Raw genomic sequence first — 70840 nt, 5'->3', positions numbered from 1 at the left:
TTAATCTTTTCCATATCCGAGCCAACGGACCACCTAGAGTTCGAAATACCACCCAACCCGGTACCACTCCCTGGAATAGTGTCTGGCGGCCCCATCCTTGGTCCAGTGATCAATTCGGGCTCTCCTTGGAGAACCTCCCTAGTTTCCACCACTTGAGAACCATCTAACAATCCACAGTCCAACTGATGGCCCATATCACTCTCCTTGTTAATCACATGTAACTTCCAATTAAGCTCCACAACCGTCCCATCCAACAAATCAGGCCCATTTTCTTAAGTCTCGCACCCCTGTTGAATGATTGCACAGTCACGGCCCAGATTGCGGTCCACTTCACATAACAAGAGTGGGTCTCCAAGTGCATTGTTGTTAGCATTAACTAGATCCAAATAGTCATCAGATCCTCCCAATAAGATTGGGTCCATCATATCAGGCCCAACAGACCCCTCCCGAGAATCATCTTTTTCTCCACCCTTGTAAATAGTTAACCGATCATTACATGGATCATCAGGAGTCCCTCTCCTCAATAAGCTCACGTGCCTCTGAAACCTAGGAATCTCGGACATGCAAGCCTCGCCACCTATCACCTGTCTTTCTTTGACCTTCCATAATTCGACACGACGATGCCTAGTTCCCAGCACCGGCCTGACTCCCGGTCGAGTCAATTGACGTCGCTCGGAGAACCGACCGCATTCAAGTCCTTCAGTCCTCTCCCGATTTGGCATTGGACCAACGGTCTGAGCCCCCGCCATTCTCGGGCGGAGGTTCTCCACCGGTGCAACTCGATGGCAGCCAAGCTCCACCACCCCATCATTCGCCACCTTCCCCTCCCGACTTCGGGTTTTTATTTCAGGGTTAATATCAGTCGCACCATTGGAACCGAGCTCAACCACGGTCTCCGTTCCCGGAGAAGCCCGAACAACCTCGGCAGTCGATGAGACATTGCTAGTAAACCCGACCGGAATCCCAAGAAGGGTACCATGCTCAACTTGTCCATTCGCAGTCGTCGACCCAATTGGCAGCTTACCCTTCTAGCCAGCTGAAATCTCATGGGTGCTCCTTCTCACCGTCCGCTGGGCGACGGCATCGTCGCCATACTAGCTATGGAGCTGTAGCACATACCTGCCGAGGTTCCGACGAAACTTCGGGATTGTCCCTTTCTCTCCGGTTATCAACACCAGATATCGAAGCATATCCAAACTGAGGTCCAATTCAAAAGGCAACGTCACACCAGCTTGACGTTGGACCAGTACTGATAAGAAATACTTATGAGGAGAGGTCGCCTGCGACAAAGCAATCAGCTCGCCAACTGGTTTCACCACTTCGGCAATGGTTCCCCAGCTCCAACCATGGAGTGGAAGATTCCAAAGATGTATCCACTAACCAGTGCCTGAGGCCCGTCCATCTGCTCCGATCTCCGCCGACCACGTAGCCAGTTTTAAGGTGCAAGGGCCATCCTTCGTGGCCACTTTGAAGCTACCAAGCTTACAAACTTCTCTAACCTCTTCCCTGCTAGCCAACGGGATGAGAAAAGAGCAATCGTTAAGTGGAGTGATCGGTCCGGCGAGTTTCATATTGATGATTGTCGGAGCCATCTCCAAAACACTGGTTTCGTTGACGTGTCCCTCCACTAGTGAGAGAACCGCTACTTTGGCCATCTCGACTCATAATTTCTCAATCTCCGGGGTTAGAGAGATAGATAGGGATGCACGACTGGTGCGCCCCATCTCCTGAACCACCGGCGACTTCAAAGGAACTTGCGCCAGTCAAGACCCCTTACACTGATCTCCACCATCCTCCTTTGAGCTGAGCTTCTTCGACCGCACATGGAGACGCTTGCGATTAGGGCTCCGGATCACCGGGTACCTCGCCGCCATATGTCCGACGCAGGCACACCGCAGGCATACTATCTGATGACGGCACTCCGTTGTTCGATGAGAAGATCGGAAGCAGCGGCCGCAGTTCACCTCGTTCATGGAATGCGGGCATTTAGCACCTGACAGTCTAGGACCACCCAGTATCTCCTTGGATATCCTCTTCTTCGACTCACCCTTGACCACCCCCTTCGATGATCGTGAGTCGCCCGAAGACTCCGAACTCACCACCTGCGCAAACGTACGCTTGCCGTCGTCAAGCACCCCTTGTCCGCATCTGGAACAGCTTTATCTCTGTCACCGCTACTGTCGACCCCGCCGGTGCCTCCGCACAGGTCGTGAAGGAGGAGGTCCATTTCCAATGCTACGCTTCCACCTATTTTTTTAAAGCAAAGTTACATAGTTTATCTATTTTTATTTAAAAATAAAATTTATTAGTATTTGTTTTACTCATTTCCAAAAAAAAAAAAATTTGTTAAATTGGACATGTAAAAACAACGACAAGAGACAGGAAATCGTAATCATGTTATTTACAGTTTATGTAGAACATGGTCTATATTTCTGGCTGTCAATGCTCACGGGTTTTTAATGTGCATGCATATGTGAAGTAGGTATTGGCCAAGAAGTTTGGCGCTGCAGCTCTGGTTTCCTTTGAACATCGTTACTATATATGTGAAGACCTCTCCTTGTGATTATTTTATTAGCTACACACAACCTAACGTAACTTTCCTCAAAGCAGTCATTAGTTGACCCTAAATATTTTCCAACCAAATGGATGATCTTCAATCTTCTTCTCCTTCTCCTTCTCCTCTCCTCCACTTCATCTCATCTCCCTCACAACAACAAGAACCTGAACCTGAAGAACCTTTATTATTATCTCTTGATGATGCCATTGAACACTATATTGGCAAAGCGAGCTTTCCACTAGCTCAAGTCCTCATAGTCTCTTGCGCTTGGATCTTTGATGCTCAACAAAGTTTCATCAGTGTCTTCTCTGACAAACAACCTCCATGGCACTGTACTCACCCTGATGACACATCATGCTCCACCACCTCCCTCCCATGCTCCTTACCGAAGACTTCTTGGTCATGGGACAACCCTAAGCATGCCTCCATGATATCAGACTGGAATCTGGAATGCTCAAGCACTTTTATTCAAGGCCTCCCTTCTTCTGCCTACTTCGCCGGCTGCCTTGCCGGAGGTTTCATTCTCTCCACCCTCTCCGACACTCGCCTCGGTCGTAAGAACATGCTTCTTCTCTCTTCCCTTGCCATGTCCATCTCCAGCATCATTTCAGCTGCCTCACCGAATATTTGGGTATATGCTGTGTTGAGATTTATTACTGGCTTCGGTAGGTCCACAATAGGCAGTAGCTCTCTTGTTTTAGCTACCGAGATGAGCGGCAGGAGATGGCGTGGAGAGGTCGGTGCTGTCTGCTATATCTTCTTCGCCTTTGGCTTCTTATCTTTGCCATTAATGGCTTATTTTACAAGAGAGAGTTCATGGCGGAACTTATATCTCTTCATATCAGTTCCTTGTTTGTGCTACACCATTTTGTTGTATTTTTGTGTTCCAGAGTCTCCTAGATGGCTTTTTGTGCGTGGGCATACAAAAAAAGCCATCCAAATACTTAAAAAGATTGGATTGACACAAGATGGTTCCTTAGATTCAAATTTGATTAACCTTAATTTTGTTGCAAAGGAGACATGCAACATGGGGACATATTCAAGTTTGAAAATGATGTGGGAGAGGAAATGGGCTTTCTGGAGGATGTTGACCTTAGTGATCTTGGGGTTTGGATGTGGAGTAGCTTACTATGGGATGCCATTAGGAGTGGGGACATTAGGGGTCAATCTATACCTAAGTATCAGCTTCAATGCGTTTGTTGAGATCCTTGCAGCATTGATCATCTTCTTTCTTATTGGAAAAATGAAGAGGAAAACATCAGTGGTTGTGTTTTGTATGGTGAGTGCTGTATGTAGTGTTTCATGTGTTTTTCTTAAGATGAGGAGTGTTAGGACTGCAATGGAGGTGGTGGCCTTCTTTGCAACAGTGAATGCCTTCAACGTGGTGTTAATTTACTGCATGGAGTTGTTTCCGACATGTCTGAGGAACACTGCAATGTCATTTACAAGGCAGGCAGTGGCATTTGGGTGTTGTGTTGTGCCAATAATGGTAGCTGCCGGTAGAGAGCATGAGTTTTGGTCTTATGGAGTGTTTGGATTTATTATTGGAGGGTGTGGTTTATTTGCTCTTTACCTACCTGAGACTAAAGATAAATTAATGTCTGATACGTTGGAGGAACAAGAGATTATGGAGAGAGGATTTTTATCAAGTTAAGCTTTTGGTTGAATTGAATATTTATTTTTCATATTTGGAGTTGTGTTAATTTGCCGTTGCAATTTCTAACATTTGTATTGGTTATCTCCTGAGCTCCTCTGCTGCTTACAGAGCGTGATACCAGCACTTAGGCTAGCTTCTTCTTATCCTGTTGTTTTTCTTTTTGTTTTAGAATGATTTTATGGTATTTTCTCTCATTGTTATTTTTGTACTTATTCGTATTAATAAATTATGGTTTATTTATCAACATTATAAATACTGCTCCTCATGTGACTTTGCGGGCATATAGATAAATAAATAAAAATAAAAATAATTATAGTTTGTTTATGATCGACTCTATCACACCAATCAATGAACTTTAATAATTTTTTTAGATAAATAGGGCAATAAATACTCTACTGAGTCTACTCTAACAAAGTTGTATAGATTGATTCCATTGATAATCACAATCGTTTTTATTTATTTATTTATTTATTATTTTTTTTAGAAAGTGGATAAACACATAAATAATTACAATCTTGTCTTTTATATCGAGGAAGTAAATTAACTAACTAATTATATTTTATATGAAAATAATAAAAAAACTTGGGGATAGCTCACACTATTCTCATGTGCTTTACGGGTTATTTTTTGGGTGGGTACTTTATTATGCCTTTATTACATTTTGAGCACTTCATTTCAATTTGTATCAAAATGAGCACTTGACTTCGATTTGCTTTCACTGAGGGCACTCGGAACTATTCCGTGATGGGTCTGCGACGTGGTTGCCGGAATTCTCACGTGGAAGGCTATGCTCCACGTCATATGCTCACGTGGAAGCGCCAAGTGGAAGACTAACGCACGTGGCCGATCTCCTATGCCACATGGGATGCCACGTCAGACTAGTTGCTCTTCTTCTCCTTCTCCCCTCCCGAGACCATCTTTGCCCTCATCTTCGTCTCCCCCTCCCCGTGAAGCCATCTTTGCCCTAATCTTCTTCTACCCTCCCCTAAAACCATCTTTTGCCCTAATCTTCATCTCCCTCCCCATGAAGCCATGTTTGCCCTAATTTTTCTTCTCCCCGTCCCTAAAAGCCATCTCTCGCCCTAATCTTCATATCCCCGAGTGCCTTAATCTTCTTCTCCCCGATTGCCCTAATTTCTTCATCTCGCTACTGCACGCATCCACTAGTATACTACTGAAGAAACTTTCTCCACATTGTGTGTTCGGGAATTGCCGGTGTGCCTCATGGAAGTTGATTGGATGATAAGGCCAACAGACGCAGGATCACCAATTTATTGTAAGACATTGCATGTATAATAGTTTTATGTTTATATGCACATTATTTTGCCACCTATGTTGGAAGTAAATCAATAGGAGATAATTAACAGGACAATCTAATGATTTATTTGTTTAGATAAAAATCTACATAATGCACTGATTGTACTAAAGGTGCTTTACTGACTTTTCTAGATCTAGTGGTAAATGTCTCTTTTTCTTTCCTTTGATCTATGCATTTTTAGTCTATCTTTCTGTTGTATCAAATAAATCCTGCTGTAATTTGGTGCTTGTATTTCTATAACTTAATTTTTGTCAATTTACTTTTGACTGCATGTCATTGTGAACTTTGGGAGTTTGCATTGTAAAATGCATGATTTAATGCCAATTGGTTTTTGTTGTGTTAACATGTGTTCCTCATTTTAATGCCAAAAGCAAGGCTAATGTTCATTGCATTATTTGAGGGTAATATGTTTATATGTTGTTAAATACTTCAAGATGTCTTTGTTTAGATTAAAGTGTACATAATGCATTGATTACCAAATTGTTTTTTTTTCCTTTCCTTTTTGTTAGCACCCAATAGTGAGTATTTCACAATTAGATTGTATTACACTTATGGTGAGGTACACAAGTTCGAGGGCCGTAAACTTGCTGGTTTTGCTGATTATTGCTGCCCTGATAAAATATCTAAATTAGAGATAATAAACATGGCAAAGGAGATGAGTGTAGCTGTGGATGGAACTACATTTTGGTGGCTGAACGTAGTAGGCAGCAATATGGGGCTGAGGGAGATAAAGAATGATGGAGATGTCTTGGAATTAGCTTCAAGTTTTGGCCAAAACAGGATATTAAATATATATGCAAAGGTTTCCAACTTAGTTGCAAGAGATAGTCATGTCACAGGACCTGGTGATCAAGCAGTAGATTCTGAGAAGAGTGACAGTCAAATGGAAAGTCCTAGACAGCAGAAAGAAGGGGATGATGGGAGTGAACTTCATGATTCAGAATATAGCTTCAATAGTGAGGAAGTGGACAATGATGAGAGCAGTGATGGTGTGGAGGGGTATAAGTAAGGTGCACAACAAGGCCATAGAAGAGTTGAAGGTGTTCGTGGATCGGACTCACCGCCGGAGATGAAATTGAATCGAATATGGTGAATCTGAAGAATTGTATTCATGTTCTGAGACAGATGAAGAAGGGATAGGTCCAAGTAAGCCCAAATATCCAGAGTTTCATGCTGAGCTTGATATGAAAGACCCCCATTTTGAGATTGGGATGAAGTTCAATAGTTTTGGCCAATTTAGAGAGGCTGTCAGGAACTATGGAATTAAGAACAGGTTTGTAATGAATTTTAGGCCAAGTAATAAGAAGAGATGCAAGGCAATTTGTAAGAAGGGATGCCCTTTCTATTTATGGGCAGCTCCCATGATTAAAGACCCATACACAATTCAAATCAAATCTGGAATTCTTAAAAATGAGTGCACCAGGGAGCACAATGTGAGGCATGTGAGTTCAAAATGGATTGCTGAGAATTATCTGGATCAATTCAGGGCAGATCCTTCATGGTCTGTGGCAGGTATCAAGCAAGCTGTGAAAAGATATCAACAAGTGGACATCAGTAGGGTGAAGGCTTGGAGGGCAAAATGCATTGCAAAAAGGTGATGTTTATATTTATTACTTATGAAGTTTCAATTATTTCAATTGTTTTGGTTTTAATTTCTTATGTGTCATGTACACGTGATATTAGATGGTGATGAGGGGTGAGCAGATCAAGAGTTTATATGATTATAGACTTGAACCGCTAAGAACTCATCCAGGTCAAAGTATAATGTTCAAGTGTAGTGAAGGCATATTTGAAGGAATGTATCTATGCTTGGGTCCATTGAAGGCGGTGTTTCATGGCGGGATGCGGATCAATTATTTCACTTGATGGTTCGTCGGCTTAAAGGATGCTTTGGGGGTCGACTCCTCACGGTGGGAATAGATGCAAATGATTGCATCTCATCCCATAGCATGAGGTCGTGGTGGAGAAAGAGAACTATGCTAACTGGAGTTGGTTCTTGGAGCTACTAGCTGCAGATTTGGAAATCTTGAATGACCACCATTTTGCCTTCATGAGTGATAGACAAAAGGTAAGATATCTTAACACCTTACTACAGAACATATTAATTTGTGGTTTAGTAAATGCTCTCATGTCTAATTAAATGTTGCTTTCTTCTGTTTGTTTGTTTTTTCCCACTTTGCTATATGTTCTGTATTGTCTGTCTGCCAAAATAAATCCACTAATAGGGCTTAATACCAGCATTGCAAGAATTATTCCCAAATTCAGAGCATAGATACTGTGTACGACATATACATACCAATTTCAGGAGTAATTACAAAGGAAAAGCTTTAAAAGACCAACTATGGAGGTGTGCTAGGGCTACCTTCATCCCTGCCTTTAACAAGGAAATGGAAACCTTAAAAGCAATGTCACAGGATGCCTATGAGTTCTTAAAGAAAATAGATCCCCGACATTGGACTAGGGCACACTTCAAGCCTAATTTCAAGTGTGACATGCTTTTGAATAACCTTTGTGAATGTTTTAATAGTGTTATACTTGATGCTAGAACTAAAGGGATAGTGACATTAAACGAAACCATAAGAACAAAGCTGATGTGCAGAATTCAAAACAAGAGAGATGCAATGGCAAAATGTGAAAGTGTGATTTGTCCTAAGATACTTAAAAAATTGGAAAAAGCAAAAACAATGATTTTCTCCCATAGTGTTGCATGGTCAGGGGGTGACCAATACCAAATTGTAGGCAATAATGGCCAATTTGTTGTCAACACAAGAGAAAAAGACATGTACTTGTAGAAAATGGCAATTAAGCTGAGTGCCCTCGTTCTCATGCCATTTCGCAATATATTACAACCAAGACAGGGCCGAGAATTATATAGATGATCGTATAAGGTGTCCACATTCCTAGAAATATATAGGCATATCCTATACCCTACACAAGACAAAAGTTGTTGGCCAAAGAGTCCTCAGTGCCCTATGATACCACCTGAACCTGTTAAGAAAAAAAGGGGGAAGAAGACTATGCTAAGAAGGAAAGATGCAACTGAAGAACCTGGATTTTACAGAGGAAAAGTGAGCAGAACATGCAAAAAAATCACCTGCAGCATATGTGGGGCTGCAGGTCATAACAAAAGATTTCATGGTCAACAAGTATATTAATTATATTATATTGCATACAAGTTCATTCTTGTTTTGTTCTTAATAATTCAGCTTGCATTTTATTATGTGGCATGTCCAGGGAACTAATCATCGCCATCGATGGGCATGGAAGGCAACCTCGGGCCTTCTACAACAACTAATCCTACTGATGAGGTGAGTTAATTACACTATATGAATATAAGTAAAATTAGTTTCTAATCATTCTATTGTCCTGTGTAGGTATCTGGTAATGACCCTATAGATGGAATAGATCCACATGTTCTGGAAGAACATATGCAAATGGTATGAATATGGTTGTATCAACTTAACTTTATAATTTGGAAACCAATTTGCTTTTTCATATTGTGTCAGGTTGATCACTTCATTGAATCTCAATCCAATGAAAGGCCTAACGCAACTGAAAAATATTCCAATAGAAACCTCGATCACGTGCATCGCTATTGTTATCAAGCAACACAATTTAACTATCTTCAACTGATGCTTAAGTGTTTATGATCTTCAATAATATAGGTTATTAATACACAAGAGCAGGTGTTTAATATTGCTGGTGAAATGGGGCCAACAAAAACTAAACTTCAAGTCAAAGGAGGGAAAAAAAGGGCCACAATTGAAGCTACCCCAAAATTAGCTGGAAAAGCCAAAATTGAAGCTGTAACAAAAAAAAGGAGACAATGGATTCCACCAGGAGTTAGTAGTGCTTCTAATGCTGGAGGGAATGCTTGAAGGAGGACCAACTGCAGAAATTTTTTGTAATTTTGTTTCTAAGGATATAGATAAATTAAAGCCTGATGGCATTTTTGATGTTACACAGTGTAATTACCTTCTAAAACAGGCTAAATGAATGAAGTATAAATTTTTGCTCTCAAATTTTTGTCTCAAACTTACATACTTGTCTCTTAAACAGATATTACGATAAACATACATTATGTAAAATAGATAAAGGGTAAATAATTGATAATTGTCTATAAGAAGTAATATATGGTGTTAATACATGAGTTCATTGCATTTAAGCAGTACTCAGTAGTTTTAATAAATGAATTACTGTATTTAATTAGTAACTAATCACTACATTTAATCAATAGTTAATACACGTTTTAACCGCATATAAGCAGTAATGACAAGTTCTTATATAGTTTTTAACTGAATAAAAGCACTAATCATTAGTTGTAATACAGAGAAGGGGGGAGATCTCACGATCCCCCTGATGGAACATCTTTCTCTACAAATGTGGCCCTGTTTGGTCTCTCCGAATGTAGATGCAAGGGTGGAGATGAAGATTAGGGCAAAGATGGTTTTAGGGGAGGGGTAGAAGAAGATTAGGGCAAAGATGGCTTCACGGGGAGGGGGAGACGAAGATGAGGGCAAAGATGGTCTCGGGAGAGGAGGAGGAGAAGAAGGAGAAGAAGAGCAACTAGTCTGACGTGGCATCCCATGTGGCATAGGAGATCGGCCACGTGCGTTAGTCGTCCACTTGGCGCTTCCACGTGAGCATATGACGTGGAGCATAGCCTTCCACGTGAGAATTCCGGCAACCACGTCAGCAGCTCATCACCAGAATAGTTCCAGTGCCCTCTCGCTGAAAGCAAATCGAAGTCAAGTGCTCATTTTGATACAAATTGAAATGAAGTGCTCAAAATGTAACAAAGGCATAATAAAGTACCCACCCAAAAAAATAACCCTGTGCTTTACATTAGAGGAGATCGATACACATTTAAGACCATGTGTACTATTCTCATGTGCTTTATATGTAGAGAAAATCCAAGTTCTCAATATACATATTTGGATTTTTGTAGTATAAATATTTTTTTTTTGCAAAAGAATGATAAGTGCTTTTCTTAGTTGCGTGTGAGTTAGTTACGATATCAATTATGAGTTAATTTTTCTGACAAAAATTTGAATCTTTAATACTTTACACGTTACACGAGAGATTTATTTTGATACCGATAACGATTTAAATTAATTGATTTTGGTAAAAAAAAAATTTTAATTACATGGTAAAAAAATTTATTTTTTTAATTTGATTTTTATAAGTTTTTTAAGTGGCCATGTGGCTAGTCTGCATTAATTGCTCTATTTAATGCGTAGCTAGGTTAATAAACTAGTGTAAGTGAGATACACTAGTCATTTTAAAAATAAAAAATAAAAAAATAATCATATCATTTCTCATGAAATACTTGCCATCGATTAACCTTTTTAACTCAAACTCACTATATGGTTCATTCGAATTTGCCGTTGTAGATTATAAGTGAGAGGCCATAGGGAAATTTTGAAACCATGAGTGAACAAGAGTTTACAAGATCGTTTTGAAATTTTGGTTTAGGGTTGAACCAAATCTATAAAATTTTTTTTGTGTGTGAAATAATGTTACTGCTATAAATTATAAAAATTAATTCGGTTCGAACCCGAGCCTTCACCCAAGGTGAGGATACGCGGGTGAGGCTTATCCACGTTTTCTACAAACAAACAAACAAACTTTATTTGCAACAAGCATTATTGTAACTTTAAAAAAAAAAAATGAATAGTAAATCAATGTTTATAAATATATATATATATATATGGGGTTGTATCATCTACAAACGTTTGTAGATTGTTCGTATCAACCGTTCGATTTTAATCGAACGGTTCAGCACTATTAAGTTAATAGTATATTTGTGCACTATTTATAAACACAGTAAAAAGTGGGATGTACAGTATTTTAATTTAAACCACACAATCAATTTCAGCACAGTAACTGAAACAATCTCAACCGTTCCCTGTGCATTATTTATAAGCACAGTAAAAAGTGAGATGCACAGTATATTAATCTAAACCAAAACTAAACCCAAATTAAACTAATCAACCCATCCCTATATCAAAATTTTATATCACTGTAGCGCAATTAAAATTACTGTGCTCACTATGCTCACATGCGGACGTTCTACGAACGTCCCAGATAATGTTTACCCTATACATATATGTTTTTAAAAGATAAGGTAGTTTTATTCATTTGAATAAAAAATAATATTGCTAGTGATAATTTAAAAATTTTAATAAAATTTTGTCTTCATTATTATAATAAATTAATTTTCATATGTTTTATAAGATAGTTTGATAGTATATATAATGTAGAGGGGTATATATATATATAGACAAAATAAGAAGTATGTATGAATCTGTTTAAAGAAACAATTCTATTTGCGTTAAACACGCTCATATAACGTATAAACAAATAAATTTTTAGAGCTATGTTTTTTATATTTTATATATTACAATTAATTTATTATTTATTTATTTATTTTTGATAAAAATAATAAATATCATTAAAAAATAAATAAATAAATACACAAATTAGAATGATTTAACGACTCTCCATTGATAAATCTTGTCATATAATTTTAAAAAAATATATTATTCTTAGGAGCCATAATGCATAGTATATAAACAATAATAATTAATAATAATGTGTGAGTAAAGATTTAAATCTACAGTTATTTTACATATTTTGTGGTGAGTTATGAATAGACTACCAGTAATTTCTTTAATATTTGCTTTATTTTACCAAGTTTATGAATTATCTACCTTAATGCTATGTTTGGATTGAGGGCCGGCGAGGGAAAGTAAAGTAAAGCGAGGGTTTTGGAGGGTCAGAGTCGGCCCTTCCCTCATTTGGATTGGTATTTTTAATTTAACGAAGGAAAAGGAAGGGTTAACTCTGACCCTCCAAAACCCCCCTTTTCCTGGCCCCCCGATTTGGGGTGCCGGGGGAGAGAGAATCTCATAAAGATTTTAAAAATTTTTAAAAGACCTTATTACCCTTATTTTTTTTTAAATTAATTACATAACACCACTTCATAAGTTTTTTCTTTCACTTTTTCAATCTAATAAATGGTTGTATTTGAGAAAAGATAAAATTAAAGTATAAAAATAAAAATAATAATAATAATTTTAATATTTATTAAAAAAATATCCTTAAAGTGTGAATTTATTCGAGATATTCATAATGCATGTGTTTAAGTAGAAATTAGTAATTTTTATTTAATAAGAAGGGTATAATTGGTAAATCATATTATTATATATCCTTTCTTTTCCTTTCCCTTCCGTAACCAAACAAGGTTTATTAAAGAACTCTCCTTTCCTTTTCCTCCATAAAATTTGCCTATCCAAACGAGGGTTGAACCCGTCCTTTCTTTTCCCTCACTTTCCCTCCCCTTCCCTCCCCTTACTTTCCCTTCGACTTTTGAATCCAAACACTATGTAATAGTACTCCCTCCGTTTTTTTTATTTGTCATGTTGACTTAATTTAAATCGAGAAAAATTTGTTAAACTTAGTTAATTACCTATATTTTATAAAAAATTTCATTATTTTCCAAAACTACCCTTATTTAAAAGTCCAATAAGTGGAGTATATGATTTAATGCTTAGTTAATTATGATTTATTAAAAATTATACAAATATATTAAATTAAAGAGTAAATTTTAAAAAAATAATTTAATGTTGCACAAAATTTTTAATGTGACAAGTAAAAAGAAAAAAAGGGCTAAAAAAAACGAAATGAGTACTCCCTCTATTCCTTTTTACTTATCATATTTTGAAGCTCTTCTTTGCTCCTTTTTACTCTCTCCGTTCTTTTTTAGTTGTCAACTTTACCTAATTCACACAAATTAAGAAAAGTTGGTTAAAAGTAATTGGTTACCTATATTTTATAAAAAATTCCATTACTTTCTAAAACTACCCCTATTTAAAACTCCACTAGTGGAGTATATAATTTAATACTTAGTTGATTGTGATTTATTAAAAATTGTATAAGCACATTAAATTAAAGGATAAATTTGGAAAAAAAAAAGTATTTAATGTTGCACAAAATTTCTAATGTGACAAGTAAAAAGGAATAGAGAATAGCTCCAAAACGTGACAACTAAAAAAGAATGGATGGAGTACTTGTCATATTAGAAATTTTGTACGTTAATTTTTTTTTCTTTCTAAATTTACCATTTAATTTAATGTACTTGTATAATTTTCAATAAGTCACAATCAACTAAATATTGAATCATATACTCCACTTAGGTGGTGTTTGGTTAGATGTAGTTGAAAATACATTGGATTTTTAATTACAGTGTATTTGTAAATCCTTGGATTTAAAAATGCAGGAGAATCAAATTTGGTGTTTGGTTAACTGTATATGAAAATACTGGATTTCAAAATTTTGTGTTTGTTTGGAAAAATTTGTAAATCTGGATTTTGAAAATATGTGTTTGGTTGGATGTATTTTTAAGTTATAAATACCTTTGGTGAGGTTACCCCAACTTTAAATTATCATTAAATTTAATTACTTATAAATACATAATTAAATGTTATTAATAATAACAAAATTAATTATGGACATAATTACTTAATTAACAAATAATTATGTTTTTATTACAATTTACTTTAATTTTTAATAATTATATTAAAAATGCCAACGTTAGTTATCATTAATTTATTGATTATAAATATTATTATTAATTTTAATTGATATAATTAAATATTTAAAATAATAACTAAAATTAATAATTTATTTGTTTAATTAATATATTTAAAGTAAGTAATTAAAATGCCTCACCATTAACGAACAATCCTAGCAATTGAATTCAAGTAAATAACTAAACTCCGAGTAACTAATTCAACTCATCCTTTCATCCTCCATCCATGATCACATCCCTTTCATCCAATCTCACATTGATTCTTTGATTTACAATGCCAGTGAATTTAAGGATCTTGGTGTCTGGTGATGTCAGTGGGAGATTGAAGTCTGCGATGTTGGACCCTAGGCCATCGCCGTCTTGGCCGTAGGGAAGAGTCCACATTGGTTCTAGGAAGTCTTCGAGGCCTGCCATGAGTTCTCATGGGCTGATGGCTTCTAGTTCGTTGGGAGGTGTGGGTGGGGATGATGATGGTGATCTGGAGATCTTAAGATCAATCATGTCGGACAAGGAGTCAAGGGAGATGGAGAGCTTGAAGAGGTCGTCGTCAGGGATGGTGGTGGTGGTGATGGGTCGAGGCGGAGGGATCCGAGAGTGGAGGAGGTGAGGGCGACGATGTAGCTGTCGGAGAGTGAGAGGCTGTGGGGCACGATGTGTCGGTGTCACCTTCACATGTGATTCATGAATCCCTCACGTGTTATCACGTGAGGGATTTTATTAACTCAAGGGTGCATTGGATTTGGTTTCCAGGTCAAAATGAACGTAAGCCAAAATCTCTCAACCATGGTATTTTAAACTCCTATAGATAAGTAAATCCCTTGAAACAAACACTTGCTTTCAAAAAGATAAGGGATTTGTAACTCCAAATCCTATAAAACAAACATCACCTTAGTGGAGGTTTAAATAGGGGTAATTTTAAAAAGTAATGAATTTTTTTTAATAAAATATAGGTAATCAATTAATTTTAACTAATTTTTTTAAATCGGTATGAATTAGATAAATGTCACAAGTAAAAGAAAAAAAAGGGAGTATTTACTCCCTCTTTTCTTTTTTTATCTGTCGTGGTTAACTGAATTCATGTACCAAAAAACTTAGTTATTTCACAAAATTTTATAAAAAATTAATTATTTTTTTTAAACTACCTATAATTTATATTTTTATATTTTCTTTCCTATTTAATTTTAAAAAAATTGAATAGAATATTAAAGATAATTTTTAAAAAAATAATAAATATTTTTTTATATTAAAAATTAATAAATAAAAAAAATGAATTTAGGACAGATAAAAAATAATGAAAAGAGTAAATAAATTTCAACGGGATTTAGCAATAAATGCCAATAATTGCCCTTGGGATTGACAGCAATGCACAGGGTACATTTTTAATTTGCAACAGTGATAGCATTAAATGTGGAGTTGACTTTCGTCAGGAGTTGTTTTTGAGAGGTTGAGGATGACAACAAAATCCTTTATAAGGCAGGCACTACATTTGGGTTTTGTGTTGTGCTGTGTAGGGCTGTAAACAAGCTGAGCCAAGTCGAGTATTACCGGCTCGAGCTCAGCTCGAATACATTATTCGAAGGCTCGAGCTCGATTTCGAGTCTCGTCTCGAGCTATTTTTTGTCATCTCGAGTCTCTACCGCTAAAAATCTCAAGAGACTCTGGTCTCAGCTCCGTTTAGTCTCGAGTTAGGATAATATATGTATAATGTAAAGCAATTTAATATAGTTATATAATTATATATTTTTTTATAATTAATATATAAATAATTTAATATTATATATATATAAAGCTCGTTCCGGGGTAGCCCGTACGCAAAGCGATGTTAGGCTCGAGCTCGGCTCGATAACGTAAACGAGTGAGCTCGAGCTCGGTCTACGGCCGTGAAAAATCGAATCGACTCGAGTATTGATCGAACCCGATCTCGAGTAAATTCACTTAAAGCATGACTCATTTACACCCCTAGTGATGTGCCAAATAATAACGGCACAGGCAGTTAGAGAGAGGAATAGTCTTGGTCTTTATGGACTGTTCATATATATTATATATTGGAGGATGTGGGTTATTTGCTCTTTGCTTGCCATGAGATTAAAGAGCTAGATCATCCTCTCTTATTATTAAAAGACAAGAGTCCAAAGAGAATTTTCATCAAGTTAATTTTTAAAATTGAATCAAATATGTTTTTATAAGAGATTATATATAATTTTTTTATAAAATAGACAAACTATGGTCAAAAACATACATATACATTAAAAAAACCCTCCTAAATAGCTTGACTCTACTAATAAAAAGTGCAATCAATCGTCATGCACATTCATCTTTCACGCTATAAGAGAGTCAAACACACATTTTTTTCCCAAGTAAAAAAAAAACATACATTTAAAATATGAAATAATATTTATTATTATAATTTTTAAAAATATACATTGTTCATCAAAGTAAATAAATAAAAACTGAATTTTGTTTATAATCAATTTTCTTTTCTAATATATTATTATGATTTATTTATTCAATTATTTTTAAAAATAAAATTAAAAATTGTAGCACAACGGAAAGTGAGGAGAAAATCTAGTCTCACAGTATTTGGTTTGTCATCCTAAAATAAATTATTATTTCATTATATTCTAGTGATAAAAAAAGAGTTTATCCTTTCATATCATTGTGAAATATGTTGAAATAATTAGAGCAGCTAAAATTCACATCTTTTATACCAAACTCATATTTCTCATATAAGACAACAACAAAATAATAGGACCCTACTACATAGAAAGACTAGCAAAGATGTTGTACAACAGAACAAAAAAAAAAAAAGCTTCCCGGGGAAGAGAACAAACTTATCCAATGCTTTTTTCCTACTATTTTGTTATAATTCTCAATAAATTTGGAATAAATTGTTCTATCTTAAAAATAATTATTAATTTAGTATTAATGACAAGAATAAACTAAGATTAGCCGAAAATAAATTAAGTAATTCAAAACGAGATGGAATATGTGATCAAAGCAGTTCTACGTTTGTGTGCCAAATGGTTTTTTGAGGGGGAAAAATGATATAAAGCATGCATGTTTCAATAAGCAATCTATTGGGACAATTAAGCTACCATTGTCAGTGATAGAATGATATGATCAAATTCCCATTACTCCCTCAGCATCAAACTTTGGAATATCACAAATCAAATGAACAAGTTCCATAAACATATATATGGTGGAAGTAGGGAGGCTACTAGGAATTGAAGAACATGAATAGAAACCATTGGATGCAGCTAGTCAAGAAATCACGCCAAACATTTCGAGTGCACTACAATTTAGACAACCATCATGCTAGATTGAGGTAAATGCATGCTCTTGATAATGGTAAATTGTAGACCCAAAAATATTGATCTCAAGTGGACCTAGTTTAGTAATAGTTGACTTGAATAACCAAGCATCAAAAGATTCAAAACTAATATTGTGAATCGGAAGCAATCTTCCATAACTATTTACCAAGCATTAAGCCAACATTCCAATTTATCAGGATTTGGACCATGCCATAGAAAAATCTTTTCAATTTTATTGATCACCTACATAACCAAGTTAGGTAATTTACAAACCGATTTCGAGTACGTTGTGATTGAAAATGACACCTAAAAGGATCGATCTTCTTTCAAGGGATAAGTATTTGACAGTCCACCAGGATAATCTAAATTAAAGGTGTAACTAAAATAATTAATTAAGCTCCATTCAATCTTGATGCGATGAGATGCCTACCAAATCTAGGTGCTACTAGATATCTATAGAGAAGGAGTTTGTGGAACAATTCAAGGCTGAGGTCAATGGGGCATAGAAATTTGATAATCTTTTAAGTCTCTAATCAATTTCTCTATAAAAGAGGATAATGAGGTCATCTGCATACTAAAGTCTGCATACTAAAGATGACACATATTTCTACTCACTGAAGAGGTGTTCCGTGAACAACGCTAAAGTTGAGGGCATTGATAAACAGAATAGTACTAAGAGAGTCAATAGTGAGAAGCAAACAAGAGAGAAAAATAAGGCCTTTCTGCCTTAACTCAAATTAAAAGTGAATGTACCACAAGAGATCCATTTGCAAGAACACTTGCCTTCAAGATATAAAGGATGGACCTAATTCACCTAATTTAGTTAGGGCTAAAGCCACGAGTGCCAATAAGGGCGTTAATTAGAAAATCCTGATCGTCCAAGGCTTTGACAAAATCAAAAGAATATTGACAAGTATGTACTTAAGAATAAATACAAGCTCTACAATAAAGATAATATTCATGATGCACCTGCTTTAAGTAAAGGTTGATTGGGTATAGTCTACTAGAAAATTAAACACCTTGCTCAATCTAAGTGTTAGAATCTTGAAAATGATTTGAGAGATGAGATAATAAAGTTAATATGGCATAATTAATTAGGGATATTGTCCCTTCTTAGTTTTGTAGTGTTTCATTTGTGTTAGTTTTTTTTTTTTTTTAAATTTTATTTGTGCTGGGCTGCAAGCTAAGTTAACAAGTATCTAGCTTGACCAAAATGAAACACAAGGTCAATTTCCCTGGGTGAGCAGCAAGGGCTCCATCAATATGTACCAAACCTCATTTTTTCATATCAAACCATATTTCTCATGTTATCATATTTATTTATTTATTTATTTATTTATTGACAAAGGCAACAAGCGCTATCTTATAAAAAATTGTCAAAAGACAGACAAATACGGAGGTGCACCAAACAACCCCTATAGATTTATTAATTTGGTAAGGCATCACATGAAACAATTAGATTTCTATCATTTACACGTACAGAAGATATTTCAGGAACCAAACTGAATTAATAAATCCACTGTCATGCAACCTTAGAGAGGAAGAAAATGACATCTTACTACATGGGTCTGCTCATTCACTGTTCAAGTAACATACCACTATACTAAATAGTGATGGTTATTTTCATATTTCTCTATCAAAATCATATTTATTACAACGGGATCATCCGATTAGAATTTTTTTTGCTCCCCTATTTCTTTATGAGTCTATATTACGTACAATGAATTTAATAATTTTACTTTTCAATCAAATCTGGCAATAAATGACAAATTTGCAATAATAGCCCCACTCTTTGTCATTTTGATTTTCCACCGACAAAGCCATTTAAGTAGCTAATTTTATTTAGAGAAAATTACTTATTACTCCCTAGAACTTTTTGTTTATCCTTTACAGTCATTCTGATAAAGTATTATTCTCTACCGTCTCTCATTTTTACAACCTCCCTCCCGTCACTTTTAGAAATTCAAATTCTGTTCAATAACACACAAATTTAAATAAATTCATCAAATATTAAGCGGATACACCAAAGACCAAAGAGCAAAACTAAAAATTAAATATGATAAGAGAATAGTAAATCCGAAATACCAAAATTAAAGAGCAATATTAAAAATTGAACATGATGTAAGAATAGTAAAACCAAAGTTATCTAGCCATTGAATTTAAAAGTAATTCTGAAAAAAAAAAAAAAGGCTTCTAAGGATTTCAAAAAATCAAAGATCTTTTTGTGGCCCAAATATAAAGTTGTTTAGACCTTTTTGATCCCTTTTTATTTATTTATTTATAGATAACAAATGCCTCTCATCTAAGAAAAATCAGGCACATAAACAACGGTAAAGACAACAAGTACCTAATATTTTTTTAAAAAAATTAGAAACGTCCACAATGGGAAAACAATAAATGCCTCTCGTTTAAAAAGAAGTCACAGACGTGTACAACTCTAAAATAAGCTAAATTCAGGTCCACCATAAAAATAAATACCTTGAGGGTTCTCAGTAAGCTCAGCTCAGATCCACCATAAAACTGTTAATATAGGGACCCACCACCCTAACTTCTCCATAACTGCAGTTAGAGGGAAGGATTGGCTTAGGATATATAAAGGCTAGGGAGATTGGCTCTCACAGGCGATGTGGGACTATGGACCAGGTTAACCATTGCGTCCCAACACCCCCCTGGGCCCACAATGGATGTGGGACCCAAGATCCTAGTCACGGCCGATCGGAACAGTAGATTTGATACCATGTTAATACAGGGACCCACCACCCTAACTTATCCATAACTGCAGTTAGAGGGAAGGATTGACTTTGGATATATAAGACTAGAGAGATTGGCTCTCATAGGCGATGTGGGACTATGGACCAGGTTAACCACTGCGTCCTAATACAAAAACAAACACCCTAATTAAAGAAGAACCCGACGCCAATCATAGTAATTGTCATGGCCAGTTATTATAAATGAAACTTTTAATTCAAGTCACAATATGTTATCTAACATTATATGAAATTTGTATACTAATCAATTTACTAATAAGTTCAAGCAAATGGACGATCCTCATCCTTCACCTTCTCCTCTTCTTCACTCCATCTCACCTCCATCACAGCAGCAAGAACAAGATCCTGAACCTCTATTATTATCTCTTGATGATGCCATTGAACACTATATTAGCAAAGCAAGATTTCCACTGGTTCAAGTCCTCATAGTCTCATGTGCATGGTTCTTTGATGCTCAACAATGCTTCATCAATGTCTTCACCGACCAACTATCTCCATGGCACTGTATTCACCCCAATGACACATTGTGCGCCGCTGCGTCCCTCCCGTGCTCCTTGCCGGAGACTTCTTGGTCATGGGACAACCCTAAGCATGCTTCCATGATATCAGAGTGGAATCTCCAATGTTCAAGCAGTTTTATTCAAGGCCTCCCTTCTTCTGCCTACTTCGCCGGCTGTGTTTTCGGAGGCTTCATCCTCTCCACACTGGCTGATTCCCTTCTCGGTCGTAAGAACATGCTTCTTCTCTCCTTCCTTACCATGTCTATCTCCGGCATCATTTCAGCTGCCTCGCCGAATGTTTGGATATATGCTGCATTAAGATTTATTGCCGGCTTCGGTCGGTCTTCCATACCTGGTAGCGCTCTTATTTTAGCTACCGAGATGGTCAGTAAGAGGTGGCGTGGAAAGGTCAGTGCTATAGGCTTCATCTTATTCTCCATGGGCTTTTTATCTTTGCCAGTGGTGGCTTATTTTACAAGAGGGAGTTCTTGGAGGAACTTATATATCTTGATATCATTTCCTTCTTTGTGCTACATCATTTTATTGTATTTTCTTGTTCAAGAGTCTCCTAGATGGCTTTTTGTACGTGGGCACACTAAAGAAGCCATCCAAGTACTTAAAAAGAATATTGGATCAGCTCAAGATGAAACCTTAGAAAATTCAAACTTAACTAATCTTGACTTTGTAGCAAAGGAGACATGCAACATGGGGACTTTCTCAAGTTTGAAGATGATATGGGAGAGGAAATGGGCATTTTGGAGGATGTTATCTTTAGCGATCATAGGGTTTGGATGTGGAGTGGCTTACTATGGGATGCCATTAGGAGTTGGGACATTAGGGGTCAATCTATACCTAAGCATCAGCTTCAATGCATTAATTGAGATCCCTGCAGGGTTGGTCATCTTCTTTCTTATTGGAAAAATGAAGAGGAAAACATTAGTGGTTGTGTTTTGTATGGTGAGTGCTGTATGTAGTGTTTCATGTGTTTTTCTTAAGATGAGGAGTGTTAGGACTGCAATGGAGGTGGTGGCCTTCTTTGCAACAGTGAATGCCTTCAACGTGGTGTTAATTTACTGCATGGAGTTGTTTCCAACTTCTGTGAGGAACACAGCCATGTCCTTCACAAGGCAGGCCATAGCACTTGGGTGTTGTGCTGCTCCGGTGATGGCGGTGGCAGGTAGAGAGAAAGAGTTTTGGTCTTATGGACTGTTTGGATTTATCATTGGAGGGTGTGGGTTATTTTCTCTTTGCTTGCCGGAGACCAGAGGAAAAAAGATTTGTGATACCATAGAGGAACAAGAGTTTGTTGAGCGAGAACTTTTATCTAGTTAAGTTTCAGGATTAATTGAATGGATATCTTTCATTTGAAACTATGTTTATTTGGGCTGTAACTAATAAAATGTATGTTGTCTAGAGGACATACTAACTGTTTGTAACCGTTAGAGGGACTTTATTTATCATGCTTCTGGATTTGAATGCTCAATTTTTATATAAAAAAAATATGTCTTATCACTAAATTATGCTATCGTTGATATAATCATTTTTTTAGGATCATGCTTTATTTATCTTTATATAAATTATGTCATGACTCTACATTTAAAAAAAATTTAGTTTTATAAAATATTTGGTTTTATTGTTATTTATTTATAAAATAGATAAATCATTATTTATAGTGGAAATTGTCAAAAAAACCCTTTAAGTTTGTAAAATTGCCAAAACCACCCCGTTAGTTTTGCAATCCCCAAAATCCCCCTCCTTTTAAACTCTATGTTTTTCAAACCCCCAAACCCCGTAGAATCGGATGTGAGCGGAGTGAGTTTCAAATTTTTTTGGGACTGAAAAATGCCCTTTGCATGGGGAGTCGTGGGTCGCAGCCCATCTCGGCGATTTGAGAGGAAGTGGGTGGGGTTTTCCGTAGGGTAACCCCAGAGACGCAATTTATTGGAGCCGCTTTAATTGTTTTTTCTCAACTCACGCCTTGCACTTTTCCATTTCGCAGTCGTCTCGAGTTGTCTCTCACGTGCAAGCCTCCGAATCGAGTATTTCATCGCCTTTTCCCTTTCCACCGTGATCTCAAGGAGAAGTCCCCTGCAGCAACTAGTTGGCATTTCATCGGGTTTGAAATCTAAGGTATTGAGTATGGTTTTATGTTAACCTGCTCATTACAAAGAAAGATTTTTTTCGGTTTTTGTTTTTGTGCTCCTGCTTTTTTGTTGGAAGATATCGAAGTCTCGAGGGGATTTCTACTCGGGGTTTTTGTTAGTCTCGTAGGAGATTTCTACTCGGGGTTTTGTTTTTTGTTTTTGCATTTTCGTATGTATACACTATCGAATTAGTTTTTTCGATTGTTATGATTTGTGTAATATTTATAATGTACATTTCCCGCTTTCGCTTGATATGGTCTGCGCTTTTTACAAAACGAGGGTCGACGCTTTAAGAAAATGAGATGTTACAGCTTTAACATTTGTTGTCCCCTGCTAAGTATTCTCGCCTCTGCTTAACAAAATGGGTCTCTGCTTTAACATTTTATATCTCCGCTTAATAACCGAGAGTTTACCGTTTAAAACCTTATATTTCCGCTTAAACTTTTCGTCAATCACTGCATGTCGAACGTGTTGTTATTGTCACGCAGCTTGTGATTACGGACGGTCAACCTAGTTAACGGGCCGATGCTATTTGACACCTGTAGTGGAGACTTTAGTCGAATTGAAAAATAACACGACCCTCGACACTCGGGAGATTATTCGACGGACACCGCTTTGCAGCTGCTCATCGAGATGGAAGCTATATACCAAGAGAGAGCCCTTCTTGATTCTCTTTTTGTAAAAGGCATCGATGGTCGCACTCAATAAATTCGGGATCGGGAAAGCTCGCTGAGTTTCGCACTCACAAGATGTGGCCCTCGTGCTTGGTCTCGTCTGCGATGGCGACGCAGCTGGTCTTCGTAAGAAGAAAACCAGTCGCGCTCAAGGGCGGTATCTATCAAAGACCTCACGAGAGACACGGAGACTCCATCAAGAGCACTCGTCGCAACTTGTTCGACGGAGGGGAAGAAGATAATTTCGTCAAACTCACGATGGTGTACCTCGTGGGGACGCCCTCTTCCCAAATACATCATGCTCGGTTCGAATCGGATCGCTGATTACGTCGATGATCTACCGACCCACGGGGCGATACGCATGGGCGCAGGGCGACTGACAAGTGGCTTATGGAGGATATTCCACAAGCAACCGCCCCGACTGCAAGATAGATGCGCCGGAAGAAGACCAACACGAGGTACATTAAGGGTTGCTCGGTCGCGCTTAACGTCCCCGGTTTTACGAGATGACCGAACGGGGAAGAAAGTCCGCTTCGCAAGATCCCAAGGATGTGGCTACTGGTGAAAGTACTTACCGAAGCAAGCGACGGTAGAAACGAGCTTGTCATCGCTCGATGGAAAAGAGGTAATAAATCATGGACAATGTTTAACATAAGTCTTTAACGTTTAAACATTTTTATTTAGCGCTTTAACTTTAGTATTTACCGCTTAACTCTTTATTCATACTCGGTTTAAATATTTTGTTCTCCGCTTAATTATATTCTATAACGCTTAAATATATAAACACCTGCTTTAAATATAGTTTTTATAGTTTAAAATGAATGATTTCACCGAAATTGTTCTGCTTTTACATATGTTAGTTTCCGAGATGGTTCCTGCGAACGTCAAGAAGAAATATTTGTCAGCCAACCGACTGGATGGATGTCATCGCTCCTGAATCACTGGCTCAGGGCGGGATGAGAGGGTAGCCTCTATCGCGCTGCCGGACGCATTTCTCCCTACTTCCACCCCACCACGCCACGACGCATTCCTCGACGCCGAGAAGCCCTCCCCTACCCCGCAGATTGCAACAACCCCCACCACGACAACGACGGCCCCCGAGCGTGGCGACTCCCGACCATGGCACTCCGGACCGTGCAGGTCATTTCCCACCGTGACATTAGGGCTAAGATGTCACCGTAACTCTTATGCAGTGCATGCCAGATATTGACGATCGAAGTTTCTCGCTTGTCGCCGCTGTCGAGGCTACCGGAAGTATCGCTCACAACCGGTCGCGCCATCCCTCGAAAGAACTCAAGCACTCGACGAACGAGGAGGCGTCGGAATTTGACGACGAGGACATCATCGGGAAGGTCATTCCAAGGCGGCCACATTCGAAGAGACTTGTGAAAAAGAGAAGAACAATACTGCCTCTGTCTCCACCGCCGGCGACGATGAACAATAGCAACACCATCGGGGCCGATGCTCGTTGTTGAGAAAAGACATCGTAGATGATGTGCGTCACTGTCATCTGCTGAGAAGGCCGCTGACTTCTTCTCGATGAAATCCTCGACCCGTGGAACCGGCCAGCCGAGATTGCGGCATCAAAGATGGACACAATCCCTGAAGATCAAGAACAAGTTAAGGGTGTGTCTCCCAATGATGCTGCTGCTCATGGCCACGTGCTGAGAAGATCGTCGAATCCGCTGCGTGAGTCGTGGACGTGGCCGACAAGATCGCAGCCCAAGCGAGACACAATCCCACCACAACAAGAACCATGTAAGGATGTGTCTGCGCGTTGATGCCGCCGCCGTCCCCTCAAGATCGCAGCTGACACAATCCCACAACAAGAACAATCATGTAAGGATGTGTTCAGTAGTTGATGTTGTCGCCATCGCCCCGCATCGAAGAAAGATGCCGCTCGAAGACCCCGACCGAGCAACGAGAGATGATCAAGGCCAATCAAAAATTGGACTGGACTGCTCGGAAAGCTTTTCCCAAGAAGAAGAAATTGGTCTGGCTCGAGTCGTCTTTAATCAACACGAGAGGGTGAGTCGATGAGGATCTTCCTCAACTCGCCCTATGGACGGGTAAGTGTAAAGTTTTTATGATATTGTTTTAAAGGTTTTATTATAGTGTTTTAACTAATTACCTAATAGTGTTTAATACCTTTTATGTTATCATTTAATTTGTCTACTTAACATTTAATTATATATAATATCATGTAACAATTGATAATATCATTTAAATATTTATAATATGGTCTTATTATATCTCATATCGCTTTAACCTCGAAAGCATCCGTGCGTGGAAGAACGACGTCACAAGACCACACGCCGACAAATTATACACGCTGCTGAGGGGAAGGAGATGGTCATCGATGATGTGATGGGACGCTCAGATGCATAATACAAAAAGTCGCCGAGCAAAAGAGCAATATCCTTACAAGAAGCGCCGCCCATCACCGGATCGCTTTGCACTGTTTATGTCCCAAGCGTGACGACGCACATGACACAATTATGGCTATGATCGGGATGTTGTCGCAAAACCGCATGAAGTTCAAATTGTCATCCTCCCGATAATCATGAATGGCCACTTGCACGTCAGTCAGTCTCCGACAATGATAAACAAGAATACTGGATTATTCTTCATGTCCGGAGTACGATAAGGACGCGATTGACATGGTAAGTTCTTTAATTATGTTCTATTAATATCTGCTTGGTATTTAAATCGCTATTCTAATCTCGACTTGCATATCTCGACAATGGAATCTATTCGACAATCAGTGTCGACATGGAGTTCGGCGAGCCTGCCGACTCAAAGTACCCACTGCAAGCACGATATAGAAACCCCACGCCAAAAACAAGGAAGCGCCGATTGCACTGCCTATGTCATGCGCTTTTATCGAGCAATTACTTTGGGTGAGAAGTTACGGCCACCGCAGCATGCACATCTCCTTACCCTCGATTATGGTATGTTACCCGCGATACTTAAGGGAGGGAGGAGACGGCGCCCACGATAAAGGGGGTCGTCACAAGCTGGGTTAAATTTTTGTTTTTTTCAAGAACATGTCCTCAGATATCCGAATGTCAATTTTATTTTTCGAATGTAAACTCGACAAATTCAATTCATTGTTTTTCGTTCAAGAGCACGACTTGTATATGTTAATGTAAATTTTGTTTGTTTTGCAATCAGTAAAGGAGTTAAATTCCATCCGGCTTTTCATTTCATTGTTTAATTTTACGCTCTAATTGTGTACATTTCACTTTCATTGTTTAAAAATACTATATATCGCTTTAAAACATCGATTTAAATATTTCAAAAATACGGTGTACTCGCTTAAAAACTAACACTGCCTCTGCTTAACTAAACGCATTCATTGTTTAAATAAATATGGGAAGTCGCCCATCAATAACTTGTATATCTCAATGTAAAGTTTGTTTGTTTTCAATTGTAAGGCGAAAAGTTAAATTTCATCTCGCTTTCATTTCATTGTTTAATTTACGCTGTAGTTGTGTACATTTCCGCTTTCATTGTTTAAATATACCATATATCGCTTTTAAAACATCAAATGAAATATTTCAAATTACATCAGATCCGCTTTAAAAATAACAATGTCTCCGCTTAAATACATTCAATCTGTCAGAAAGAGTAAGAGTTTAAATATGGAAACAACTCCATCAATACACAATGTTTCCCCAGAATAGCCCTCTTGAATCCCACAATACACGCTACTGAAGAAAAAAGAACGCACGTTTAAAACGATCACCGCCTCTTTCCATGATCGCAACGCCGCCGGGATTTATCTCGACCCACCTTATCCACATACCAAAGCAAACAAATCAGTAGCTGGAGATGTCACCGCTGGCCGAGGACCACCCGGCATGCTCTTTTTCCCAACCAAGCCTCGCTTGTATGGTAGCGTGGACACCATGTTCCCGCAACATGTCCTTCCGAATGTCGATGGCCTCAGCATAAGGGATCGGTCCCTCGAGCTTCCTCGAATCACCGTGCGCTAACCCATGTTTTGGACGCTTTCGGATGTGACGCCGAACCTATGCCACCACCGCAAGTGTGTGACGGGTTGATTGTCTTGATTCCAGTATTTTTGTTATACTTTTTCGATGATGACTCGCCAACGACAACCACTCGGCAAAGACATTCCATCAATCACCCGATGTTTTTCGCTCTTTACGAAATTGAAGTCAAAAATTCTTTTGATCGCATGATTTCAAGTACATCCTCGAAAATGTTCGACATCGCCAAAACGCTGTCCAATATCCAACGACAAAGACTTCGTAATGATCCGACGAGGAAGGAAGACATCCCACACCGCTCGTGGTCACCATGGGCGATGAATGGGAGCACTCGCAGAATCCGAAATTCCCGCCAACACTCACCAAATAAAAAGATCAATATGTTAAGCGGAGAATATAATGTTTAAGTGATAATGACAATATTTAAACGTTAAATTAAATACTTAAGCATTTAACTAATAACGTAAACGACTAGTACAATATGTTAAACAGATGATTTTGATATATTTACACAATAACGACCCCTGCATAACCGGAATAATTAAAAAGAAAAAGGAACTTACAACGAGTAAACCTCGCTTTTCATTAGGATTCTGCAATGGCACATTTTCTGCCCTCGACGACAAGATCAACTACAAAGACATTTGAAGATGGAGTGGACGCGACACATCCTACCGGAAGTCAACATCGCTTTTCTATTGGGCAAACCGCTTTATATCCATCCGGTGTGATGAACTTAACCCCGACAAGAGAAACTTCGAGACCCCATCGTCACATATCTCGCCTAACACCAACTCCCAAGAAGTCTCGAGCAAAGTGAACATTAGCACCCTTCCCTCCCCGATCAATCTAGCAATACCACAAAAAACTTCCATAATATACTCGATCGAAAACCAAATCGTATAAAACCAAATGAAGTGAAGAACAAAAAGAAGACGTAAGAAGAAGAAGTAGAAGATGTAAAGAACAAACAAAGCAATGAAAAGGCAAACAAAAAGTGCACTAGACAGATGCATAGAGGTTAGACTAGACGTGATGTGATTGGGCGCGTATTTTTCCCTCCATCCCAAGGGCAAAAAGGGAAATATATGTCATCGTCATGCGAGGAAGACATATTCTCATCGCTCGAATGAATGTTCTCAACTCAACATGAGTATCTCGTAAACGCTAGCTTTTTATGTTTAAATGTATACATATAGTGTTTAAAAATAATGGTTAACCTGCTTTAACTAAAGTCTATATCATGTAAATAATATGTTATTGTTTAAATTGAATGCTTTCAATCGACATCGCGTGAAGATGGGTACCTCCCGGGTCATCTGCTTTAAACATCTTTACGTATTTTCTTAAACACCGCTGTCATTGTTTAAAAGAGTAACTAGAGTATTGTTTAACTTTTTCTATTGTTTTACACCGTTGTCATCTGTTTAAAGAGTAACTTTTTCTTAAACACCGTCATCACTGCTTTAAACATATTTACGTATTTTTCTATTGCTTTACAAATCGACGCTCTTTTCGTTTCCCACATTGTTTGTTTTTACTAGGTCTATGTTTAAATTTCGTAAGTTCACAAATCAAATAAGCTTGTTTCGCTTTTTATTTATAAAAGATTTACAACATTTACAACATTTACAACGTCCGCCTCTGACTTTGGACACTCACGACTCGACCGTGATAACTAAACAAGTGTCTGCAGACATTCGAACGCTCACAATGGCCGTGATAACATGCGCATCAACTTGAACCTCGCACAACGTATAACATTAAAAAAAGGTAAACAACACACATTCATGAAAAACGACTATTAATCAATGTGTCATGGTCGGACTTAAACGAAGATCCCGATAGTTAAACACGTAACGTAATAGTTAGTACACTCGACGTAATGTTCTTAAATGGTAACGAAAAGTCTCAAGTGATAAATATCAACCCCAGCCTTTAAAGGATGTTTCCCGATCTCCTCCTCTAGAGAATCCTCCGCAATCACGAAATACGTGAAAAATTTCTTTTTCTTACCCAAGTCGAAATGCTCGCTAATCTGCTTGCCTCGTCATCCACCGTCAAGAATCCTCTCGCATTCAGTGCAATTATGAGAGCATTTCGACTCGGCAGAAAAGATAGTTTAACTTGTTGCGTGATTGCAGGCTAAATGATTCTCAAGATAAGAAAGAAGGTTCACGAAACATCCTTTTCGAGATAGAGTGGTCATCCATGGGAAGAGGAGGACGAGGAGGAGGAGGAGGAGGAGGAGGAGGAGGATAATGAGGACGACGAGGAGTGGTTGTCTATGGGAGGGTTCTTTTCCGGTTATTTATGATGTGAATTCCACAAGCGTGTCGACTCTTCATATCCGAAAAAAAGTTAAACGCATGAAATGGCCGACATCGATCGACGAGAACGAACGGGGTGTTCGAAAAATTATGTTACCGCAGCATAAATTTTAATGCCGCCATTAATTCTATGCACGGGATACCATAACCTCGCCACCGCCACGTGCCACCCGCCAAACGAATTCGGATCAAACGAAAAAGATCACCGCTTTTACTGCAGAGACTTTGAGAATTTACACGCTAATATGAATAGTTATACATGTAAAGATAACGTTAAACGGAGATAGGAAGTATTACACTGGATATGACAATTATTAAAACATATTAGTAAAAATATTTAAACGTTAAACCAAGCAGTAAAGCCCTTCAAAAGGTCGAACATGATGTGATTTGGCGCTTTCCTTTCCCACCATTTTCGTGGGCACAAAAATGGGATTTCACAACACTGGGACCCATTCGAGTGAACTGAGGGGGTAAAAGGGAAGTTAAACACTAACGGGGTAATGGCCCGTGTGCAAAAGTAGGAGGGGGTTTTTGGGAAGTTTTGAAAATTACGAGGGGTGAACAGTAATTTTCCCTTATTTATATAATCTAACATTCATGAGAAGGAGTTCCAACCTCGATCCCATGAAATTTTTTACTTATATGATTTTGATCTTCTATATTTTTAAAATTAAAAAAAAATTATGTTTCAAGTGGAAGACCTATATATGGTCTAACATTATATAAGGTATTTTTTTTAAAAAAAAAATACTAATTATTTTTTTTCTTCATTTTTGGAGGAAGAAAAAAAAAATCATAAGCTGATATCACATTAAAATAAAAATATTTAATATATATATATCATCTTAAGTTTTGAAATTGCATCAAATAAAGCCATATTTCTCATATATGAAATCATATGACAAGATTTTATTATTTGACCAAATTCCCCAAACAGAACATTGTCCTAATTCTCTAATTCAAAACATCAGTTGGAGGGATGAAACAATCACAAGAAAGGCCAGGAACATCAAAAACCACATCATCTATCCTCCATGTCTCCTCCATCTTGGTCCTGCTATGAATATCTCTAGCTTCACCAAAGCGAAACACCGTCGCCGTCGACGTCCCCCGGTGAGCAATAAACACTCCATCAACCTCTCTATAATCCTCAATGCTACTCCCAAACGTCGTCTCCCAATATACGGTCTCCATTGCCGGAGATTGAACTCTTGTTAGATGTGAATCCTCAATGTAGATAAGCAAACCACTCTTCTGGCTGAAATATCCATAAAGAACATGCCTAATAACCTCTGCAGATGCCTCATTCCTCTCTTCAATAGCTTCTCTATCAGTACAAACTTTAAGCACAAAACAATCATCATTTCCGACAATCTTCTCTCCCACGCATTGCGCTTTAGCAAACATACTCGCCGTCGTATTCGGGTCCAAACCCTGTTTTCATCAAAAAGAGTTTAATCGAATTAATCTAACATGGTATCAGAGCAAGAACTTTGCGAATACACTCACCTGAACAATACGTCTAAGAGGGCGAAGGGGACCTCGAGCGAGGTGAGTTCCCGACCACGGGAGGTGTCGCCATATGACTTTACCATCGCTTCCGGCAACCACTTTGCACCCTTCCACCACCATCTCCACCAACCACATCGCCGTCGACATTTTCCACAACACAAAACACCCACTCTCACTACCTCCATTTCTCTCATCTTCCACCACCATCTTCCCATTCCTTCCCATTGTGCACACACTCTCACACCCCACCATCTTCACTTTCCCACTCACATACAAACTCTTCATCTTCTTCTCTCTTTTTCTCATCCATCCTGTGGCAGCTAAGTATTGGTGCACTATATATCTAGCACATGTACTCTCCTGTAAACAAAGATAAATTTTTAAGACAGGAAAAATTACCAGCATTAAACATAAACCATGAACATTAACTTTGACATACAGTTGGACTGTCTTTGATAGAGAAATGGTAGTAACTTGGTTGAAGAGGTAATGGGATTGGAGCTAGTGGACAAGCAAGTACACCAAGCATGAGCTTTAGATTCAATCTCATTGGCAACAAGTCTTTATCCTTTCTTATACCAACCAATGATCTGAATGTAACCCATGACATCTCCTTCTTCTTGTTCTTCTTTTTCTTCTTCTTCTTCCATTGATCATCTTCAGACTCTGAGTTTAGATATGGACCTTCCATTAATGGAGTGAGAGGTTGCACTCTAGGCATATGCATTTTCCTTCTCCCTCTTGAGCTCATGGAAGAATCAATGAAGGTGATGGTGAGTGTGAAATATGAATGGGAAAATACAAAATATGGTTTGGTTTTTGATAGGAAAAGGACAGAGTATGAGTCTAAGGGAGAGAGGAAGCCAGAGGTTGAATATTGCTTTTGCTTTATAGACCTTCTTTTGAGGAATTTTTCTTGTTTTTGGTGCAGTGCTTTGTTGGTGATTTTAAGGAGATCTTACTCTGAAAACAATGGGGATAACTTTGTGGGATTGAGAGCATCTTGGGATGGTATCCAAGGTGCAGTAATGACAGCCATCTGGGTTAATGAGTGTCAGTGGATGGTTATGAGGCCACATCAGGTCTAGATTTGAGTGCTAATGGATTAGATTGCCTAAATATAACTTTGAAGCTAAGTTTTATTTTTTAAAAAACTTATTATTTTATATATATGTGTGTATATATATTTATGGAAGTTGGACCGAGTCTTTCAAGGAGACCAATTGGGACATGTTCCCTTACTTTGCCCAACAGCTTTAAATCAATGTTTGCAATTCACTCCTAATTTTCCTTTTTCTATTAGTATTATTATTGTTATCATTAATTTTATCTTGGATTCTTGTCTTGTTTATGTATAGTTGTTACTTTGTGTGTGTTTTATATTAAAATATAAAATTTTCCACAAAAAAAAATTCTCATTAATGCAACAAGAATGTGTGCCTGTTGCTTTCACCAAAAACTATGATAAGTATAAATCCTAACTTCTAAGTGAGATTATTTTGAAATCTACCCTAAAACCTTGATTGTGTAAACAAAAAACTATAGTTTATTAAACTTTTTTGAGTTCCCAAACTCTATCTATTGAGTTTTCGCTTCTCTACTGCATATCATTAATTTGGTTTAAGTGTAACCAAAGATACTGCTCACTAACATTATATTTATAAAACAGATATTTTTTTTATATTAACTTGTAGTGACCTAATTTATAACATTCCAATATAATTAGCAATTTAAAATTGTCACAATTTTTTCAAAAAAAAATTGCCATAATTAAGTTTATTGTTAAGTGTAATTTTTTTTTTATTCTTTTAGTCACTCTTGAATAACTAAATTACATTTTTCTTATGGGGCAAGAGTAACACTTGTTTACTTTTTAATTTTTTTAATAAAAATAAAAAAATCATATGCATTAATTAAAAAACACAAACAAGCCTGTTGAAATACAATACAATATCAGTTTCATAGAACATTATTTTCATATATAGAAGTGATCCTCCCCATGTGGCATGATCCTTTCTTTTGTTTTTGACAAAAATCAACAATCAACAAAGTAAAAATAAATAGATAGATTAAGTACACCAATTATAATAACTTGATTAATTTCTAAGAAATAAATCCCCCTACTATATAAGCCTGGAGGGGAGAACGAAAGCTATTCCTTACACAGAAATTAAGTGAATTATATTCTGAGACTCAAACTCGAGACCTCTCAATCACAAGTGCGGAGAGGGATAAACCCACACGGTAAGCAGCCCGGGCTCACCGGTCAGAAAACTTTGGAAGAACTCCCCCCGACGAGGTTTAAGCTTGGGTTAAGGAAAGGGAAGCTATGGGGGAGCCATTGTTGGAGTGAGGAGAGGCCGTGGTTGGGCTGAGAAGCCTGGGTTGGACCAAATTCCTAGGTCTGCAACTGAACATGGTAAGAGACTAATGGGCTAGCCCATCGATTCCTATCTGATCCTCTCTTATCGGATGAGTTATTTTTTACTTTAGATATTTTTTTTGTGTACTTTAAAAATATAAATATATATTAGACTACATAATATAAAAAAGGAACTAATTAAATTGGTTTAAAATGATAGAGCCTTCTAATATTTGAGTAAGTGATTTTTTTTAAAAAAAATAGTGGATAAACCATTTCCATTAAAATGGAAATTAACAGAACAACAAGCTTCCACGCAGACAGCAGTGGAGGTTATGAGAAAAAGAAAGTATCATAACACTAGATGTAGTACAGATCAAAGAGCAAAAAAAGAAAAAAAGAATAACAACAAAAAATAAAAGTGAGGATCAATAGGCTTCCTCAAAATCAGCAAAAAAAATATCTAACTCATAGGCGAGTGCTTCTTTTTTTTAAAATAAGTGATTTTTAGTTTATATTTTTTAATAAAATATAAATAAGTCACATATCAAAAATATTCTCAAAGAAAGAGTTAATTTAGAGTTAATTTTTTTTAAAAAAAAATCACTCATTCACAAATAATTTATTTATTTATTTATTTTACTGAGCCAAATTCTCCTCTTTCCTACCAACCTGTGTGGATGAAATGAAAAAATAAATAAATAATAAATTGTAGAGAAACACGTGGACCATATCTTATCCTGGGGATGATGAGGATGAGAAACACATACAAAATCCACTGCAAGATTAAAAGATAGCATTGCAAGAGAAACATAGAAGATATAAAATTAGAGAAGATATATATAATTAAGAAAGAATGGATGGAGCTAGTCAGATTGCTCTACCAGTGCTGGGAATTCTTGCAGCAGCTGCCCTTACTTTCTATGCAGTCAGCTTTGCAGAACTCAGAGAGGTACAACACAAACTACTACTCTTTAATTTCAATTCCATCTCATTTCTTAATTTGTTCTTTCATTTTTTTTTTCTGTTTTTCCTTTCTTTTTTTATTGTTTTTTTATAAAATAATTTTCTTATTTATTCCTTTTTTCAGAAATCTTTTAGAGATTTGGATGATGAATCAAAGGAAGAAGAAGATGGAGGGGGGTTCCAGTCTTCTGCAAGTTCAAGGGAAAGAAGGGCCTGGAGGAAAGCTAAAAAGAATGCAAGGAAGTGATCATTTTTCTTTCTTATTGATGGAAGAAAAAAACACTGTGTGTTTATCATGAATGAATGAATTATTATTGAATTAAAAATGTGTTTGCAGAAATCATGGGATGAGTCTCATTATCATGTGTTGCCTTTATTAATCATTTTTCAAAACTAAACTCAAAGATTTAGCCAAATACACATGATGTAATACCATGCCATATCATTCCAAAGCCTCTTCCTCTGAAGTAAGTATACACCCTTTTTAATTTGAAGATGTAAGTGATCAGTTTAACATTATATATTGTTAAAGCTTGTGATCGAATTCTGATTGATCTGATCCAAAAGAACCTCTGTTGTGGGACTTATCTGATTTTTTGATGGATGAGAAAATTTTGAGGATCTGTGGTTGTATTGGCTGATAGGGATCTATTCAAAGAATTTATAAGATCAGACTAAAAAAATTCAAGTCAATCCAATTAATAATCAATATAGAGTTAATTTGTTTAAACATAGTTTATGATAAAATAATTTTATATATTAAGATATCATCATTGTACTAGTTTATTATTTTATATATTTATAGAGTCACCTCTTCTATAAAATCTATAAATTTGAAATCTATAGACGGTTGCTCACTTTAAATCCTAATTCTATTTAATTTTTTTTTTTTACAAATAGATTGCAAGCTCCCATTTAAGAATAAGTCAGAGGCATGCATGTGTGGAGAGCAGAGCTTCAACCCACGTATGGAGAGCAGAGCTTCGACCCACGTGCTCTCACCTTGTGAGAACATGGGATTCGATCTTGTGCCCTCCCTAAAACAAACGTCCTATATAAAAGTTCCGGTACCAATTGACCCAAAGGCTATTGGTGATTCTATTCATTTTTATCACATTTTTTTTTTTATCAATTATAGACTTTTATAACGGTCTACAGGTGGTGTTTAAGTAATATCATACTTATATATACAGATAAATTGAATTGATTTTGTTTTATTAAAAAATAATAAAAAAAGCATAATCAACAAAATATCAAATAACAAAAACAATTATTAGCGTTCATATCCGGTCAATAAATTAATTACAAAACTCAGAAAAAAAGAAAATATACATCATCATTGAGATTCGTGCAATCAAATCAACGGTGAGTGATCTTCATTCTCAACGGTCACCAGACAAAGAATTCGTATCCAAACGTCGCGCCCTTTAAACCACATAAAAAGAGATCGTTGGGCCCCACCGCGGACCAATCACCAACCAGAACCTTCAACAAACCAGAGATGGCTCTCCATCTCACTCTCAGCTCTCTCGAGCTCTCCAATGGCGATAAACCTAGCACCCAGAGGAGATCGCTTCTTCTTCTTCGATTCCCAAGCCATGGAGGTGTTCATCGAGTGAGCGCCCTCGCCGTTTGCCGCTCTTTATGGCTTCGATTGCAAATCTCTCTTTCTCTCATCCTCCTCTCAATTCCCAGATCGCATCCTCAGCCTCGGTATGTGTTTCATTCCAAGCCCTAGCTTGTCATCGGTTTCTCCTCCCTGTTATCCTCACTGCACGGTTGAGATCGTCGAGGAAAAGCTTGAAGAGATCGTTGGCGGAGGAGAGAGCCGGCGGTGGCGATGGTGGCGTTCTTGATCTCGATGCGGCTGCGGTGCAGAGGGAGGAGTCTGAATCTGATGGTGTGGAAAATGGCGCTGTTGATGGTACGGTTAGGAGTTCGCAGAGGACTTCCATTCCTTCAGAGTCGATTTCGTTGGGCATCAAAGAGCCTGTCTATGAGGTCTGGTTTCTGATTTTTGAGGAGGATTTCTTGATTTCTTTGGAAAATTTTGTGTACTTTAAGCTGGATTCCATTTTGGGAGTTACTTTAGCTGCAAAGATTAAGATTGTTTGTTCAGGTGGTTGAAGTGAAGCCAGACGGGCTAGTTTCCACAAATAAAATTTCCCGCCGACAGTTGTTGAAGTCAAGTGGTATGTACCGAGTGAACTCCCAAGTGTGTTATTGATGCAATCAAACTCTTATCTTTGTAGGCATTAGTGATGGTTCCATTGGTGCAGTATATAATCTTGAGCTAGATGCTTGTTTGACATTTGTTCATTTCAGTACTAAGCATATGTACATATGAGGCATTTTTGAAGTATCACATATGTCATAATGGCCGCTTCTTAGGCTTTCTCCAAGAGAGCTTGATTTTTGAAGGCTAAATTAATGCATAATATGAAACATAGGAGTGTTGGTTTTGGTATTAATGACTCAGTAAATATATATTTTGAAACATGGTAATTCTTGAATTATAAAAAATTCACAACCATGTATAATGGCTAGGAGGTCAGTGAATGATATTGTAGCTTGTTTTTATGATATCATGTCTTGTTTATAGCTTTTGTTTTCATCATCTTGGAGCTCAAAAGTTTTGTTTTATCTGAATGCACTTTCTTTTCTTGCTTTAATTTTAATGTCTTCAATACTGCACCAGGTCTTCGACCTCGTGATATCAGAAGTGTTGATCCATCATTGTGGTTGACAAACTCAATGCCGTCTTTGTTGGTGAGTAACTGATTTGTTAATTCTCTAGACTTACTTGATAATATCAGGTACCAGTCATTAGAAGAACATCGTCTTTCCTTTCTGATACACAGTGGCCACACATACTTGATAAATCATGATTTAGTGATGTCTTTGTGTTGCTATTTTTTATTTTATAGTTTCTGTACGTTAAAGAATATTTATGAAACTCACATATTTGCTCTCACCACATTGTATTGTAGGTAAGGGACCAGGCTATATTACTAAATTTTGGTTCCTTAAGGGCAATTGCCATGCATGAACGTGTTCTTGTGTTTGACTACAACCGGTACTTCTTAATGCAATGCAGAATGACTCTTGATCTTATGATCTATTTAACGGTGTATAATTATTTAATGCATTTATGTTTTTAAAATTATGCAGGAAAGGGAGCAAAGCATTTTTGAAAGCGTTGTTACCTCGTTTAAATCCTAAGAATACTAGTGGGGGGCCAGCAATGCCGTTTGAGCTTGAGGTGCTTAGCTTTTCTCTGAATCTCCTTTGCATTTCTTTGAAGTTTCAAATGTGAAATTGTGATCACCTCAAATTATGAATGCTTGAGCGTTAGAGATGCATATTTTATCCATCCACTTATCTAGATTTGTTTCTTTTGTAGGTTGTTGAAGCTGCTTTGCTTTCTCGAATTCAACGCTTGGAGCAAAGACTAATGATTTTAGAACCTCGTGTGAGTATGGAAACACAGTGAGTATTTTTACTTATCTGTGAGCATAGACATTCATGAATGATTTAGCAGGTGCTTTTAATGGCATGGAAGAGTGAGTAGTAAAGTGTACATGCTGGTTGGGTTAGATTCTCTGCGTTGGAAAAGATGGATCCTCCCTTAATGTTTTTTTAAAACATATATATGGTCATTAATTGGGTGATTATGACATAAGTTGTACCAATGAGCTGCATATATGTGTCATGTTATTTCACATAAATGCACTTGATAATAAGAAATCATGAAAACTATCATTAAAAAATCAATTATTAAACCGAAGTAAATTTTCTTACAACAAAGAGGCGTACTCAATGAAAATAGTATAACTTCAAGGCAGGAATCAGTTCTCTCAATGTTCCTCTTGCTTTAGTGGCTGTAGGTGGCTGCACTGCTTGAAGTTCTGCCAAATAAGTTGACAGCTGATGTGCTGGAGCAGCTTCGTCTTAGTAAACAGACTTTGGTAAAGTGAAGTTTTCGTTTGGACTTTTAAGTAGATCTCTCTTATTATTCCATCTGATGAAGTATTCACCGTTTGATGTTCTATTGATAGGTGGAGCTGGATTCGCGAGCTGGGGCTCTGAAGCAGATGCTACTTGATCTTCTGGAGGATCCCTATGAAATACGCCGCATATGTATAATGGGAAGGAACTGTACAGTTCAGAGGAACAGCAATGATGTGGAATGCTCTGTTCCTTTAGAAAAAGAGATAGCAGAGGGTACTTTTTCCAGCTTTTTTTTTTAATATTGGAATTTTATGTCACTTCCGTTTTCCTCATACTTAAATCACTAATTAGGAGCTATTTTCTAGGGCAGCTTTTTGCCTTCTTTGATGACTTCGTGTTTCTCAGTTGATAGTCCTTTGTGTAAAATACTGAAAAAAAAAAAAAGATCTTGTTTGCCAACCCTAATTATTGAGCCTCACCCAAGTCAAGGTGAACAACTGTTATCCACAGAAACTCAGTAACCAATTTCACTCTCAAAGTGCTGATTGGCCAGAGAAAAAACTTTGATGAATATATGCAGAGTTAGGATTACTCATATTTTGAAGTGTGAGATTACATTTTTTAGCAAAATATTAGATGACAAGCGTGTTTCTAGGTAGTATATGCAGACCTACTCATCCATGGAATCCACCTAATTCTTTGTTTTTGATATGCCCTTTTTCTCAATTGATGGATTTTATAAACCTTTTATTCCATTTTGTTTGAATATCAACAAAATTTGGTTATCAAAAAGATGATTTGTTGGCCACTATATTTGTCTTTGTTTTTTATGTCTCAATCCATATAAACTTATTTGAATATTCTTAACTGAAAATTCTGAAATTTTCGTTTGGATTCACAAATGCTTTTATAGAAGAAGAGGAAGAGATAGAAATGCTCTTGGAGAATTATCTAGAAAGGTATAATACTTTTAGTCTTTGAATGCATTTTGAATATATAACTATTAGTAAATTTTGCATGCCTTTCTGTCTGGATTTTCCTAGTTTGTGTAATTTCACCTCATATTAGTTTTTTACTTTACATAACTAATTGTTACTGACAAGCCTGCACTTTCCGGACCTTTTTAAGTGAAAATTATGCCTCAAGCTAAGGTGTTAAGCCAAACTAATTTGCCTGAAAATGGAAAACTACATCATTAGGAGCATCTACCGCGTTGATGAAAGAAATAGCATCGAGGAAGGTTATAATTTTTATTAAATTGGTCTCATTTTAAACTCTAAACCTTTAGAAATAATGTTGATATGGAAGCTCTAAGCAACATTAGATTACGAACAGTTTAAAATTGATAAAGTATTACCCAAGTGCTATCAATGTTGGTTGAGAACGCAAAGACAATTAATATTACTGTTCTTAATCACTTAAACAAAGAATTTGCTCGCATCAAGTGACTTTTATTACATGGAATGTTTTGTGATCAAATGTCTGAGATTGTACTAAGGGCATTGGCCCGTGTACCTCACATGATTATGCCGGCTTGCCTGACTGCTGCTTCGCTGCTTCTCTTGGCCTTGAAGTATGACATTTTTACTTGGATATAATACATGTCTGACTAATCTCAATGTTCACTAGACAACCACATACGTAATCAACCAATTTATTCTTTTTATCACATGAAGATATAAAGTGATATGGGAGTAGATAGACGAACAACAGACGATATTTTAGATTTTTACTACTCTGATAACGAATGAATTATCTTTAGATAATACTCGAGAATATTTAGATCTGGTTTATTCTTCTCAGATGTGAATCATGCCATGGTCAAGCAGAAAGGCTACTAGATTCTGCAAAGGAAATGGAAGACTCCATTGCTGTGAATCTAAGGTCCTCATAATTTTTTATTTTGTTGTTTGTTTTGGCTTGTTAGTGTTAAATTTGGCTAGTTTTTTTGGTAGCTGATGTATTACATTCTTCTTTTTTAACATAGTCCTGTAACAACTCTTCAATGCTTATTGGTAATGCTTATTACTTTACAGCTCCCGGCGGCTTGAAGTGAGCAGAGTGGAACTGCTTCTCCAGGTTGGAACATTTTGTGTAGCTGTCGGTGCTTTAATAGCAGGTACAACAATTTAGAACTTGCTGACAGCTTTTGGCCCCAAATCATGGGGCTTGCTTTTCCAATAAACTGTTGGTTGTGTATTTTTCCATATTACTCTTATTGTGGATGAGTGCTCTCTTGGGTAGTCGGGCTGGTCCTGATCCTGTGCTTACATTTTTATTAGATCATTCGCATTTTCATTAGAAAAAAAAAACCTTCGAAAAGCAATTTCATATGCTTGAATAGTCATTTTATTGTGGAGTTGTAAGAACATACTGAATTTATAGTAATACCAGGGTTTACCACAATAAATGCACTAGATACTCTTTGGGAGATAAAAGTAGAAAACTCAAGTAGCTATCTGATTGCAGCTATGGTGTGTTTGTTTGGGATGTATTTGGTTTTACATGTAAAACCAAATCTTTTACTTTTATGAAATTCATTGTTTGTTTGGGTGTATCTGCAAAACCTGATGTAATTGGGATTACATTACAATAGTTTTTTTGGTGTATTTGGTTTTACTCTCAAATTGGGCGTAAAACCAAATCCCGGGAGTTGAAAACCAATGTATATATATACATACATGCATACATATATAGAAATATATATACACATATACACATAAACATACATATACATTTACTTATTTATATAAACATATACAGGTATTTTTACACATACATATATATACTCATATATGTATATATATATGTATATATGGTATATATGTATAGATATATATATTTATATAGATATATATACTCATATACGTATATGTATATATTTACATATACACACATATACATATATGCATATACACACACATGTACATCACATATACACGTGTTTTCCAATTTCAGATTTACAAATCTTTCCAAACAAACATAAAATTATAATACAGTAATTTTAGTTACATCCAACCAAACACAAGATTTGACTGCACTGTATTTTAAAAACCAAGTATTTTCACTTACATTGTAACTGAAAATCCACTACATTTAAAATTACATCCAGTCAAACGCTATCTTTTGTAACTTTTATACATTCTCTTTGCAGGAATATTTGGGATGAATCTCAAGTCCTACCTCGAGGAACATGTGGTATAATTCTGAGCTCTTTTGTTTTGTTATTATTACTTAGTTGTGAACAAACCTATCACTTGGGTTGCACAATAATTTCTTTTTTTTGTAATACTAAATACATGCAGTTCGCATTCTGGCTGACAACGGCTGGAATTATTTTCGGTGCAGTAGCAGCGTTTTTCATCATGTACTCTTATTTGAAGGCAAGGAGAATTTTATAGTCTTTTGGCCCCCTCATCTTTGAACAGGTGATTCAGTTAACGACAAATGTGCCATTTTCACAGTTAGTTTAAGAGTTGAGTTAGAACGAGCACAGGTCTCTAACATCAAACACATTGCTCAAACATCGCTTAGTCTTCAACTCTGGTTGAGTTTATCAACCAACATCAAACACATTGCTCAAAGGGTTGAGTCATGGGAACCCTGATTGATTGTTCATGACATCAAGTTATTCATGGTTGATCTTCTGGGTATCAAGATAGATGAAGACAGATACATTTACATTTACATTTACATTCATATTTGATGTAGATGAATAAGAAGAAGCACAGTGTTTGTGGTGCTGTAAAACAATAGAATTTTCTCAGTAGATGTTGATTGACTGAAATATCAAGAGTTTTTCATATTACCGGTGAGGGAAACTACACATGCTTAATTCACTCAGTTTATCTACTCAGCTGAGGACAAAACGGCCTAAAGAGAATAATCAAACCCATGAGATTCCAACATCCAGTGTCCAAAACCATTTTAGTGCATAACTAGTAATGATGTTAATTATAAGGAAGTAATGATTGTAATGATAATAATAATAATAAGGATAATAATGATGATGCCAATAATAATGATGATGATAATAGTGAATAACACTTCAATGACTATTTACAAGGTTTGTGAAGGAAATTTTAAAGAAAAAAAAAAGAATAAACAAAAGGTAAATTGGAGAACAATGGAAGTTAATGGCAGAGCCACAATGTTCTGATACAAATAAAAAGATAATGCTCAAATTCAAGTACTCTCAACCATTTTTGGATGCTAATTCACAACATGAGAAGTAAATGATACAGGTGGAGAGGACAGAAAAAAGATGCATTTGTGAGCAATAGGATTTGCTGCTGAACACAAAAATTGGGCTGGGACAGAACAATGAACCACACATACACAGTTCAAAAAAGAAATCAGACCAACTTGAACTTTGTTTGATTTAGTGCTATCTCTTATTTTTGTTAAATGAATGCTTGATGGAATTGGCGGTGCAGATCCTTGCCCTTCAAAAAACAGAAAAACAATAAGAACAAACATAAGTAATTAACTACGCAACTATTCTAAATGCATGTACACCTGCTCGAGCTTGTGTTTTGGACATCCCTCAGAGGAGCACGGAGTCCGCTGGCACGAGAACCAGAAGAATTATATTTGAAAGAAGACATAAGTGAAGCAAATCTTTCCATTGATTTCTCGGCAATGCTGGAATAGTTCTTTAAATGGGATATGTCACACCCGAAATTTGCTTGCACCTCATTTGTATTTTCTTCGTTGGTTAAATTACATGGCATGCCTGCAAGTCCGAAAAATGTAAATATTATTACTCTGGTAAATTTACAAATGATATAAGATATGATAATCACAATAGTTATTACATCATCTTCTGACTTCTTAGAACTTATCAATTTCTAGGAATGAGACCAAGAATTGCAGTTATTATATCAGTTTGACCAAGAATAAGGTCTGATGTTGATTGACAATGAATCATGGAAGTATTTGAAATAAACATCAACACCAAGACAACATCAAGAACTAAAGATAGAAGCTAACAAATAGCAGTATGCCAAGAAAAATGCCATCTAAACCTAAGATTGTACATCTTCCTAAGTAAAACTGTAAAGTCGGCAACATAAGCTTGATAAGTTTCTGCCTTAGATGGGCATAGATGTTCCAAAAATGATATATCTCAAAACATGCACTGAAAATTTTAATCTTGCATGGCATAATGGCATTTAAGAGTAGAACTTTTAAGACACCTTCATCTGGTTAATGAAAAATTCAAAATTGTGGAATCAATACATTAGCTATGAATATGTCAAGCAAATAGAATAGCATACAAGACCAAAATAGTTCCTTCATTACCTTCTTCAGAAAGTGATGCGCTTAAACTCATATTTTTTGACTGATGCGCCCCCTGTATATTATGTGTGATCAGTGTCTGCAAAACCAACTAGGATTAAATCCTAAAAAATAAAAATATCCCTGATTGCCAAACCTGAATTTCATCACCAACATGCTGTAGCTTCCTTTTCTTGATTATGCCATTTTCATTGTTATTCCTGCTGAAGGCGCCTTTAGACAGTGGACAACTATTCAGAACTCCACATGCATATTCTGTGTCAGCTTGGTGACCCTTTTTTTGATTATTCTGATCATCTTTACCAATTAACCTCGTTTTGAAGTTTGAAGTCCTTACAATTATTTTAGGTCTTGCAGTTACTGTCCCAGTTTTTACTGTAGGATTGCAAGCATCATCTATTTCTGAAGGATCAATATTGGTTTCCATCAAGGAGCAGGGAAGTTCTGGACTATTACACCTAGCTGGTAAACAAGAAAGCAAATCCAAATTTGAAAATAGTACAATTTAGATAATGGATCCAGAGCTCAGATGAAGAATATTTTTCAAGCTCACCTTGTGGAGATACATCTATAAGCTTATTACTTTTAAATGAAGACCAATCATCCACCTGGCAACCAAAAAAAAAAAGGTATTAATAAATAAATCTCTAATGGAGATAAAATTGATGGTTGACAATTTGATAGGATAACCAACCAAGTCATCTGAAGAATGATAGCTAAGTTTCCCAGAACTGGGCATGGAACTTTTGGAGTAAGTTGCCGTACATGGAGCAGCCTCTTCAGCTGAATCAGGTAGGCCGTTTGTGTGATCATTATTGCTAGGAGAGGAGGATTGGGGTCTGGTCTTTGGGACTATGAATTTTGTCACAGCCTCTTTAGCTGAATCAGGTACACTGTTTGTGTGATCATCATTGCTAGCAGAGGAAGATTGCATTCTAGTCTTCGGGGCTATGAATTTCCTCCTCGCTTCAATTGACGCTAAGCCTTTTTATATGTTAAGGAAGCAAACTTAAGTACACATACAAGTCTAGCTGAAAAATCAGATTAGTGATCAAGCAGCTTTCATATTGAAAAGTATTGCAGAGTGACAAAAGCTAAGCAGTTAAAGAGATTTATCAACTGATGGGTAATGGCCTATTAATTATTCCTGCTAACTGCAAATTTAGAGAGTTGAAATTCTGAAACAGGTAAGATAAGTTAGGACACCTCTATATCTATCTAAGAGACACTCAATAAAAGTATTATTTAAATCAGTGGAGCAGTTTATGGCAGAATTAATTTGAAAATTTTCAGAAGACTTCTATTTCAACAGTACAACTGAAAGACTGTATAACAAACAATCAATTGGTTGTAACCTGTTTTCCAAAACTTAGAAGTTTGGAGGCATGATACATAACCCAAAGCAGACACTAGTTGAAAACTTAAAATTTAAGGTTCATCAGAAACTATCAATGTAAAAACTGTCCTCTTGATCAGCAAAGCATTATTTAAAGTTTTTTGTTAAACAGAAAAAGTAAGTATTCAAAGGTAAAGAGCTTATCAGATAGATACAGAAGTAATTTGTCAAGATATTCTTTTGTACAGGCAAATCAAGTCTTTTTCTTCCAATTGGAGGCACAAATTCTTTCTCTGTGTAGTTTTTGCTAACCACGTTAGCACTTGCTTCATTCTCCTGTTAAACAAAGTGAATATGAAAATTCAGTCATTTGGCAGATACTTAATGGTTAACAATCAGCAAAAAGCCAATTTAACAGCAAAATTACCACCAAAAGGAAATTTAATCTGCCACATTTCACGCCAGCATATTCATAGAAGATTTGAGTCAACATTTTTTAATTCTCCAATGGAAATAAGTTAGCTATAAGTGGAAGATGAAGGCAATGGGGCGAATCCTAAATTAAGAACTGCAATTGTATAATTGTAAATGAAAGTTACTTTCTGTATAGACAAGTGTACCAAAAGTTTGTTACATTAATATTAATAAGGGAAGAACAATTTAGAACAAACAAACATTGCTTAAGCAGAGAGAAATAGCTGAACTTAACAGACATATAAGTTGAGTAATTGCCATTCCAACACATTAGTCAAGTAGATAAGAATCATAAGATGTTCAGAATTTTAACTGTGTATAGTAGAAATCAGAATAGCCTGTTTACTCTAACGGGGAAAAATCAAATGAATCTGTGATAAAAGATTCAAGAGCAGCTCAAGAAGAAGAAAGTAGATTTTGATCATTTAAAAAGATGAAAGGAAATGAACAAAAATGGATGAATTACAGTAAAACTGCATGAAATTTTGAAAAGAATACAAGATGGAATAGCTGTCACTCTTTCAAGAGCATAAAGAAAGTGTTGAATTATGGGAGAAATGATTTTTCTAAAATGAAAATTAGTGTTGCAGTTTAATATGACTAATAGTTTCTGTTGAGGAGAAAATATGCAAGTAAATTGAACTTCATAACAGAAAGCAAAATACTGATACTAAGAAGTATATTCACTACTAAGTGGTGCATTATCCAAAATCCAACTATATAATACCTGAAATGGTGCCTTTGTCAAAGGATCAATATCACCTTTAGCTATTCCTTGAACCAAGCTTTGCGAAAGCCACGTATGACTAGTTAAGAACTCACATATATTTTCACATAAAAAAGGAAATGTTTATCATTGGATAGAACAAATCTACCAAATAAGTAAAGGATATGGGCCTAAAAACTCCAAGTCAAGGGTCAAATCATGAGGAATGTCTGACAAATGCACAATATCCTTCTTTGCGGGATCATAAACTCTTTGGTGTTTAAATGCCCACATGGCTTTTTTAAAAGTTTCCTCATAGTGTGGTGGAACGGCTACAGAATTGTATCTCAAGTGTTTGATAACCTGAAAATATGAACCATGAACTGCATTATTAATTAACCAAAGACTTGGGTATTCAAGCTTGCAAGAGGAACATATGGATTAGCACGACTTGGTTTGTTTCCTGCCATTGGCACATTGCCAACAACAGGTAATATTCTTTATAGTTGTAAGTGGATGTGTTTAACAAACATCACAATCTTCCAATCATAATGTTCTGATTAGCAAACTAGTTTCCCACCTTATCAGTCAAATATCAAACAAATAAAAGCTTGCTCTCAACCAACTACGACACACTCAAAACCTTAAAAAAAAAAAAAAATTAAAAACACAATAATGGAAACAATAATATATCTATTATATATATCTTATATGAAGTTCAATGAACTCAATTTTTAGAAATATAAGCCAGAATGGGAACAATACACATAATTAATATATCACATGAATCTTTGATTGCCTTTCTCTTAATATAACCATGTGATTTATCAAAAGAAAAAGTATCTTTCTTGCAGCTGCATATGAACATGAAAATTCACCATATTATATGTTTTAGGGATAAAATTTGCAAGTTCTCATGTGCCTACATGAAAGGAGCAGTGACATAACCTTTTCAAGGTTCAAACCCCCTTGTTTACTCTTCAAAGGTAAAACAAAATTTTTACCCAATGGATCGTACAAGAAAATAAGAAATAATGTTATATTATTGATCATGTATGGAACATTTGCTTAAAATAGAACAACTAGTTCAATGGATGAAGAGTATTCTTTACCTTTTCATAACTTTTGAACTTTTGAACAAGTGCATGTGCCCGTTTCAAACCCATACCAGGTAATGACTGTAGGTAGTCACATCCACTAAAAATGCACATCTCAAGTAACATAGTTTTAGTAAAACCAGTAAAATCAAGCTCTTTATTTTTTCCCAACATTGAACTCTTAAACTCAACACCTTGCCCAAATTTGTCCATTTTGAAAATAATCTGTGAAGAAATGTTCCAAGAATTAGTATTTATTAAAGACCTATAAAGGAAGAAAAACAACAATGGTAAAAGGCATAGAATAGCCGGTGACATGTGCATTATATATAAATTAGGAAAGGTTGAGTTTACCCAATGAATTTAAAATTTTATACTACTTACTCTGTGACACCCAAATGGTACTAAGTCTGAGTCCTCTGTAATGACTGCATCAACAAGCTTATTAATGGACAAAAACGTCATCTGAGCATCAGCCTCATAGGGCGCCACAATATAGTTGACTCTTTCCTTCTTCAAAACCTGAATTGATGCCAGTTTTGCAAGAGCAATTCAGAAACACACTATGAACGAAAAGATCAAAAAGCTCTACAAGTACAAGAGAAAATGATCATAATCAATTCTAGAATGTAAGAGTATATTAGATCCTGATGGTATAAAAGTGAATGTCCATGATCAAAGAGCTTTACAAAGTTCTAAATGAAATAGAATGAAATGAGCTAACGTTTGTCAAACAGTGATTTTTAACTTTTCATACGTTTTGGTTGGATATGAGGAAATATCTAGTTTTTTCTAAAATAAATTATAATAATAATAAAACCTAAACTTTAGTGAACTTCTTGATAAGAAACAATCTAGGTGAAGTTCAAACGATTTGCTAAAGAGAAAAATAAAAATTGATCTTGCTTAATTACAAAGAAGTTCTTGAATTTCTTCTAGAAGAAGATGAGTGATCATCATGTTACATTTTGTGAATAAAGCATTGGAGGAGACATTAAAGTAAAAACAAAAAGATTTAAGGAACTAGATTGGCTCTGCTTCTGTTGTTTCCACCAGAGAAAGGAAGCATCCTACCTAATTGACTTTGGTTTTCAAACTTCTTTTTACATGATTAGTGAATAATCTATGCATTTCTAATGAAACCAAACAACCTGTAGTTTGATTAAAAGATTCTTCCAATTGCTAGAGTTTGTTACTTGAATGAAGTAGACCTTGTGGAACCATATTTATGTTTGACAATAGATTTCCAAACCTTGTAAACAAATTGAGCTTTGTCCTTTGTTTAACAAATGAGCAATGTTTAGCCAAATCAAATTTCTATTATTACCTGGATCAGCTCCCAAGCAATTGAAGGCGAGATATCAACAGCTTTTTGGTAGCATTCATAAGCAACAGAAGAATTTCCGGTTGCCTCATGCTCAAGTGCACGTTCAAGGTTTTCTTTCCTCACCCTGCATTGTTAGAGTTCCAAAGATAACAACCACTCCTACTATTATTGAAACTAATTAATAATACAAAAGGAAATCCCTTAATTTAGGAACAAAACAACACATTAAGATTGATGATTGCCTATTTCATCTGAAGTTTACGTATTGCATAGAGAGTGCATATTAAGATTAAGAGAATCCATTGTCACATACCTAGCACGCTTGGTTTCTTGATCAATCTTAATCGGTAGGAAACCCCCATCAAATACAAGAATTGGTTTGACCCCATGGTGACGTAACAGATTCACTCTATGCATGCAATAATCAATATGCCTGCAAATTTAAAAACAAATCCAAACTAATAAAAGCATATAACATGGATAAAATTATGAATTTATTTAATAAAGACAAGAATATATTTTTCACATTTCCAATTAAAAAAAATCAAGCTTTTAGATTCTCTATTCATTTGTGCTCCTTTAATTGCCTTTTGATTCCCTTCAGGCTGAGGGAGAACAGGGGAGGGAATGAAAGATAGAAAATAATGATAAGTTATTCAAAAATAATAATAATGACATGAAAAAAAAAATTATTAAACATTTTATTTAAAAAAAAAATCAACAAAGAAACAAGAAAATATGTATCCTTCATGGTTTCGTTTCATTTGTTCTCGCTAGTCCAAACACAACCTATGGATTTTAGATCTCACAGGCATCAAAGAATAAATGAAAAGTAAAAGATAAAATGTCATCAATGCATTGGCTAAACATCATTCAACCAAACAAAGGAAAACAAATTCCCTTCTTGGTTTTATCTTTCCTTCTATTTCTCCAATGTAGACACATTGGGTTTCAACTACAATAGGCATCCAAGAACAAGAAGAGTTAGGGAAAAAAAAAATAAAAATAAAAATAAAAATGTAAACTTTCCCTCAATGCAGCATTGGTTTTCCTTCATTGAATCAAGCAAAAAGAAATTAATTTTATCTTTAATTTTATTTCCTTTAGCAGCCAACGATCCTTAGTGTACTACAGCAAAGACGATCAAATTAAAGAACAACTGAAAAAATAGAAGAATCAAGCAAAAAGGATCAAATACTTGGAAGTGGGGAGGCCCTTGCAGAGCTGCATGCTGCAAGAGAGAGCACCTTTGTGGAGCCACGAGTAGGTGTCGACGGCGACAGTCTGGCCCCGGAGCTCCTCGATGGCGATTGGAACCATGATCGACTTCAGCAATGGAAGCAACCCTTGGATCCCCATCTTCCGATGCTCTTTCCAGCTCCCTCTCTCGATCGAGAACAAGAAGAAGACGAGGGTTTTGGGAGCTTAGGCGGGAGATTGGGCGGGAAAATTATAAAAAGAATTTTTTTCCCCTCTATTTTTTTATAATAAAAAATAAAGAGAAAAGAAAAGGAATACTTACATGGAAACCCTCGTGATTTTTGTAAATTATATTATATTATTTTTAAAATTAGTTAATACTTAGTATCTTAATTTATAGTGAATTAGAGCGGTAAACGAGCCGAGTCGAGTATCACTAGGCTCGAGTATATTATTCGAAGGCTCAAGTTCGTTTGAGTCTTTTTTTTTTTGTGCTCGAACTCGGCTCGATGAAAATCTCAAGTAGCTCGAGCTCGGCTCGTTTAAGCTCAAGTTAGAATAATATATATATATATATATATATATATATATATATATATAATATGTAAGTAATTTAATATAGTTATATAATTATATATTTTTGTAATTAATATATAAATAATTTAATATTATATATAAGCTCTTTTAGGCTCACAAGCCTCACGAGCTGAGTATGTTGGGCTCGAGCTTGGCTCGACAACATAAACGAGCAACTCAAGCTCGCCTCAGCTCGTGAAAAATTGAATCGAATTCGAGCACTGACCGAGCCGATCTCAAGTAGCTTGGCTCATTTACACCCCTATAGTGAATAAATGTATATATGTTGCCAATAAGATGTAAATGAAAATGTTTTAAAAAATTCTCCATTAGCTTTTGGCAATAAATAAATAATAATAACAATAAAAAAAAGCGCATGCTGTTTTAAATTATATTTGATGTACATTCTGATCCTAAATCCAAAGCGTTTTTCACTGCTTTAATTTTTAACCATAAAAATAGTTTTAGGTGTTGCATTGTTGAATAACAAAAGCAATTTTCTATTATTCATGGAATATATAAATCATCTTTCTCTATTCGATTAAATAAAATATTACAAAATGTTTTTGCCAGCACACCCTTAACTTAACCATGCGTAAACTAATCATCATTAACCATCTCCACTTCTTAATCATATATGTTTACATTCTTCCAGATGTGAGAACAACATGGATAATGATCACAAGAGCTTTCAATGCTTCTAAGAGAATAAATTTTGTTATGTACTCAGTACTTTGAAGAAGCCACAGCTGAGTTGATTCTCATCCTCTTTGCATGCCAAGAGGTCAAAATTTATAGTTGGCCTTCAAATAGTTCACCAGTTCTTGCTGCATTGTGTATTTAAACATAAATAAATAAAAAGAGGATTTGTGAGATGGTATCAAATAAGTTTGGAGTGATCTTTAAGTAAAATAAAGAAAATTATGTGGCTGGACTTACAATTAAGCATAGCAGTATGCAGCCAGTGGCTCCGGGAAACAAGGCATACCAAAACTGCAAATGATGAAACTTTGCGCCATCGATGAACATAATTGGCAGACTTGCAGCTGCAAATATCCATCATAGACAACCACAATCAGTTTTGCAGTTTTGCCTGAAGGAATTGAATTACAAAGGAAGAAAGAGCAATCAATTTGGCACTTAATTAGTTTCATGGTGCCAGACGAAAGTTTGGATTCCAAGATGCAGACATTGTCAAATGAATTGCCCCTCCCTTTGACAGTTTATCAAAATCTCTGATTATTTGCTCATGACTCAACCAGTAAGGTTTGGCCATGACATCTGAACTTAAAACTTTAGTCAGCAAAACCTGATCATCTATAACACATGCACACAATACTCCAACATTATGCTAGATGATTAGCAACACTGCATTTATGCATTTCAATGCCTGTTTGAGGCAAGTTTTGATTTGATGAGTAAACAAATTAGCACATTTGAGTAACATAATCTGATGAGTTATCACCCTCTTATACTTATCAGGCTGTAGAATTATATATATATATATATATATAAACTGGCTTTGTAACAAATTCAGATCATCCATACCTGGGGGATGCGTTGAACCTGTGACAATCATGAATGCTATGGATGCAGCAAGAGCTGCAGCCCTTGCCAACCAGCCTGGTCCAAATATCAAGAAAGCCAATACCCCAAATGCAGCACAACCAATTTGAGCTAGAAACATGTTATATTTCTGCAACACCATTTGTTGACAAAGTGTTACTAACTTACTATCACCATTGTATGAGTAGGAAAAGAAAGCCATGACTGTTAGTTCTTAGTAGTTTAAGTACGCTGTTGAGCAACTAACCAGTGGTGTTTACAGTTTACACAATATACATATATAAGTATATATATTATTTACTTAATTTGTGGTCCTGATGGGCAATAAACTTGCACTTCTGGTACCTGTATGTACTGCAGCTCATAGTCACTTATCTATAGAATCGTTTCCAGGCATACAAAAGATTAAGATTCTGCACAAACTATCTGCTATTTGAAATTCAACAAGAAGAATAGAGATACTGAAGAATTTAAATTAACTCCACCATACATATTAGTTTTAAGTTGGTAGATCTATGCAAAGTCACAAACTTGGTTGACGCACCTGTGCAGCAGGGGAATTGGGAGTTGCAAACAACACTGCACAAACAGCACCAAGAGGTGCGACGGTGAAAGATATTCCCTTGGAAGCTACCATCTGGTCCATCCTTCCAAGTGCAGCCATTGCAAGAAATGCACCTGCTTTTATCAAATCATCATTCTTATTCATATCAGGTCATATTTTTCCAAAAAAGTATTTCTTTCTTTTTCCTTGTTGAAGGAACAAGAAACAACCAATGACATCAAAACCAATATTCTGAATTGTATGTCCTATCAATTCAGCACATGCCATCAGGAACATCTAATGTTGGAAAATTGCCCCTCATCCTATAATCGTTCCAGGGAATCATATTTTGAGAATGCAACATGATTAAAGTATAAATATTAACAACCTACAACACTTGTTTGTTTCTTTATTGCGCGCATGAATGAACCATCACAATTATATCTACAACCAAAATTCAGGCAAAACAAAGTCTCTTACAAATTTCATACATTTTTGAGAGATGCACACATACAAACAATTAAAAAATCACACAAAAGATATACATGCAAGTAAGAGATTTTGCATAACAATATAACTATGACAAAGCAATCAGTCTCATTAAACTCTCTAAAATGCAAATTCTCGCAACCATATTCCAACATTATGTATATCCATATATGCAAAACAAAAATTTTCTGGCTAATTTTAAATTGCGAATTCTGCATAGATGTGTAGCAAACACAAGGTTTTGAAAGGAATGAGAAGGAGAAGTAGACCTGCGGAAGGCCAGACGACATCGCTAAGGGAAACGGCGCCGGCTTGCTTCTGCGGGAGTTTCAACCAATCCTCCCATCGAATGGCCAGCCCTCCATCTCCGCCGCCGCCGCTGCCACCATCGGCGCTTGATCGAACAACCAACAGGTCTAAGCTTCTTGGTCTTGACCACAACTCAAAAGCAAGGCCACATCCATTCATCCTCCTCCATTGCTTGGCAATAGAGAGAGATCCCGTGGACGGAGCAATGGTGGCGAGGACACAGCGATGGCTGGTGAAGCCCAGGGTTGGGCATGGCAATGCGAGAGCCATCAGTGAGAGAGGGGATTGGCGAATGGCGATGGACGGGAGATTGTTGAAGGTATGGGAGCTTGAGACATGGGAGGCCTTTGGAGTGATGGAGAGGATGAATGGCGCGAGAAGGGTCTTGGCTTTGGCTCTTGGTTTGCTTCGGGGGCCACAAACCCAAATGCCTTTGATTTTTCTATTTACTCTTTAATTTCAAAAATTTTTTTTTTTTTCAAATTTCTGTGCTCTCAATTTTCTTAAATGTTTAATTGCTGTACAGATTCATGTAATTATGTACTTTTTGTTTTTTTAATTATTGCAATATTTTTAGGTACAGTTAAATTCTCATATTTAGTCAAATTGGGTCATTCTAATCTGTGATTTAGATGGGTAAATGTAAATTTAAATGACTTAATTATAATTAAAAATATTGGCGTGGACTCGAATGACCCACCAAATTTGAGGATTTAATTGTACCTAAAAAATATTAGAATGACTAAAAAAATAGACAATTAAACCTTTCTTAAACATACAGTAAAAACTATGGTAACTTTTTTTTACGGTGAAAAAATTAAGGATGAATTTTTTCCAAAGCAAACAACCACTGGTTTTAGTCCAATAGTTGTTATAAATCAGTGCATGAATAAGACATCAACACAATACTATAACAATATTTTTTTTAGCGCCATTGTAATAATATTATTTCATGCTCAAGTTTTATTTATTGAGTTTGGATGAATCCTAATAAAAGATGATGTAACAATCCCCTCTAAGATTGCATGGCAGGAGATTTTTTAAGTCACTTATAGTGCACCTTGAAAAAATGATTCAAATAAAACTTTATAAAAAATGATGGATCCCTCCTTTTTAGGATTACATGGCATAGAGTCTTTCAAGTTCTTTATGATACATTTTTGAGAGATGTCACCATAATTAATGTATTTTATGTATTATCTTGTTCTTTGTGCTTATTCTATTTCGGAGGAAAAAAATTCCTTTAGAGATAAATAATTTATCTATTTGATTAAAAAAATTTATAAAATACTTCTATCATAAGTGCGCACAGACACGTGATTTAGTATTCATGGTTTTCCAAAGAACATCAACTTCAACTCCTCTTGTCTTGCAGTATAAATCTTTTGTTATACATAAATTATAACTATTGCATTTTAAAAGAAAAATGTGAAGCTCTGCATGGAGTGAGAAATAATATATGAGCCGTAGAATTTTCATAATTATTAAATATATCATAATGTATTTTAGAAACCTAGGCTCTAAATTTATTTTAGATAGATAAATTATTCACTTCTATAAATATTACATAACAAATTATTCTTTCAACTTTTAGTGTTTATAATTGAGAATTTTTAATATAATCATTAAGAGCCTGGGATATTTTTTTAATTTTTTAACTAAAATTTTCATGGACATGCTCTAACTTCATTAAACAGGTGTTTGCTATTTATTTATGAAAATAATAAAAATAATAATAATTAAAAATAAAATAAAATAAAATTTCTATTTTCCTATGATAATCAAAGCAACATATCATCGATACGTGAGGACTTATCACATAAAGATAACAATCAAACAATTAAAAAGATAGCCAACGACCCGAGTTCGATGTCAATCTAGCATTGATGAGTGTTCGTCTCAGTCAAACGTGACTTCTCAATCTCGATCCATCCCTGAATTCCGGCGCTTGTCGTATTTTTTTCAAAAAAACAATTAGAAAGGTCCTCGTCTTCCTCTTGTCATCGGTCTTCACTTCCATCGGTCACTGTTCTCGAAATGCTTCGTTTCTCGATTCGACGAGGTCGCCAAACCCTATCTAGGTTCACAGATTTTTTCTCTCTCCCAATCCGAATTCGCTCACTTTTGATGTCTATTTTGTTGCAGCTATTGGATCGCGGCCATGGAACACTCCTCCGGCTGGACTCGCGATTTCCCGTTTCTCAACCGCTACTGAAGCGTCTCCAATCCCTACATCTTCTCCGGTGAGTCTGATTTCCTCTTCAACTATCGAATTTTGTTCATCCTTTTTCCAAATAGTTGGTAGTGTTGTTGAAAACAATCGGTTCTGGATCGCAGCGGAGAGTTAAGAACCTAATCGGAGGTGAGTTCGTGGAATCGCAATCAGAGGCGTCTATTGATGTTATAAATCCTGTAAAAATCGAAACTTTACTAGGGGAGTCTGTGAATACTTTACTAGTATTCGTGGTTTATATTTAACTTAATGATCGTAGGCTACACAAGAGGTTGTGTCTCGGGTTCCATTGACGACTAGTGATGAATTCAAAGCTGCAGTGAGTGCGGCAAAGAAGGCGTTTCCTCAATGGAGGAACACTCCTGTCACTTCGCGCCAGCGGATCATGCTCAAGTTCCAAGAGCTGATCCGGAGGGACATGGTATAGTTGGATGGGTTTTGTTAGAGTAGAGAAATGTGTGCATTTGAGGATGTGGTGTTATAGTCTGGTGATATTTGCTTGTTGTCAGGACAAGCTTGCTATGAATATTACCGCTGAGCAAGGGAAGACACTCAAGGATGCACAGGGGGATGTTTTCCGTGGCCTTGGTTGGTTTGAACTGCATATGTTATCATACGTTTCAGAATTCTCTAGTATCTTTTGAGGAAAAAAATAAAGATGGGAGAATGGCTAGCTGAATTCTTGAGTCAAAGTTACATTATTTTTCCTGGCTTCTGCAGAGGTGGTGGAGCATGCTTGTGGAATGGCAAGTCTGCAGATGGGAGAGTATGTTGCTAATGTTTCCCATGGTATTGATACATATAGCATCAGGGAGCCTCTTGGAGTGTGTGCTGGAATATGTCCCTTCAATTTCCCCGCAATGATTCCTCTTTGGGTATGGTCCTTCTCAAACTGCTGTAGTGTCGTTGCAGTTTCCTCAGAAAGTATTACTTGGGTCTTAAGTATATGTGTAAATCATTGATGATTTCTTCCACTAATTTGTGTAGATGTTTCCTATTGGTGTTACATGTGGCAACACCTATATTTTGAAGCCATCAGAGAAAGATCCAGGTGGTTCTCATTTCATATTTGGACTAATTAAATGAACTCTTGCATACCGGGAGAAAATGATAATTTGGGCAAAGAGGGTTCATTATAGGAAGTTCATGACTGAGTCTTTAATGGATATGTTTCATTCTGATTTAATGTTTGCAGAGAGTTCTTTTATCTCTCTTCATACCTTTTTGTCCATAACTTCATTAACTCTGAGAGAAAGGGACTTGTCATGATTCATCTTTTCCATGGCATTTTCAGGGGCTGCTATGATGCTTGCGGAGTTAGCAATGGAAGCTGGTTTACCGGATGGGGTCTTAAACATTGTCCATGGTACATATGTGAGTTTGGGATCTTAACTTGCTTGTTTTATAATCAAAACCATTAATATAAACACAATCTGGTCAGCTAGTTATGCTGCATTTCTTAGCTTATTTAAGATCAGGGATTTTTCATTAAATCATTCTTGCTTACCAACCACACATGTTGATTTTTGACATGAGATTCACTGAGGTTTTGAGAAGTATTTTTTTCCTTTTCTTATGAATATTTCACTAACTTAATTTTGAGTGAATTGTTTATGCAAGATCGTGGTTTAATCTTTTTCTTGTCTTTAAATTTGAACAGGAGACAGTAAATAGCATTTGTGATGATGACAATATCAAAGCTATATCATTTGTTGGTTCAAACACTGTAAGTGGATTGTAGCTTGTTGTTCTTGTTGTCACATTTTCTGAATAGTTATCCATATGCAAACCACTCCTTGTTATGTTAATAAATCTGTTAATGTTCCTTCTTCTAATTGATACCTTTTTTTCTGAGTAAGAGTGGATAGCAATTTGGATACCTTGCTTCCTTTGTTTATATGGAATGTGCTAAGGGCATCAATTTTATTAATTGGAGGGCCATAATCTTGTGTGTTCTATCTTGCTTTCTAGGCTGGGATGCATATATATGCTAGAGCAGCAGCCAAGGGGAAACGAGTTCAGGTGAATCAATTTCTTCAGTAGAGACATTTAAAAATAAATAATAAATTATCTGTTGTTTCTTGAGACAATGTTATGGTTTTTTCCCTGGATTGTGACATTTTTGGCTGTTAGATTTTGTAGCTGAACTCTAATTGATTGTCTACAGTCAAATATGGGTGCAAAGAATCATGCGATTATCATGCCTGATGCTAGTGCAGATGCTACACTGAATGCACTGGTTGCTGCTGGTTTTGGTGCTGCAGGTCAAAGATGCATGGCACTCAGCACAGCTGTTTTCGTTGGGGGCTCAAAATCATGGTATAATGTTTTGGTAACGTTTCTAATTTTCTGCTTGTGTTAATGCTTGGTAATATCAATAGTCTATATATCAGAAAGCTAAAATATTTGAATATGCAGTGCAATTGAAACATATAAAAAATGGTTAAATGGTTCTACCATAAAAATTGGAATCTCATTTTTCTTTGTCAGGGAAGAGGAAATTATCAAGCGTGCTACTGCTTTGAAAGTAAATGCAGGAGTTGAACCCGGTACAGACCTTGGTCCAGTGATTAGCAGACAGGTGATGCCACAAAATTAGTTTATTAATTTAATGTTATTCAAGTGTTCTAAAATCTGCCTTTTTTTTACAAAAATTTCCTGTTGCCTGTGCACACATAGCACATCCATTTTGACATTTTTATTGCTTCTGAGTTGTTGTGTATCACTGCTTGTTTAACAGGCAAAGGAACGCATTTGTAGTCTGATCCAAGGTGGCATTGATAGTGGTGCTAGGGTTGTGCTTGATGGGAGGAAAAGTTGTGGTAATTACCTCTTGACTGACACATTTATTTAGCTGCATTTATGCTCAGTTCTCTAGCTGAACACCTCGGCGATGAGTAATCTTTTGAATTTCTGGCAAATTTTATCACACTTATTTTTAGCCTTAATCTGAATCCCTCTACTCCTTCAGCATAAAAGGAAGATACAGATGAATCTGAATGTTTGATTTGATTTATGTTCATTTCTAAAACCTAAAGTAGATGCATTTATGACTGAAGGAGGACTGCATCTCATTTAATGAATGTGTTTCTGTATCCTTGTAACAGTTCACGTAACCAAATCAGTTTTGTTTTCTTTTGGCTTCTATAGGTTTCGGGTTATGAAAATGGCAACTTTATTGGACCCACAATTCTTGCTGATGTTACAAATGACATGGAATGTTACAAGGTATTGAAGGCTTTGGTCTGAATGATAAAAAATTGAACACCATTACTACGCATTTGTCCGGTAAAATTGAATGACATTCTTTTTTATTGAACAGGAGGAGATCTTTGGTCCGGTTCTGCTCTTCATGCAGGTATATGGCATTCATGCCTTTCCTTGCACTTTTTGTATCAATAAAATTGATTCAAGCATTCTTTTTCTCCATACCAACAGGCTGACAGTCTAGACAAGGCCATCAACATTGTAAACAGTAACAAGTAATAGTTACATCCTCTTGCAGACCTATACTATAAATTTTCATTCAAGACTACAAATTCATCGTACTTTTTGTCAGGTATGGCAATGGAGCATCTATATTCACTACGTCAGGTGTAGCTGCAAGGAAATTTCAGAATGAGATAGAGGCAGGCCAGGTACATTGCGAGAACCAGCCAATAAAAAAAGAGCCATTTGTTTTATCCAACATATACCTGATTAGAAACCAATAGAAGACCACACAGAATGGTCAGAAATATATATATATTAAACCACGAGTAATTCTGTTGCAGGTCGGAATTAATGTGCCGATTCCAGTCCCACTGCCATTCTTTTCATTCACTGGATCAAAGGCGTCTTTCGCAGGCGATCTTAATTTTTATGGTATTATCACATTAGTTTTCAATCTATCTGCCATTGATTAATGTCGAGAAGAAAACTATAACATGAAGATTAGTTTACTTATTTTCTCTACCAGAGTTTATCACTTATAAATTCTTTGGATTGGCAGGCAAAGCGGGTGTACAATTCTACACTCAGATCAAAACTGTGACACAACAATGGAAGGATTTAGCCGGCCAGAGTGCGTCATTGGCCATGCCAACATCACAGAAAGTATAGTCTGGTTCAAGGAAAACAATAAAAACAGTGTGTATCAGCAGTCTGGGAAGAACAATAATCTTAATTTTCTTAGTGAAAGAGACCTGCTGCTTCTTTTATTTCAATTGGTTTTTCTGATTTGTTTTTCAGTGTTTTTCCAGTTGGTCCTCAGTTGTTACTTTATTTGTTTCAGTGGCCAATGACTTTTTGGGCTCTTGGCACCAAGTGTGTTTGTGTTTTTGCAGTGAATGACGGTTCGAGTGAGACAGTGAGACGACATGTGTGCTGAGGTAGTAACTTTATGCATTTACGTAAAGTGAGACAGTGAGACGACATGTGTGTTGAGGTAGTAACTTTATGCATGTAGATGATTTGTTCATGTTTTTTTTTAAAAAAAATTATTAAAGTGTTTTAATAATCTCATTCATCTAGGAATCTATATGTGTATATGTATATGTATGGACCAAGAAAAGGGCAACAAAGTGGAGATGATGTTCCTCTGGACAATCAGTTATTTCTTGGCTTCCAGGAGGCACTTCCCAAGTTATTTTTATTCTAAAGTCAATAACTAACCCTTTGACCCTTTGAGAGGGTATACATCTAAAGAAATAAATTGATAAATGGAATTGAAACAATCACTTTATTGTTTCAACATTATTTCAACTTATTCTTGCTGAATGATTTACATAATATCATATCAAAGTAAACAGAAATTTTATTTCAACTTTTAATTATTCTTAATCCCAGTGCGTTTTTATTTATAAAAAAACGACAATTTCCCATCAAATAAAAATATCTATTAAAAAAAAAAGGTGCCATGTTTGCAAATGATATTAGTTTCACCCTCACATTGCTTCAGTAGTTGTGAATTTGTGATGAAACAAAGTAATCAATGAATTAAGGTAAAACCATTCATCTCTCTGTAATGAACGGTGGATCTCAAACCAAAAACAATCTTTGTTTAAGATCTTGTTTAGAATTAAAAAATAATATATTTTTTCAAACATAAAAAAGAACAAGAATAAATGATCTTGATCTAGAGTTTTAAATATTTAAATATTTAAATCATTCAAAGAAAATCTCAAGGACATACAGTTCATCTAATTACATTTTCAATAATATAATAATATAAACATCTCTGTCTACCTCTCTGAATTTGTTGATTTATTATTAATAATTAATAATTAACAACTTCCAAATTAGAAATTCATTTTATTGTCATGTGTTAACCCTCTAGAGCTTTCCAAGCACTACGGCCACTTTCAGCCCTCCATTTGATTAATTAAATTTTATTATAAAATCTTAAATTAATCTTTTCTATTATATTATGTTGTCAATCATCACTTTTCTTTCTGTATTTAATTTTGTTTTTTGTTTTTTTGTTTTGGCTTGTTTATTTTAGTTATTTAAAAATGCCAATATTTTCTGAGTCATTTGATAATGAGTTGGTTGTTGTGATATGTTTAATAGTATCTAACTCATTATTGTATATAATTATTGAACATTGGCAAGCTTTATCGTTCCAAATTTACTTATAATTTATTTTATTATTATTTAATAATTTTGTTTTTGTTAATTTTTTGACACCTAGCCCTTTTATACATTTCCACATCATACACTCATTATACATGGCGAAAATTTACCACCATTTCTAAATTGATAAAAATTTATAATATCATGATAGGAAGGTGTTTGTGTATATACATTGATAAAAAATAACAAATACCTGCATTTAAAAAAAAAATTAAAAAGTATGCATAAATGGAAAAGTAAACTCAATAAATATTTGTATTTTTATCTTGTGCGGTGGACTTTGAGCTTTTGATTAAGATTCTTCTAAAGATAAAATATTTTTTTGTAAAAAAATTTGATGCAAATAGATAAAAAAAAATTATCGACAAATATGAACATACATAAATAAAAGATCGATTCAAGGACAACTTTATGTTTTTTAATATCTTGAAAGGGTACGAAGGAGAAGGTTGACATTTGGTTCATAATCAATAATAAAATAAAGTATAATTTAATTATAATAATCTGCAACCATACGTTCAGCAAGTTCCATTTTAAATGAATAATTTTTAAGCCGCAATATTAATAGTTTTTTTTTGCTGATAGTTAAGTAATATATTCTTTTATTGATCACAAGGAAATAATGGAGAAGGTACATTTAATTAGTCTTTTTTTTAACTTTTTAAATTCTGAAAAGTGCTTTTGAATTAAAATAACTATTTGATCATTTTAAGAATTAACTTTGAGAGGAAAGTATAAGCCATAAAAAATTAAATAAAACAAAACTTTTATGCCACAATTCCACTTAACTTTTTGTCAATTAACATTTTAATATAATATTATATGATTTTTTTTTCAATCTAGTCTTTTTTTTAAGTACGCATCTTGATAAATTCATTCACTAACATGGATTTAAAAATATTACATCAAAACTATGTCATCACCTAAATAATTACTTTGACTTTTTAAAATAACCAAATTATTAGTCATTTTTCAATAACGCACTTCTCTTTAAAAAAAATCATAAAAATGGATTTTTTTTTTTTTACTTTTGAAGTTATTATTATTATTTTTCAAAATTTATATTTTTTTGAACCGCAATTATTTAGGAAAATATTTTATTATTATTTATAAAAATTTCATTTTTAAGCTTTTTTTTTAAATATTATTGTTATTATTATTAGTGAAAATTACTAAAAACACCTCCTAAGTTTGCAATATGCACAAAAACACAACCCCTAAATTTGTGTATCCCTAAAAACCCCATCCTTTTAAACACAATGTTTTTCAAACCTCCAAAGCATGTAATGGTGGTTAACAGAGTTAGTTTTGAATTTTCTGGACAAAATTGTCCCTTGCATGGAAAATCGTGACAATGCGTTCTGGTTTGAGAGAAAATGGGGGTTTTTCTTAGGGTAATCACAAGAGACAACTATTATTGGAGCCGTATATGTTTTTTTCTCCATTTCGCTTCTTCAACTTTTTACTTTCCAAAGTTGTCTCTGCATGGACTATCCTCTATAATTTCAACTTTTCCCTTTCCACCAGTGTCTCGAAGGAGAAGTCCCGCTCAAGTATTCGGTATTTCATCAGTTTGCAGTGTAAGGTATTGAGCCGAGGTGGACACCGTTGAAGAAGTTGTGATTATGGTTTTATTTTTAAATTATTCTGTTATAAAGAGAGATTTTTCAGTTTTGTTTTGTGGTTCTGTTTTTGTTAGATGATATTGAAGTGTGCAAGGAGATTTCTCAGCTAGGGTTTTGTTTTGTTTTACATTTTCGTTTGTGTACATGATCGAAATAGATTTTTCGATTGTTATGCTGTGTAATGTTTATAAAGTATATTTCCCCTTTAATTTGATATTGTTGCAGGCTTAGAAATGAGATTTCCGTTTAAAAAATGAGGTTTAGTTTAAAAAATTATGTCTCCGTTTAAATTTTGTGTTTTCTGTTTAAGAATTGAGTTCTTTGTTTAAGAATTGATGTCTTCATTTAAGAATTTAGGTCTCCATTTAAAAAGTTAACTTTTCCACTTAAGAATTTGTGAATATTGCTTAATGTCTTGTTATTGTCTCAGGCTTGTGATTATGGCGATATACCTAGTTAATAGGGCGATGCTACTTGACACCAGTAGTGGAGACCATGGTTGAATTGAAAGTTTACATAACTTCTTGATACTGGGAGATCATTAGAAAGGACATTGTTTGCAACATTCACTGAGCTGGAAGCTGTATTCCAAGAGGGTCTTTCTTGATTCTTTGTTGCAAAGATACGATGACCGCACCAATAAATTCTGGATCGGGGCAAATCTGTTGAGTTTTATGCCTGAAGATGTGGCTCTTGTTCTTGGTTTGCGTTGCGATGGAGACGCAGTCATATTTCACAAGAAGAAAACACGCTCATCTTTCGAAGAGAAGTATTTATCAAAAAGCCTACGAGAGACACAGAGACTCCATCAAGAGAACTCTTAAACAACTTGTTCGCAGAGGGGAGAAGAAGAAAATTTTGTCAAACTCCTGATGTTGTACATCATGGGCACAATCCTCTTCCCAAATACCTTATGCTCGGTTCTAAATTAGATCACTGATTATGTCGATAATCTACCAAGCATGGGGCGATACGCATGGGCGCAGGTGACGCACAAGTGGCTTATGGAAGATGTTCCACAAGTTGCCACACGAGTGCAAGCAAGATGCAGCTGGAAAGAAGACCAACATTAAGGGTTGCTCGGTCACTCTGAACATCTGGTTTTACGAGCTGACCAGCACCTGAAAGAAAGTATGTTTTGGCAAGATCCCAAGGATGCTATATTACGAGTAAATAGTTGCCGGAAGCAAGAGTCGATAGAAACCATGTTGTTATCTCTCGAAGGAAAGGAGGTAATAAATCATGAACAATGTGTTTAACAATAGTAGTTACATTTTAATTATAGTAGTTAGCGTTTGACAATAGTAGTCTCTGTTTAAAAATTTTATTTACTGTTTAAATTTTTGGTTTTCTGTTTAAATATATGCGATATCGTTTAAATATATTAGTTAAATGTTTAAAAACATTTGTTATTATTAAAATTGAATGATTTCGCTGAGATTGTGTTATTTACATATGTTAGTTTCCTGAGCTTGTCGCGGCGAATGCGGATGAAGATATATTTGTTCGGGCCACCTGCCGAGGGATGCTATTGCTCCAAAACCACTTGCTCGAAGGCAAGATGAGAGGCCAACCTCTTCCATGCGCGCTCGACGTCGTTCCCCTACTTCTAGCCCAACGCGCGCATGCATTTCTCGGTGCCGGAGATGCCCCCTCTATGCTACCCGACGCCAACACACCCTCCCACGACGACAACAGTCCCCCCAATCGCCATAGCCCTCTGACCGCGACAGTCCCCCCCCGGACGTCAATAAACGAGGATGTCACTACACGTCTGCTGCAGCCGTGCCAGATATTGATAACCGATTGTCCTCGGCTTATTGCTCGGGTTGAGGCATTGGAAGGACGGTCACAATCGAATGCACCGTCCTACAAACAAATGAAGTATCTGGCACGGATGCTACTGGGAATAGCCCGGATGCAGTCGAGGTAGCCCCGGCTATTGCAGACGATGTCTGTGGGATGTCCTCGGATTTTAATGTCGAGGACGTCATTGGGGTGGCTATTCGAAGAAGGCCACGCTTGAAGAAGCTTGGCAAAAGAAGAAAATTAATAATGCCTCTCTCTCCACCGGTTGACGATGAAACAATAGCAGCACCATCGGCGGTTGACAAGATCGTTGAGTCTATTGCCGTTGAAGAAATCCCCGTCTCGTTTGAACTGGTAGACGACAGTGTCGCATCGAAGGTAGACATAATCCCTCAACAACAAGAAGTAGCAAAGGATGTGTCTCCCATTTATGCTTTTGTTGTACCCGCACTTGATAAGATCATTGACTCTATTGTCAACAAAATCCTCGTCTCGGTGGAACCGGCGGACGACAGTGCCGTATCAAAGGTAGACACAATCCCTCAACAACAAGAAGCAACAAAGGATGTGTCTCCGGTTGATATTGTCATCGTGCTCGCATCGAAGGAAGATGCTGCTGGTGCTGAACACCAACAACCATCAACAATAGTATCGCATGATGATCCCAAAAATACTTTTGATGAGGGCATGGAAACGTCAACGAAAAAACAATGATTGTTGTAAACGTTGACAATATGGTTCTTGCCAATCAACAATACGAAGAAATGAGAAAGGACCTTATTCCGAAGAAAAAAAGATACCCCAGACACTTGCGCCTCGACAAATTCGAGCAGGAGTTAATAAGGATCTTCCTCAAAACTGTATGGACTTGTAAGTATGAAGTTTTTATGCTATAGTTTAAATATATATGTCACCATTTAAGTTATGTAGTCTCCGTTTAAATATTAGTGTTATCATTTAAAATTATGATTTACCGTTTAACTTTGGTTGTTTCTATTTAAATATTTAGGTGATTGTTTAAAAATATATATTTTCCACTTAACAATTTTTTTTTAACTATATCTGTTATCGTTTAACTTCAGGACTGTCATCTGGAAGAATGACTCTGTCAGCACTACACGAGCTAGACTATTCATGCTGCTGGACGGGAATGAAATGGTGACAAATGATGTGATGGACGCATTCGTATGCATAGTTCAAAAATCTCTGAAGAGAGTACCATATCCGTATAAGAAGCGCGTGTCACGTCCCGACCCGCGGGCCTGTCACGTGACAACCGCCGCGACGATCCCGAGGAGGGACACACACCACTCAACCCTCGAGTCATCGCAAGGCTCACAAACTCCTGCTAAACAACACCACAATAATAAAGGTACCAAAAGCAAAACTTTCACTCGAAGAGTCAACCGTAAAGTGAAAAAAAAAATATACAAATCACAGTTACAGAGTTAAGAACACTAGTGGATCCACTGCAATCATACAATGCAACCTGATTAACAATAAATAAACAACCTGACTTGGAATGCAAACTGCTAACACTTCGCCTCGCTATGACGACCCAAACCACTAAAACCTGGAAGGGATGAGGGGGTGAGTAACCATAGTCACTCAGTGAATGGGTTAGCACAAATCTAACAGAATATCAAAACAAATCGATGAAATTCCAATAAACACATTCTACAATAACATAAATGAACTGGAACGTTCACATTTGCAACATAATGAAAATACAGGATATGAAACCTTGGTATTTAGAAACCAAAACATAAATTCTCACGAGTATAGACAAAACATCAACATGTATAAAACAAATGCTTGGATATAATTTCCCAAAATGAGTAGAAAAACCAACTTAAATAAATAAAATCCTCGATAATCACAAATCCTCAATTCTGCATGATACATGTTCGAAAAGCATTAAGATATCAAACATGCTATGTGAAAGATCACACTTCGAATATACCAATTGCAAGAAAATAGAATTTTTTTTTTCAAATATTGAAATTTCATCTCGATCAAATAAACAATGGCCTAAAAACACTCTCTCTAACTTTAGCCGCCGTCGCGACTAAGTTGAGAGCCGTCCAAAAGTCTTCGCACCCTTTGAGCGTTGGCCCACCGGTCCCGTGTGGTGACCCCGGGGATCCCGATGTATCATCCAATCGGGGCTCTACGCTCCCACCGATCCGGACAAATCAACACCCGGGGTCCACAGCGCCACCTCTAAAAGGCGGCCCGTTGGGGACCCACTCTGCGATAGTCGGGTCTTAGCCCGCCGTCACCATCCAAAACCAACATATAGTCGTAGCAATAATGCAATCTGAATCACTCATGTCACAGGGTCTTTATCCAGGACAAGCATTCACATATCGGGAATAAACACTATTTCCACAAATCCAAAGCCAAAGCATAGCAATGCATGTAAACTTTCAAAAAGTATTCCAATCCCGATGTGCCAATACATTCAAAAACATTTACGTCCAAATGCCAAGAATAACACAATAATATGCGAAGCTCGAGCATTGCTTTTAGACAATAAAACCAGGTCGATATTAAAGCGCATTATAATATCCACAATCTAAAAAGAACATGCCATTCGGAAATAAAAAAACCCTTTATTTTTCATAACTATCAATATCAAAAGCATACTTATACAAGTGAAAGGTTTTACAACCATTTCTAAAAATAAATACCAATAAGGTAGAAAGGAAACATTAAGTTTTGGAATACAATAAAAGTCATCAAAACAAGCATAGCTTTTGTTCTAGTTAAACCCCAAGTTACTTAGGATCATTCTAGCTTTCTCTTTCTTCAGCTCACTAAGTTTTCCTCCAAATACAAGATTTATCCCCAAAGTCTAGTCAATCACAACCTCTAAATACTTTACAAGTCATGAAAATATGTTCATCTCATCGCATATATTTACACATGTCAATATATACATATTGATCCAATCCTACTTTACACATCATCAGGTATTTACTTTCACAAGTCTTTACTATTTAACCCCTTTCTTATCCTCAATTATATCTTAGATCCTTATCATGGTGTCGTTACCTCAACATCAATATTTACTTCATCGATTAATAATCTCATTGTCAAAATACTCAAAAAGTTAACTATCTCCTCTTAGTAGCATTAAATCAAACTATTATTAGAAATTCACAAGAATATTCGGGTCTTGTAATCTAACACTTGTCACATATAACTCAAGCTACTCATCATCAACCTTCTAAAGAAATTCCATTTAAAAATAATAATCATAATCACCGACATCCACCCACTGTAGATACCACACTATGATCGTACTACAACTAAGCACCCTACACTATGCTCACAAGAACAAACCTCATCAACTTTGATAATTCGACAACATAAGTATAATAATGTCATCCATGGTTCTCAAATATTGCAAAGAAGATATTAGTATAAATCTCACTAACTACCCAAAATCATGTATAAGGTTCCACAAGTCATTCAATTTCCAACGTACTAGTGTAATTATATGTCTTAGCATTTAAGGCTTCATCAGGTTCCATGTACCATATGTATCATATCATGTCTGAAACTTTAGAAATTATGTATCACTAGGGAGATTAAATCATCCATTGAACATACATAATCAATTTCACTTATAACACATAGACTCAATGAACTCATTGTAATAATCAACAATTTTCATTCATCCACCAAGCATGTATGTCCTCAAGTTCAATCTCAACTAACACAAGTACATCATCAGTAAGCTTTCTCATGATTTTTCAAAAAAATAAACCATAAGTCATTCCAAATAAACCATAGTCTCTAGTGGTCATCTACACTTTCTTTTCTCCTATAGCTAGTGATTTAAAAACATGATAAAGCCATGGAAATCATTTCAGAAAAAAACAAAAAAAATATTTTCGATACTCAATTAGAATTGTGCACTCAACATAACCCACTCACGGAACCCGGTCGTCTCGTCCCCGAGGCGCACTTTCGATCGGGCGAGCTCCTTCCCTTAGAGGACGCTCGCCACCTAGATACTAGCAGAGAATTCAAATTCTAATGAACATAATAATGATAATCACAAGAAAAATGTATAAAAAAATACAATTATACATGTCTAATACAAAAACATTAGGTTTTTAGGGCAAAAACATCGTCATTTTTGGATCCAAACGATCTCGGAATGGAGTAAAAACTAGTTCCAATGAGTTCGGGGTAAGAAGAGCTTCAATGTGAACCAAAAGAAATACCGAGAAAAAGACTCAAAATTTTTCGGTGCTACAGTAACTTCGTAATTGCTACAGTAAACCCGAACCTTATACTATGGTTTTCTCCCAATTTACAACTCTAAATCAAAAATTTTCTTCTACAACATTCTCATACATGCATTATAAATCATTGGCTTCAATTTAAGCCTATGAATCATCATATCCATGAAGAAATCAAAGTTTTTATACAATTCTAAACACAAGGAAATACGGAAGAAATACAAAACAAAAACATTGAATCTTAGGCTTACCAGATTCGGGAGTGAGAGAGGAATAAGTTTGGTATTGAAGTTCGCCGGAAATTCTCGCCGGAAAGATTTTTTTTTTCTAGGTTTATGCTCGGCCGAACAAGAAGAACAAGAAGCAAGGAAGCAAGGAAGCAAGAAGGAAAAGAAAGTTCCAGGCTTTTCTCATTCATTCATCATTTTTTTTTTATATAGAAAATGACCTAATTGCCCTCTTAATAGAAAAATCATATAAAATGGATCCAAATGACGGAATTGCCCTTGATTTTTCACATAAAAGCTACTATGCAAACATGCAAAAATGCCACTACTACTAAATGACCATTTTACCCCTAATGCAAGCATAAGAATCTAAATAGGCCCGAGGTTTAAATCAGGACAGGGTACAACACTCTACCCTCCTTAAAGAAATTTCGTCCTCGAAATTTCCAGGTGACCTCGACTCTAGATGAGCAGGAGCAATTGCCCCAAGACGCATAAGCAGGCATTGTGCTAGCAGCACCAAATGAACAGATCACCCAAATAATACTTAAACTAAGTTTCAACATGCGTCTATGCTATATGCTTGACTCTAACTGGATCCACTAGCGACTACAAGAGACGATCGAAGGCAAGAATAAAAGATGACTATTAGTATAACCAATAACTCTGATACCAATAAAATTGTCACGTCCCGACCCGTGGGCCTGTCACGTGACAACCGCCGCGACGATCCCGAGGAGGGACACACACCACTCAACCCTCGAGTCATCGCAAGGCTCACAAACTCCTGCTAAACAACACCACAATAATAAAGGTACCAAAAGCAAAACTTTCACTCGAAGAGTCAACCGTAAAGTGAAAAAAATATACAAATCACAGTTACAGAGTTAAGAACACTAGTGGATGCCCACGCAATACGAAAGTATATGAACCAACACTCCTCCTTCAATGCCTTCCCACTCATTCTTTAGCCGTCGGAGGCAATATGCATGTGGGGAAGAAGGGAAGACCTTTGCAATGGCGTTCACAAGGCCCTTAGACCTGTCTGACACAAATATAATTATCTCTTCACAATCTCTTTCATCGTATAAAACATCACCTAACTTTGAAATAAACCACGTCCAATTGGCATCGGTCTCGTTGTCTACAATGTTAAATGCGACGTGGAAAAAAACTATTGTTTAATCTTTGTCTGTGGCACCCAATAGAGTAACTCAATACTTTCCAAGGAAGTGGATACCATCAAGAAATAGCAGCGGCCTGCAAGCCCTCTTAAATCCAATGATACACGCACGGGAAGAAAAAAATGCATGTTTAAAAGCTCACCATCTTTTTCCACAATTGCAATGTTGCCGGGGTTTGTCTCAACCACCTTATCCATGTACTAAAGCAACAAATTGTAGCTAGAGATCATGTCACTGCTGTCGAGGATCACCCAAGCATACTCTTTACCCAACCAAGCTTGCTTGTATGGAATGTGGACACCATCT

General features: G+C 36.1%; 8 protein-coding genes across 9 annotated transcripts; 5 read left to right on the top strand and 3 right to left on the bottom strand.

Annotated features, from left to right (window-relative positions):
* Positions 1–2642: 2642 nt before the first annotated feature.
* LOC120266849 (organic cation/carnitine transporter 2-like) lies at positions 2643–4211 on the top strand. The gene has a single exon (XM_039274500.1). The coding sequence runs from the start codon at positions 2643–2645 to the stop codon at positions 4209–4211; it is 1569 nt and encodes a 522-aa protein (XP_039130434.1).
* Positions 4212–20464: 16253 nt separating this feature from the next.
* LOC120266699 (organic cation/carnitine transporter 2-like) lies at positions 20465–22148 on the top strand. The gene has a single exon (XM_039274347.1). The coding sequence runs from the start codon at positions 20474–20476 to the stop codon at positions 22034–22036; it is 1563 nt and encodes a 520-aa protein (XP_039130281.1). The 5' UTR covers positions 20465–20473; the 3' UTR covers positions 22037–22148.
* Positions 22149–30760: 8612 nt separating this feature from the next.
* Positions 30761–32374, bottom strand: LOC120266633. Its single transcript, XM_039274276.1, has 3 exons — positions 31823–32374; positions 31381–31743; positions 30761–31305 (listed from the first exon to the last, which is right to left on the bottom strand). Exons 1-3 carry the CDS (start codon positions 32132–32134, stop codon positions 30826–30828), a joined length of 1155 nt encoding a protein of 384 aa, XP_039130210.1. The 5' UTR covers positions 32135–32374; the 3' UTR covers positions 30761–30825.
* A 2131-nt stretch (positions 32375–34505) lies between these two features.
* Positions 34506–34973, top strand: LOC120267869. Its single transcript, XM_039275542.1, has 2 exons — positions 34506–34697; positions 34836–34973. The coding sequence occupies exons 1-2, from the start codon at positions 34602–34604 to the stop codon at positions 34956–34958; spliced, it is 219 nt and encodes a 72-aa protein (XP_039131476.1). The 5' UTR covers positions 34506–34601; the 3' UTR covers positions 34959–34973.
* Positions 34974–36199: 1226 nt separating this feature from the next.
* On the top strand, positions 36200–42329 carry LOC120267572 (magnesium transporter MRS2-A, chloroplastic). Of its 2 annotated transcripts, none has more exons than XM_039275251.1 (13): positions 36200–36712; positions 36831–36903; positions 37410–37480; positions 37702–37787; positions 37883–37973; positions 38115–38183; positions 38599–38679; positions 38770–38935; positions 39579–39621; positions 40466–40546; positions 40699–40781; positions 41817–41860; positions 41968–42329. In XM_039275251.1, exons 1-13 carry the CDS (start codon positions 36356–36358, stop codon positions 42061–42063), a joined length of 1341 nt encoding a protein of 446 aa, XP_039131185.1. In that variant the 5' UTR covers positions 36200–36355; the 3' UTR covers positions 42064–42329. The 2 variants fall into 2 exon arrangements, with proteins under 2 accessions (XP_039131185.1, XP_039131184.1); XM_039275250.1 differs by having other exon boundaries at positions 36203–36712; positions 39576–39621.
* A 434-nt stretch (positions 42330–42763) lies between these two features.
* On the bottom strand, positions 42764–50280 carry LOC120266666 (exonuclease 1-like). The gene is made up of 14 exons (XM_039274305.1): positions 50102–50280; positions 49217–49336; positions 48904–49027; positions 47961–48098; positions 47592–47801; positions 46667–46842; positions 46501–46573; positions 45515–45635; positions 44658–44947; positions 44517–44571; positions 44100–44425; positions 43967–44018; positions 43181–43397; positions 42764–43107 (listed from the first exon to the last, which is right to left on the bottom strand). The coding sequence occupies exons 1-14, from the start codon at positions 50260–50262 to the stop codon at positions 43050–43052; spliced, it is 2121 nt and encodes a 706-aa protein (XP_039130239.1). The 5' UTR covers positions 50263–50280; the 3' UTR covers positions 42764–43049.
* A 911-nt stretch (positions 50281–51191) lies between these two features.
* Positions 51192–53995, bottom strand: LOC120266480. The gene is made up of 5 exons (XM_039274117.1): positions 53548–53995; positions 52790–52923; positions 52228–52375; positions 51619–51725; positions 51192–51506 (listed from the first exon to the last, which is right to left on the bottom strand). The coding sequence occupies exons 1-5, from the start codon at positions 53855–53857 to the stop codon at positions 51465–51467; spliced, it is 741 nt and encodes a 246-aa protein (XP_039130051.1). The 5' UTR covers positions 53858–53995; the 3' UTR covers positions 51192–51464.
* Positions 53996–55557: 1562 nt separating this feature from the next.
* On the top strand, positions 55558–60125 carry LOC120266848 (methylmalonate-semialdehyde dehydrogenase [acylating], mitochondrial). The gene is made up of 20 exons (XM_039274499.1): positions 55558–55649; positions 55733–55830; positions 55925–55999; positions 56080–56241; positions 56330–56408; positions 56541–56695; positions 56808–56871; positions 57115–57194; positions 57481–57546; positions 57792–57842; positions 57988–58139; positions 58311–58401; positions 58561–58642; positions 58928–58932; positions 58971–59048; positions 59143–59178; positions 59259–59302; positions 59380–59458; positions 59594–59684; positions 59812–60125. The coding sequence occupies exons 1-20, from the start codon at positions 55625–55627 to the stop codon at positions 59919–59921; spliced, it is 1623 nt and encodes a 540-aa protein (XP_039130433.1). The 5' UTR covers positions 55558–55624; the 3' UTR covers positions 59922–60125.
* Positions 60126–70840: the final 10715 nt, after the last annotated feature.

Source organism: Dioscorea cayenensis, chromosome 8 (genome assembly GCF_009730915.1).
Source record: "Dioscorea cayenensis subsp. rotundata cultivar TDr96_F1 chromosome 8, TDr96_F1_v2_PseudoChromosome.rev07_lg8_w22 25.fasta, whole genome shotgun sequence".
Taxonomy (NCBI): Eukaryota; Viridiplantae; Streptophyta; class Magnoliopsida; order Dioscoreales; family Dioscoreaceae; genus Dioscorea; species Dioscorea cayenensis.
The sequence above is the reverse complement of the archived record's forward strand: the minus strand, read 5'-3'. Positions and strand labels throughout refer to the sequence as shown.

Bases quoted from the DNA above. Each gene is read 5' to 3' on its own strand.
- LOC120266849 (XM_039274500.1), top strand. From the start codon at position 2,643: ATGGATGATCTTCAATCTTCTTCTCCTTCTCCTTCTCCTCTCCTCCAC.
- LOC120266699 (XM_039274347.1), top strand. From the start codon at position 20,474: ATGGACGATCCTCATCCTTCACCTTCTCCTCTTCTTCACTCCATCTCA.
- LOC120266633 (XM_039274276.1), bottom strand. From the start codon at position 32,134: ATGAGCTCAAGAGGGAGAAGGAAAATGCATATGCCTAGAGTGCAACCT. The intron at 31,744-31,822 runs GTATGTCAAAGT...CTTTGTTTACAG, and splicing joins CTATCAAAGACAGTCCAACT to GAGAGTACATGTGCTAGATA. The intron at 31,306-31,380 runs GTGAGTGTATTC...TGATGAAAACAG, and splicing joins CTCTTAGACGTATTGTTCAG to GGTTTGGACCCGAATACGAC.
- LOC120267869 (XM_039275542.1), top strand. From the start codon at position 34,602: ATGGATGGAGCTAGTCAGATTGCTCTACCAGTGCTGGGAATTCTTGCA. The intron at 34,698-34,835 runs GTACAACACAAA...TCCTTTTTTCAG, and splicing joins GCTTTGCAGAACTCAGAGAG to AAATCTTTTAGAGATTTGGA.
- LOC120267572 (XM_039275250.1), top strand. From the start codon at position 36,356: ATGGCTTCGATTGCAAATCTCTCTTTCTCTCATCCTCCTCTCAATTCC. The intron at 37,481-37,701 runs GTGAGTAACTGA...ATTGTATTGTAG, and splicing joins ACTCAATGCCGTCTTTGTTG to GTAAGGGACCAGGCTATATT. The intron at 38,680-38,769 runs GTAAAGTGAAGT...TTCTATTGATAG, and splicing joins GTCTTAGTAAACAGACTTTG to GTGGAGCTGGATTCGCGAGC.
- LOC120266666 (XM_039274305.1), bottom strand. From the start codon at position 50,262: ATGGGGATCCAAGGGTTGCTTCCATTGCTGAAGTCGATCATGGTTCCA. The intron at 49,028-49,216 runs GTATGTGACAAT...CTAACAATGCAG, and splicing joins CAAGAAACCAAGCGTGCTAG to GGTGAGGAAAGAAAACCTTG. The intron at 44,426-44,516 runs GTGAGCTTGAAA...CTTGTTTACCAG, and splicing joins TATAGATGTATCTCCACAAG to CTAGGTGTAATAGTCCAGAA.
- LOC120266480 (XM_039274117.1), bottom strand. From the start codon at position 53,857: ATGGCTCTCGCATTGCCATGCCCAACCCTGGGCTTCACCAGCCATCGC. The intron at 52,924-53,547 runs GTCTACTTCTCC...TGATAAAAGCAG, and splicing joins TGTCGTCTGGCCTTCCGCAG to GTGCATTTCTTGCAATGGCT. The intron at 51,726-52,227 runs GTATGGATGATC...GGATATTTGCAG, and splicing joins AGGTTCAACGCATCCCCCAG to CTGCAAGTCTGCCAATTATG.
- LOC120266848 (XM_039274499.1), top strand. From the start codon at position 55,625: ATGCTTCGTTTCTCGATTCGACGAG. The intron at 55,831-55,924 runs GTGAGTCTGATT...TCTGGATCGCAG, and splicing joins CAATCCCTACATCTTCTCCG to CGGAGAGTTAAGAACCTAAT. The intron at 59,179-59,258 runs GTATATGGCATT...CCATACCAACAG, and splicing joins CGGTTCTGCTCTTCATGCAG to GCTGACAGTCTAGACAAGGC.